At 37.3% G+C, this 72,089-nt stretch overlaps 1 long non-coding RNA gene across 1 annotated transcript; it reads right to left on the reverse strand.

The window, feature by feature from the left end:
• Positions 1-10,799: 10,799 nt before the first annotated feature.
• On the reverse strand, positions 10,800-22,535 carry LOC142029715 (uncharacterized). The gene is made up of 3 exons (XR_012650001.1): positions 22,505-22,535; positions 12,321-12,554; positions 10,800-10,928 (listed from the first exon to the last, which is right to left on the reverse strand). It is a non-coding gene; the product is annotated as an uncharacterized LOC142029715 (long non-coding RNA).
• Between the last annotated feature and the right edge of the window lie 49,554 nt (positions 22,536-72,089).

Here is a 72,089-nt window from a genome sequence, read left to right on the forward strand (position 1 = left end):
CATAAAACCCTAATTAAGGATATATATAAATATAAGACTTGCAGGAGAGATAGGAAGGAGTATAAAAACATTAATTATCTGTTTTATTAGTGTTGTCTGATATATTGTAATGATTGCCACTGAGGAGACTCCTATGCGGCATTTACACCTCAGGGAAAAGCCAGTGATTCATTTTAAATGACACACTCAAAAAATAAAGATTGGTAGCAAGGCAGAAGGGGAGTAATTATGTGGAAGACCATGGATGCTGCTCCCATAATCTGTTTCCAGCAAAAATAGTAGAGATATGGCAATAAGAGCAACTACCTTCTGGATGATGTCAAAAGAGACATTGTCTTGACAAATGAGGGAGATTTTAAATGGGAGTTTTCTCTGACCTACAATAGAAGGAAAGGTTATGCTAATATGTTAAGGCACAGGCCTTTACTAATGGCTGAGCCGTAGACAAGGCAGTATAGCTCAAGACAAGAGTCAGGCTTTTGTACTTTCTCCCTGAGTGACTGAGAAATGCTCATTATCCTGTCCTAGGTTATCCTATTACAAACGCTCTTAGCTTATTATAAATGTTCTCTGATGTAAATGTTGCAAACAGTGATCTTGGAGAAGAAAGTGTGAAGTTAGCATCTGGCACAAAGAGAACAAACTACTTCTGTTTTAGAATTAAGGACAGCAGTTGTCTTGTTTGAGCCACATTCTGTTCTCATGAGCAGTCATCTATCAATCTATGCAACCAGCTATAAATCTTTCTATTTTTTCCCCAAAATACATATTTTTCTGATTAAAGCCAAATTCGGCCCTGAATTATTCTACATGCACTTTTACCCATTAACAGTGAACTGAAAAAATATTAATCTTTTTAAAGCACCTTGAAGCCCATTTCTCTTTTCAACTAATGAACTATGTAAAGGAGCCTCAGTTGCCTCAGGGAAGCTTGTCAAACCCATCACATGGAGCCTTTATAAAGCCTAAAGGACATGTATCATAATGTATAAAATTTGTCATAGCATATCATTATTACCTTTTGGGAGGCTTGTTACAACAATTATGGATGATTAAGCCGTATTTAAAAAAAAAAAAAAAAAGAAGGCAGTTCCATGACCAGTAGAACTAAGGAAACTAAGTTTCCCATGTTTCGGGGGGGGTGTTGTCTAGTTTAGCGCGATAGAAAATGAAATCTTCATTAGAGATTCTCCTGCCATAAAGGTGTGTATAAGAGGCCTCTCCAGGGAGGATTCTTTGGTGTCCAATATTGCATTTATGCACGACTGTCTGTGGCTACAAAACTCGAACCCGTGTAATTATTTCCGAGACCGCTACCGTCCACCAAACCTGGTTGCAATGAACCATGCAGAAATTACCAAAAGTTATTTATTGGGGGATGTGGGAGACACACCAACAGGCACACAGATGCATTTGGAAAGGTACATAATTGCAGTCTGATGACAACTGTGGGGAACAAGGCTGAAAAAGGTACTGACGTTCAACTTTCCCTATTTTGTTTACCATCCTGAATGTTTCCTCTCTCGGTTATTTTCATTTCAGACTGAAAACCAGTGTAAGCGTGATTATGTAGAAGAATCCATGCAACTCTCACCTGGCAGAAGGATAGGAAGGACAGTTTGACCCAAGGGACAAACCCTACTGCAGTGTCAAATACAGGTGTGCCCTTTTCTCTGGTCTCCACAAATCTTGTACAGTAAGTAGTCCCAGTCTCAACAGGAATAGGTAGAGTAGCCTTGGGCAGACTCTGGAAAGATGAGATTTGAAATCATTGTCATGAGGAGGGAACAGCACTCTGGTCCTTAACTGCTCAGCTAATGCGAAAAAAGCGTATTAGTTTTATATCCTGCAGCCAACCTTACTCAGTACGCTGACTGTTTTGAATCTCAAACAAAAATGCTTAACCGTCCCTCTGCACTGTAGGTTTCCTTTTGTGTTTTTTGTTGTTATTGTTTTTTAATTGTATCTAAACCTAAGATAAATTTGATGCCTGTCTACAGTGTGTTTTGGAGCACCAGGCAGCAATCTCTAAACCCATTGTGACCAAACCAATGGCAGTAAAGCTCATCAGCTCAGCCATAATAAGCTGAGACAAAGTACTGCACTAATAGAGCTCTGATGCTTTCAAGACAAACCAGTAGCTATTGCACAGGCATACACTGCACTGCACCATGTGGAAGATATTCACACTAGTTTGTATAACCTTGCATTTCTAGGAGGATTTCACAAACTTACCTTGCTTGGCACCATCAGTGACAAGATTGATAACAATAGGTATCACTCCCACTAGCAGAGGAAGATATAAGTACCACCATTGCCAGTGGAGACCTTTGTGTCAGCTTGCAGATTGTTGTGCAATCCAACTAAACTTCAGGTAACCATCCAAACAAACAGATTTCAACTTGCATTTTAAATATTACTTGGAAATTTTTTTTAATTAAATAGAATTAATAAAGAGGCTTGCTAAAATTCTAATCACTGCCAGTAACCTGATAGTGTACATAAATTTTGTTATATAAGCTTTCAGAGTGAAACTTTGAAAAGGACTAGGTTGTCTAGAAATTATCAGTGTGAAGTAGTTCTACCGAATAGACACTGCAGTTATCTTCTGATATAATTACAGGCCACCTTTTTAACTCTGCCAATTTTTTTGATCTTCAGGAATAACCACACCAGCTAGCAATCACTAATACAATGGAATAGCAAGTATACAAGCCATCTATCACAAAGACAGTATTTTTTAAAGTGTTTATGCAAAACAAATCACTGCTCTGCTCCATCTTTTGTACCTTTTTGTAATGAAAACCACTGCCTTAAGTTATTTTCTCAAATCACATCTTTTATTATCTATGTTTTATGCCAAATTTCCTTTTTTGTGATAGCTATTTATCATAGCAAAAGCAAAACAGAAACATACTTCAATGTGGGAGTTTTATTTTTATAGTAGGAGGCTTTAGTGGAGATGGGATTGATACATCAAAGTCTTATCCCATGATAACAGATGTATTTAAATATTTACCTTCATTTTTGTCCTCTACAGTTAATACAATATTTCCCTAACATAAGCTGCTAAATGCATTTTCCCCTTTTTTATTCTTATTAAAATTGTGATTTGAAGATATATTCCTAAAGCTGTGAATAGTTATTAACATTTCTTTAAAGGCTTCAATATTTGAATGGCCAAATTCCAGCTTGAGTAATTACATTCTGCCTACTTAAATTCCCCACACAGTTTCAATTAGATAAGTTATTCTTCTGCTCTTTATGTCCTAAAACTGTTCTGCAGCATTGCTGCCACTATTAAAGAGCTGCTGAATTTTGCCCCAGAGGTGCCTGAACTGATCCCTATATAGAAAACACAATATATAAAACACACTGAATTTTTGCTGGATGAAAGCTGGTAAATATAACTTTTATAATGGTTAAGTATTATTTTTGAATGCCTATGTTTATGCTCATTTTAAGGGTAACGATAATGAAACCTTTCCCACAGTGTCCTATTAACAGTGCTCTGGAAAGTACAGGAGGATTCATCTTCCATACATGTTCAGAGCATTTCCAGGGACTATCACTGCCCTTAAATTGTAGGTGCATTGCCATATGGGTATAGGAATGACCCCACCAAAGAGCTAAAAGAACTGTAGGCTAGATTTTATAGATGCCTAGTGTACTTAAAGCCTTAGAAAGGAAGCCAACATCAATGTCAGGCATACTGGGGTGGACTCTTCCCCATATGCTTTTGGAAATCCTGCTAGGGCCTTTAAAAGGAAATACAACGCCAAGTATCTTTAAAAGATTTTCCCCATACGCTACGACCTCAGCCTGAAACTATCCAGTTGCACGTAATTTTACTTTACCAAGCAAATCCATTTCTTTCTACTGTAGTTAAACCTGTAAGATTCTTTTCCTTGAAGAAATAGGTAAGAAAGGATCTGAAGTAGCAAAGGGCACTACCTGCATCATTTAAGAACAGTTTTAGTGTGGTCCCAGGCTGGCAGTGTGCAATGCATTAAAGATTTTTTTCATATCCAGACCTATATTTCTGCTCTTTACAAGGGACCTGTTCAGATTACAGTGGTTACTGTAACTTCAGGGTAATCTGATGCTGCTGGGAGGTTGTGTGGGAAATCCCTGTGTAACTGCATATCAATAATTAAGCCAAATTCCAGAACAGGCTTTTGCATTTAGGCCTTTGTAAATTAAATCCTCCCTCCTTCCTTCATTAATGATTTCTGTAGATAAATCTTCAAATAGGCCTTGGACAGGTAGGCCCCAGGCTTATAAAACTATATATAAACTGAAATTATTTCTGGGGTCAATTAAAAATGCATGTTTAAATATAGAACCTGTGAAAGCTGAAGGAATACTTAAACATTTATAAATTTGAATGCTGCTGTGGCTGAACGGGGCCTCTTCTTGTTTTCCTTCCTCATGTTTCCTGGAGTTGGTGACATATACTTGGCGAGTATATACCTTAGAACAGGCATTTCTCTGTTTCTCTTTTTTGCTATTCTGTCTTGCAGAAGACAACCTGCTCTCTAGGAGAAAGATAAATACTTTTCTTGTCTGCAGTATTTCTTTTTCTTGGTGGGGGATATAAGGCTTTTCTCTTTTCTTGATGAACTGATGAGGTTTAGGGCATCACCTATAAGAGATTCTAAACTTTGAGATTTCTGCGCTTCTTTTTTTTTGCCTATTTCTTCTGAATTCTGTTTTTTTTCCTAATCTTCAATCTTCATCCGCATACTTTCTGTATCTGTGAATCCTCCCTCCATACAGTCCAATCTTTTTCTATATATTCTATTTCAGATAGTGAATCTCTTCTCTTGCTTATCCATCCCCATTCTGTGTCCATTTCGGTTCTTTCTCAGCCCCAGGCTTTTCCTTGCCACAGCATTAGGTGGAAAATGCTGCCTACCAATCTCTCTGATTATATTGAGCTGCACTTCAGGATACAGACCTGAGCTGGAACATTACTTGCTGCCTTCTGCTTGTGCTGAAGAGCTGAGACAAATGAGGCAACAGTCCTCAACCCTGGGTAGCTGCTAAACTGTTCTTCACAACACCATCTAAACCACAGATGTTGAGAATGGTATTGCAGAAAATGTCTGGGCTACAGAGTCTTAGTGCAACATAAGAACTTGGAGCAAATCAAACCAAGTAAGGACAGGGCAGTTTATGAATCAGCACAATATTCAACTTGTAGTGCAAATCCACAAGAGAACTCGCAGTTTACTTGGAGTATGTCAAGTATCAAAGATCAACATTTTAAATACAACTCTAACCAAAGGATACCAGGGTTCCTCTTAAAAATCAAGGTTGCCAGAATATTTCTGGAGAGTCTTAGTCTCTACTACTAAAACTGCTCATGGCTTCTTATCATTTGCACTCACCAGAGGAACAGACAGTGTTAAATGTCTCATGGTGCTGCTGCTGCAAAGACTGACAGCATCAGTCCCATGTGTCTCATGTTCTGTGTTCCAAGAAAAGCTCTGCCATAGATGTGGGCTTTACTTAAAACAGCAGTTCTTTTCAACATTTGTTAACTAAGTTTTTTAAGTTCAAAAAGACACCCAACACCTCATTTCCACAGTGCAGCCATTGTTGTTAAAAAAAGAATATTTTCTTTGTCTGTAAGGAAAACACACTTAGTAAATGTCAGCACTAAAGAATGCTCATCATTTTTGTGAACTGTCCCACTGTGTATCACATTTCTTAAAATGTTACCAAAGTAACAGTTGTACAGTTTAGGCAGCTGATAAAAAATCATGCTCTCATAGAAAGATCTTTTTTAGACAGACTTCCTTACAGATCTTATCTGCTCAAGATGAATTTGGAATAGAAGTCCTCACAAAGCAGGGTACAGAAGCTATTCAGACATTTTTCTTGTCCTCCAAATTTTCACTGTACTTAAGTTAGTTATATATAAATATAAACAGTATCACTGTACTTTCTAATTAGTATAATAACTGCAATAATTGTAAGGCCAGGATTTCAAAGAAAATACCCTCAATGTTACAGGAGACTCAAAGTGAAAAACCTGTACTTTTTCACATATTAAGATAAACACTCAAATGCATTAGTTATTATTGAACACTGAATAATTATATTTGCATATTATATTCAATTTGATTTTTAAAACTTATAATACTTCAGCACATTTACCATTTGTTACTTAAGAAGCCATTATCTACAGTTTGAAATAATAGAGAAGACTCTGGATCTCTATGTATAATTTGCCAATGTATTCTGCATTTTTTTAAAAGCCTACAAAAGAAAGCCTTTCCAATTAGAGACTAAAGGGAAAATAGTATTCTCCGCATGATTGCAAGAAAATGAAAGAAAGTTTTAATTTTTAAAGAAACTGCTCCAGAATCTGATCTAGTTTATATATTTACTTGTATTTTAATTATATGATTCTCCAAATGTGTCAGATATTTAAGAATGTGCATTGTTACTATTAATATATTTCCACTATATCCATTGATAAGAGAGGCACAGTATTACACACAAACACATCATTGAATGTTAAAAGTAAACAAAACTACAAAGTTTAATCTTCTGAGTTTTGGTCACGTTATAGAAGGTTACACTGACTTGATGCTTGTCAGTGTATTTCCTACATTTAAAATATAATTTGATTTTTAAGCTCAGCCTTTTTTATGCACACAAATGTTATCACATTGGTAATGAGAAATATGCAATTATTGCTGAAGTATTGTGTCACAAAACAAATATAATTTACATTTGCTTAATTTATTGGTTCTAACTTTATGAGGAAGGTTAAGAATGAGCGTGGTTGAAAGGACTCTAAGTATTTCTTGAACAGAGCCCTACCAGTGTTATTCAGGATAAAGTTGAAATTGTAGTCACAGTTGTTCACTGCTGTGTTCCCTGTAGTTTTCTACTGTGCATAGTCTTTCTATCATCACTGTAACATAATTGGAACATAGGATTGATTTCAACTTCTTATTGCCTAGTCAAATGTGAACTCATTGCACTATATGACATGCAATAGGGATGCACATACAATGGAACATAATAATGGACAAAGTGAAATGCTTCCTTTACTTAGACGTTTTAGGATTACCATTTTCTAATTAAGATTTATATGTTGGTGTATATATACATGTATGCACAAACAAAGATAGATAGATATGCCACCAGTTCTGCCTCCTAAGTAGGTCTGGGAGTGAATGAAATGCAAGGACCCAAGTCTGAAATGCTTCAAAGTTTGAACAAACCTCAGACCTTGATCTTGGCTGTGACTGTTACTGTCACTGCAGAATGAGTGATGGTGAATCTATCACTTACAGTTTGCACCTTCACAAGAACCCTTGCTTGCTTATTTTCATCAAGCTTCATTCTAGTCTCACTCCACAAACATAAGGCAACTGCTTATTTACCATAAAGAAAAATACTGTAAGACGATTACTCACCAATATGCTTAGTTATCTTTTTTTGCATTCATATCATTCACTAATAAGCATAAGAAATATTTTTGGCCTACAAAATGTTGGTCATTATTTAGGTGGCCAGTATGTATCATGATGATAAGCTTAGTTTCACTGTTTTGTCGTGATCCTCTACATTACTTATAGACACAGACCTAGATAATCTCTTCTGAATTGACTCACTTAGTCTGGTGCGGCCCTCAAATCCATATGGGAAGGCTTGAAAGTGCTATGATAGGATAAACAGGAAAATGCATTACAGCAAGAGTCAAGCCTAAGCTATAAATTGGAGACCTAAGCTTCTTTTAAGGATGGGGTTTCTGGTTGGAAGTTCTCCAGTACTGGACAGTTATGTCCACGTTAAGCATTTTGCTTACAGTCATCTCGTAATTAAGTTATATCAGTGCCATCTCATGCAAATTGTTTATGTAAGAAAGAAGCCATTCAAATGCATTGTGTATCCATATATGAATTTCAAAATCAGTTAAGATAATCATGTCACATTAAATGGCATAAGGTGACAGAAGGTTCAAGTGGGAGGCTTTGGCAGTTTTAGCAGACATCCTTAAATCAACAACATAAATTTTAATATAGTAATTGTATTACACCAAATGGATGTGTTAACAGGATACTGCTTCCAGATTATTTACAGAGAATGCAAGAGAGAAGTAAAATAATATAAATACATTCATATTTTTTCTAACCTCTTTGTTTTTTAAATCTTCTGCAAACAATCCAGCCCAAACAAATCTTTGTTTTTATAATCTACTTCATTTCTAAAACCACTACTGAGTTAGACTTTACAATTAAGATATGATTCTTTATGCATGTTTCATAGAAAATGTTTACTCAGACATTGTGCAGTGTTTTCTGCAATGTATGGCTTTGGCATTGCAAGAAAAAGAAAATTTCCAGAATCCTGTGTAAAGCTCATTTCTATTAAAGATTCACAGATAAATATCTGTTAATTTATTATATTATGTGAAGACAGGGGGGCCAGCACATTTTGTGAGACACTGTTTGGTGACGTAAGGAGACTAAAAATTGTGAAGATTTTCCCAGATTCCTTTTTTTTAGGATCGTGACAAGGTGAAGGGAATTAGGGAATTCCCAAATTTTTACCCAGCAATACAAGAAACCCTAAGACCACCTGCTCACCTAGTCTTGGTGCTGGTACCATTCCACTAGCCAAAAGCAATGGCTACCAGGGCAAATTTTACAGTACAGTAGAAGCACACAAGTAAAGCAAAACAGTTGGTGCCAAGAATTCACTATTGACCCTGTCTGTGCTTTGCGGGGACTACTTCATACTCACCCTGTGGACCGAGTGTTCCTTGATGGCTGAAGTGTAGAAGGCAAACTCTTGGAGCGCGCATCTTCCAGTTTTGTTTCACCCAAAAGGAGGTGCTTCTCAAGCTCTGAGGCTGTTGCACAACGTTAACCAACATACTCTAAGTAGAGATGGCTCAGGACATTAATTTTATGTAGATGCATCCCAAACCAACTGCCCAATGCCTGCATGGCCCACCAATGCTGTTCAGAGATGGCAGATAGTCCGCTGGAGTTTTCATCACGTTGGAATAGCATTTGTTTTTGATGGAGATAAGAATCTGGAAAAACCTATCAGGGAACACATTGAGAATAACTTGTTTCAGGCAGGGTATCTGCTAAACAACACATCACTGGTCTTGATCTTTGGTGGGGTTGTGAACAGTCAGTGAGAACTGCACATTGATTGTCAAACACCTTCTCATCAATGGTGGCATTTCCTCCAGGCCTGAAGCAGCAGCTCATCGCAAAAAGTTTCCGTTGCCTCTCTCCCTCTCTACTGAACCCCTAAAATCAGATAAAGAAGAGATATTGTGGTCTCTAAGTAACTGCTCTTCGGGTCTTCGGGGCGGGGGGGGGGGGGGCAATTCTGTGACTTCTTAAATATAACATTTACCATCCCAAAGTTAGAAAGCCACAATTGTATCAAAATTGTTCTAATTTTAATAGGCAATTAAAGAGATTTTTTATTACGCTAAGCCCTCAGATTGGGTGCCTACTGCTACAATATATAAACACCAATAAATGTTCAAAATCAATTGTTTATATTAATGTTAAACCAGATAATCTAAAAGAAAGGTAATTGCTATTTAATTCTAGCATCTTTGCAAGCATCCATTTTAACTGTTGTCCCAGGCTACTCAGCTTTATACTTAGTTTTGTAAGTATATATATTCTATGTTATACTGAGTTAGTATAGAGCGAGACTAATTGAGATCACTATGGAAATTAAGATTACATATTGATAAATGCCAGGATGATGTTGTGCTTCAGTAATCCTCATCAGTGGAGCCATGAAAATTAAATTAATACTAGTTCTGGATTGCACTATTTTCTTCTAACAGTTTAAATGGAAAAAATCTGATCTAGAATTGTTTGCAATGGATAAAAGGAGCCTGCATGGTAAAGGATCTGACATATTTGTAAACCAGCAATTATGGCATATACCCAGCAATTTGAAATATTTCTGAATTGCTCAGCACATCCCCAAATTGCTCATGTAATGAAAGCACATGAAAATGTTATTATCATTGTTTCTAGTTGTCTTCCATTTCCCACTGGAGACTTTTTTTGTCAGTTTAGTACATTTTTGGTTTTTTTCAGCTCTGGCTTTATTTGGTTTTGGTCCTGGAATGAAAATCAGCTAATGACACCTTTTCTCAGTCTACAGAGACTTCCACTGTCTAACAAGAGTGGATTAGTCACTCTGCATGATCTCAGAGCGAGATTGGGCTTTGCTGCTCTATTTGTTTATATGGATTTATTTTAGAGGAGGGAGATCCACAATGCAGCTGTACAGGACAGTATCATCTACACTAATAGTCACTTCATATCTTAAGAATAAAGACAATGGACTCTTCAGTGATGCATTAATTTATTTTTTTCCAAATTAAATGAAGAAATGCAATAGAAATCTGAAGAACCTCTTGCCAAAGGCCCAACATGCCAACCCATAGTATTTTCAAGAGTTGAGAGCAGAAGTGACTCAGGAATTAGGAATGATAGTTGTATCATTTTATCTCCTGATTTTCAGTCTGAAGCTAGTCAGGTTAGTGACAAATATTAACAGAAGCATTACTTAACAGCTTAGAATAGGATACAAAAGGACAGTCACAATCGCCCCACCCCATGTCCCAAATGTTGTTTTATAGACACTTAGTGCCATTCTGGAAGTATAGAACAGCTGTAACCCAACTAAAATAGCTCTCAGATGACTTTCCTCCTCATCCATAAGTAGCGCAGAGTTGCTTTATTCTCTGCAGCACCGCTGCCACAGCCAGGGACAAGCAGGGATGGCTGCGGTGTCTCCATCATCAGCTGCTGCCAAAACGATGCCTCAGGAACACAGACAGTCTCTTAGAAAATGGAGTGGTTCTCAGGATGCTCCGATTCACAGGGGACCAGGCTGGCATATACTCAAAAGAACTGGGAAATAAGGGAGGTTTACCTCAAAAGCAAATTAGCTAGTACAAAGAATTCTGATGATAATGCCCAAATGCAAGCTCATAAAGAATTAAAATATGACAACTATCATAACAACAGAAAACATTGTTATAATATGAGATCATCTAACTAAATTGTCGTGGCATCCCTGAGGACAAGCAGGCATTTTGGTTCTCAGTTTTTCATTTCGTTTGACTAGTATCAACCTGAACATCTAGACTGCAGTGCTTAAAATATGAACCTTGTAGAAGAATATCAAGCTGCATGCATACAAATTGGAGATAGATTTGCCAATGCAACATATTGTTTCTGGTACAATTACTCAGTTACCAATAAAACCTCTGCAAACAAATGTCCTGCAGTTTAAAAAAGAATATAATAATATATATACTTTGAAATTGTGGAGTCTAGATGAGCTAAATCAATCATCAGGCCACAGCAAAGAAAAGGATTATTCTAACTCTAAACCTAATCATGAAAAACAGTTTTTAAAGATATTCTTATTAAAAGACAGAAGAAAGTGTGGACTTCGAAAATCAGATTATTTGGATCACCAATAATTTGTTCTGAGTTTGTACACCCTTCACAGCCCAAAGAAATCTCGTCCATGATTGAGTCTCCTGAGCATTACTGCAGTACAAACGTGAAGAAAATACAAAGTCATTAGCATAGACTTAAAACCAATCTGAACAATTAATATCCATAGTTGACACCCAGGGAAAAACATAGGTATGTTTAAAATGAAAATAAATTTGTAAGTACAACAGAAAGACATGTGCCTGTTCTCTTCCTCACCTAAATTCAGAGATACTGCTGGCATAGATACATATTTGGAGGGAGAGGAAGATGTCGTCTTCTCTTTCTGTTACTCAGCTAAAGACCACTGTCAAAGGAGCTATGTTTCAAGGGCTATAAGGGTCCATGTAATTTCAACTTTAAACTCTTTAAAGATACTGTAGATTTGCTATCAAAAAAGAATTGAGTAATAAAAATTAAACTTGATAAACACTTGTTAGCTGTCACTTTTTACAGTTCTTGTATAGATTTGATAAATTTTCTCCATTGCATCAGGCCTGTTCCATTAGTGCACTTATATGCTAAATACACAATAACTGTGCAAATTTCGTCATTTTCCTATGACGAGAATCTCCTGACATTAGCATTTTTCCATTTAGTAATCTGAAACTTCAGCAGCTGAAAAGTTTATAACATACAAAGGTGAAATCTCTGAGCGTAATCTGTTTTTATAACTAGTGCTGTGTATGATCATGGTTTTGAAAAACTGAATACAGTATTAACTGTGCAAAGTGTACAGAAGAAATGAAAACACACCTAGAAACACAACTAATGCTTCAGACATGCAGCTGTACTTACTTATGCCTGGCACTTTCTTCTTTTTTCCTCTAACTCTCTTCTCTCTCAGTTTTCTTCTAGATTTCAGTATTTTCTTGAGATTACCACTAAGAGTTTCTTCTTTCTTCCCCTCTTTCTCCACGATTCTTTTCCTGAGTAAAAATTAAGCTATTTGTGGTACTCTATCAGTCTTGAAACAGCTTGAGTCTTTCCCATTTACTTTTTAACTATTTCTCCTCCTATTTCATGTCATAACTGTTAAAATAAATTGAAAGCAGAAAAAAAAGGTTAATAATTCTCCAGTTGAAGCTGAAGGGAAACAGAGGGAGAGTAGTGCAGATGAGATGTCAATTGCTAAAATTACCTTGTCTCCCTGATCAGACAGGCCTTGGATTTATTGAACTACAGGGCACTCTACAAGGTCTATTTAGTTTCTCACATTTGTTTCACAGCACTGAACTGAAGGAACCGAATGATTTGAGCATGGTTATTGATTAATATTGTTTATTGCATATATTGTTCCAGGCACTTAGGAAAAAATATAGGTATGTTTAAAAGAAAATAAATACATAAATAAGATGGCAAGCCGGACTCCCTCTTTCTTTCTCTCCCACTGCATGTGTATGCATTAGCACAGCTCTGAAAAGCCCCCTGGACAATTCATAACGATAGCAGGCACTTAGGAAAAAGTATAGGTATATTTAAATCTAAACCATATACATAAATAAGATAGTAAGGCAAGCTATATGTGTATGTCAGCAGAGATATGAAGCTGTTTGAAGAATTCTATCAGTAGTAAGTGTGCCACAGGGCAACTGCGTGAACACATAAATGAGATGGACCAAAATAATTCCTTCCCTGAGCATTACCCTGAGAGAGCGTGACTTAGCGATACAAAGGACATGCACAGGACAACTGGGAATGTGGAAGCTCTGCCTGGAGGAGCACTGGCTGCTATTTTGATAAGATTTTTTTCTTCTTGGAGTACTAAATCATATGTAAAATTTTAAGAAAAACTCAAAAAATCAGAATTTCAGACTCACACTTAAAAGTACAGAACTCTGTCATGTTTTCTTGGTTTTGTCAGTTTAATTCATGGCAAAAGAAAAAATTTCTACTTAAATCCCATTTTCTGAACTGACCCGGGTAATTAATGTATTCTAGGCCCTGGTGTGGCTGTTACTCTTTGTTATTAAAAACACTTACTAAAAGGTTTTAGCTAAACTGCAGAAAGGCCATAAGCACCTACTAAGACTGCCCAAACAGAGAGTTGGTCTGCAACAGCTACTGTTTCTCCATTCACACACTTCCCAATTTCTCACTAGCATCTTTGTGCAGGCAAACCCTTCCTAGTGACTGAAACAGATTTTCTGCGTCAAAAATGTCTCTTATTTGTGTTGTGATGAAGAAGTTTCAGACTTCGAAGTGTCAAACTGTGTCACTATAAGACAAACAGAAAACACTTTGATCTCAGAGTATGTCTACACAATGTACTGAAGGTGCAATGACAGTACAGACATCCATTCTAGTTTGAATTTAGCTAGCATGGGTAACGTTAAGAGCCTGCACGTCTAAGTACAAACTAGGAGAAACCTGATGGGGACACTCCCTTGGGCTGCTAAGGAAAAAAAAAGGAGCCATTCTTTGTGGCTAAGATTACTAACAGAACCATCTTGTTTTATAGTCTGCAGTTCAAAGGGTGCACGTGTAATGTTAGTACAGGGCAACACTTTTTCATTTCATAGTATGTCAGTTTTTATTGATAATATATTGGGTTTTAATATTAATACATTCCAGTCAGAAGGCTTGCCCTATCAAATCATGGCAAAATCATAAACTTAGACTAAAACATATGTTTTCATAAACTATAGGATTTCCTTGTTACTCTTGTTTATTCACCATATTTCTGGCACTAGTATACAGACAGTAAGATTTTCAGCCAATTGATCCACTATCTTCCTCCTTGTCTCTTCTTTGACCTTACAATGAATAACCCAGTCTTTTCCCAGTTTCTATATTCTCGTCCAGATTTTATATCTGCTTATAATTACTTGAGACCTTTTGTTTCTAAGTCTGTGCAGGCTTGATGCTAGCAAAGCTTTCCATTTTATTCCAGCATGCTTTTTTTGGATCAAAAAAACTCTCTTTGGCTTAGAAAAGAGAAAATATTCCAGTCAACAAGTGGCAAACATTCAGTGACAGATGTTAAAAATAAAGTATGCATTAGAATGCTTCAAACGTTCTCTCATGTCAGAGTTTCAGAGGTAGCAGTTGTACATTTGTACATAGCCACTGCTTCTGGGACATAATCAAATATAAAAATAACAATATGACTATAGTTTACAAATAAAACTCAAAGAAAATGTCAAAATTCTTAAACAAAATTTGAACATCTGTAGAAAATTTTTAAAGAAAATGCTATACTGATTTGGAGGAAACTGTTTCCTGATTGTGGAGAGGAGGAGATTTACTCTTGTTATGAATCAGAATAGAAACATTTTGAAATGTCATCTTTTCTGGTAAAACGGAAAATCAAATTTTTGAGCAGGGTATTAATCCTTACTCTAAGCATGGCCTGTATGACATGAAAAAGAGTCAGATTCAGCCACCACAGGAGCTGGAAGCTCCACTTGTTTGATGATGAAGAAACAAGTAGACGTTCTCTTTTGTTACAGTTCTAATTCACAGACTCTGTTAAATCTAACAGAATACTAATTACCTTAAGTGGATTTCACAGTTGACAGAGACCTTTGCTGGGAAGACAAGCTTGACAAAGGCAATTGAAACTTAGCTAATGAAGAATACTAGATCCACCTTTGAGGAATGTTAAGTAAGTGCTTTGCTTTTTATGAAAGGTACCTCTTTTATATGTAAAGTAACCACAGAAATGTCAACATTTCATTTTTAGACACCCTGCTAAATTCTGCAGAGGGTTATCAAATTGCCTTTAGGTTTTCCTTTTCCGTAATTGTATTTATTCATACAGCATTTCCTTGCAGTGAAGCTCTGTGGACCAATCATGAAAAAGGCACACTCAACGTTTGCTTAACACAGCTTAATCAAACCAGTCTTCATATTGACAATCACGGTATGGCAGAAATTTCTTCCTTGCGAATGAGGGCTATGCAGGTGTATCTAATTATTACAGAATTGCTTGAAACACACAAAAGTGCAGGTGAGAGCCGGGACCATAAAACTGTTCTTTTGTGATCACATTACCTCCAGTAGCTCAAAATATGCAAATAACTACTGCCTTTGGTGGTACTCAAGAGCTAATACCAGCTCACAATTAGTACCAAGTTGGGATGCTTTAAAAGCTACTGAGAAATACGGGCAAAGTCTTGCTTGTGTGGTTGGCTGGGTGTTCTGCTTATACAGACAGGATCAAAGACACACGATCCAAAAGCTTTAAGATTAACTCTCTCCTTTTCATACTAAAAGTTGCTTCCTCATTTTAGAAGATCTTGTGATACCGCAGCATACTTACATCTTACAGAGTACACTGCTGTGATCCTTGTGCTACTGCGAAGTATTTTATGGCTTACCTGGATTTTTCAGGGAATGAAATATTTGGTTTTCAGCACCCGTAAGATGTTCTATAGGCACATAAATTAAAGTTGTTCAGGTAGTAGAGAGTTTCAAAGACTTTTTTAAAGCCAGAAAACAGTTTATTTTCTAATTATTCAGGGGTTTACTGAAGAAGCCAATCAGAGAAAGATTTCTTTGAAAATGATCTAGTTTAAAGTTTTTGCTCTCTCTTTTCTGAATCATGTCCTACATGATAGTTTCAATTATTTATTATAAGGCAATGGTAAAAAAGTGTTAATTAGCAAAGATGAAAAAGACTGACTCAATGGGAGCTCCTGTAAAGGAGCTCTTATTTCTAATGCCTGAGGTGACCACTAATTTACAGCTTTTGATAGCTTGCAAGCATGGTTCACAGAATAAATTGGTCTTGGGGAAAAAATACTGTACACCTTATTCACTGTGGTTAATGAATAAGGTATAGGTTTTGCTGTTGTTTTGGGTGTATTTTTTTAGTTCAGGCAATTTAGTTTTGATAAAACAGTTTAACTTAACAGTGTTAGAAATTAAAATATGCAAAGAGAGAAAGTATGACACTGGAACTGCAAGATTTTCTCCATTCAGCTGAAATGCCCATACCCAGCCCAAGAGGCCAGCTCTAAAACTAATCATGCTTTTTATTTTTTTTTCTTTCTGTGCCAATTTCAGCTAGTCTTTCCCATCTTATAAAAAACTTCAATATTTAAAAAAAAAAGCTTTAAAAATACTAATATCCCAAGATCTATACAGCTTTTTGTTTGTCTTAGTGAAAATAAGAAAGAGAAAAAATAACACACAATACTAGATGATTATGCTAATAATGGGAATCATACAGAAGAGTGAAACTAAAATTTCTCTTACACAAAATGCATCAAAATTACCTTCATATTTTGTTTATATGTTTTATGATTTAATTGTAGCTAGACCTACGCAAGTGTGAAACAAGTTCCTTAACAAAATGAATTATTTTAATTAATTAGAATACTCAACGAGGGCCAATAACGCAGCGGTCAGAGGTCTCGTTTGACTGTTTTTTGCCTGTAATCTCCACTGGACATATCAACTTGTTTCTTGAAAGTTACCACACAGGAATTCATTTTTATCACTGGTTGTCCTAACTGGATTTTAGATAGATGTGACTTATATGTGAAGGATTCTGTCTCTCCTTTTTTTTTTTTTCCCCTTCTCCCTTTTTTCCAATTTTCCCAACTCTCCTAGTCATTCTCAAAAAACCCCACCAAAAACTAAATGAGTCTTCAAATTTTGTTCATCCATTTTGGCATGTAACACAGCTAGGTCAAGAGAACACTGTAAAATTTTTAGTGACCAATATGGGAGACTGGGTCCCAAGGACCCGAGACGTGCTACACATCCCTCACCCCAAGCCCTTCATGGAAGGCAGGAATCTTGAATGTTGATTATTTTTTTCTTTACAGGGTCACTGGCTTGGTGTTCAGCTAGTAGAAATGACTGAAATATTTTTTTTCCAGTGACACCTGAAAATGAGAAGTTTTCAACTGAGTGTCTGTTCCATCTACACTAATCCAGAATCCTGACTGTCCATCTACTCTTTTTCCCAATTCTGTCGATTTTGCTTATGCCTGTATTCTTCATGTTGCTTCACAACATCACAGCTGTGCAGGACCAATTCCTCAAACCTCCAAGCAAATGAATTCACATGAAAAACGCACTTTTCTTAATTCTTTATGTTTAGATCTTTGAAGCCTTTCAGATCTTCCTCAATTAACACCTTTCCACTTAGCCTGTTTTCCTTGTTTATTTGTTCATTTTGTTGTTGTTTTCTTTATTAATGAGATATTAATTGTCAGTCTCTGTGATGTTTCTTATGCTTCAAGCTTTTTTCATCTCCTGATGAGCCTTGCTGAACATAAAACGAGAACAATGAACAAAGTCATTGTGAGAGTTAAACTAAAAAGAACTACAAAATGCTAAAGTCCAGAATCAACAGCAACAGATAAAGGATTAACATGATGCTGCTGTTGTGAGGACTTCATTATCACCATGTTCCTGGTCCGAACAAAGATGTGAAAGGACAGGAAGCTTTAACAAATTTAGAGTGTGATGTGAAAATAAATGAGATACGGTCCACCCTAAACTGCTATGGGCTTCAGGACATTTAAAATCCAGGAACAATTAAAATCCAGATTATTCAAATACTTCAAAACTAACTGAAATAATTCTACTGTATGGATAGAAAGGTAAATGTACCAGTGTTAGTATCTGAGGTGCATCTCCTAACCTGGATGCTGAAGTTTTCGAAAAGATGTTCTGGTATTACTTGATTTTACTATTTTAATGACAGAAAGTAGTGATCTTCATTTAATTGTCAGTCTGTTCTTCAGAAATGTATAGATTTTTACCATTCTGGAAAATACTTTGGATATTTAGCATTACTGAAGGTAGACAGAGTTTTACAAAGGGTGATTGTCCCCATTATCTTATAGAGGCTTCCAGCCTTAATTTATTATCTCTATGCAGTGATTAGAGGGCCTAGGAGACCCACTAAGAGTAGATGTCTAGTTCTTACATAGCTGAGGCTGGATGTCATGAATTTCATACATGTTACCATGTACCAATATCTGTGAAAATTCGTGCCTCCTTAAATTCATGTCCTCTGATTAAAACAAAAAAGCATATGCTTTTTTGCGTATTTGCATGTCTTCCCATGCAAAGTCTTTATTTTACCAAACAGGGAAAGGACCAGTAGGTGATTTTCAAAGAATGTGCTCTGATATTTCTTTCAGCCAGAGCCAACCTTAAAAAGTAAAAAGTAACTTGAAAGTACAAATAGAGAGCAGAGGATATCATTTGCTGATGTTGAGGAGGGAGCATTTTCTTACATTGTTTCTTTTCTCTTTGACTTTCTGGTAGCATATAAAACGTGGTCATTGAGTTTTAGAGATTTTTTTCTGGAAGTAGGCTTAACCAATCAGGAAATTAGAGTCCCTATCATGCAGCTTCTCTAGTGAATCACAGAAGGAGTGAAACAAAGCAAAAGGAGATTTATTAAAGATAAAATTTAATTAAAAGTACAGAATATGAAATATAATAAATATTAAAATAAATAAATGCCTTCTGGGGCAGATACTGACATGAACATGGGATTAATTTTAATAAGGTGAATAACCCTTCACTAATATGAGTATTGGGGTCAGAGTCTAGCCTAAGCATTTGAATATTTTCCTTGGTTCAGATTATTCTTTTCACAGATATGAAACAATTAGCTTGTTCTGTTCTAGCTGCACATAATTTTGAAAATTGTTTGGTGAACAAAAAGAAATAAGAATGGAAAGTTACAAGTTTGCGTTTCATAAGGGGGGAGAAAAGCCTCTTCAGTTTTAATTAAGTTCTTCAAGTCTCACTTGAGAAGACATTGGTGTACCAGAAGACACACAAAAAAAAAAGTTAGCTCATGTTCCTGTACAAAAGTGGGTGACAAGTAAAACTAAAACGCAAGGCATATTATGCAGATTTTTTGGTGAATGGCACTTACAGATTTACATAAAATTAAAATAACCTTTAAAATTAGGATGGCCGGGTCACTCTAATGTGATCTGAATTACTGAGCTAATGATATTCTTATCCCTCCATGTCCTCTAGGCACTGCCATTGAAAATGTAAACCTGTGCAAGAATACTTAAGTGGGAAGAGCTACCCTGGGAAAACCACTCCATACTTCTGTATTGGTGCTACATCTGAAGACAAAATACAGTTCTTAAGTAGATATTTAAAGCCAGAAATGTCTAGAGCCAAAAATAAACAAAACAGCCATTATTTTGTGTTACTGTTCCATCTGCATTTTGGACCAGTGCTTTTTTTATGCAGACAAAGATTTGATTTTGGTGCACATTCTTAATATACTACAAAGAACAAGATTGCAAAGTCATCAGTTAGACAGCAGTAATGAAATTAGCAAATAATACTTAATTGATTTTCTGAAAAGTATAGTCAAGACCCAGCTGCATAAAAGGTACTTTTATGCTGTACTACTGGTAAAAACAAACCCAAAACTGGATTAAGTGGCCAGCTGGGGATTCTGACCGCATAATTGAAGACCTGAGTGGTAAACAAGTATTTCAATTATCTCAAAGAAAAGAGTGTCCAGGGGCAGAGGGGAGGAGTGACCCGAGTATATGGTGTTCTGGCAATCTTCTAAGGATCCAATCGTTGCTCAAGGCTATAAATTAGAGCAACCCTAAAGAATATAAAGTCACTCACGTTTTCCATTTCAGACTTCCACAAGGATACCAGAATCCAGGTTACTAGTTTTAAATAACCAGGTATGCAGACTTCCTTACTTTCAGGACAGGAATTTCAACTCTGTAGTATGAGTTTGTCTCTTTGTCCTTTGTGACTCCTGTGTGTGGCAAGCTGTTTTCACAGCCTTTTAATGATAAAAACTGTGACACATTTTTTGTAAGGTTCGTGTATGATTACTAGATGTGATTTGTCTAAATTTATCATTAGGTGAATTATAAGTAGTCATCTAGGAGAATCTCTTGCTATTAGAGAATGCTTCCAACCTGTATACATCTATAGGTGCGTATTTCTTAAGTAATTTGAGTCAAACACTTTAAACATATGGCCCTGTTTGTAGTGGAGTGATACAGGACTCCAATACAGGACTCTAGGATAAATCTTTCTCAATATTTTAAGCAATGATTTGGAAGTAAGCACAAAATCACTGCTGATAAAATTTATGGCTGATGCAAGGATTGGTTGAGTGGTAAATAATTATAATCAGGCCTTGCATTCATCTGGAATGATCTGGATTACAATAGTTATATTTATTTGACTTCTGTTGGTTTTGGCTCTGCTCTGAGGCTGCCAGACGTGTGCTAGCTCTGATTCAAAAGGCATGCAGATGCAGTCAGCCTAACAAGCGTGTTTGAACTCTCAGCAGTGTTCATTAGCTTATTGAGCACATCGTCCTGCTACTTGCAACTGCACAGCTTCTGTTTTGCTGCTGTCTGGGTTTGGAGCATTAGCAGAAAGCATTTGTGTCTTCCTTAAAAATCCCTTCACCCTTGATATTCTGGGCTCATTCCAGCAAAATGAGTTTTAAGAGAAGAAAATGCAATGTTTTTCATCTAATGAAAAGGAATTGGAGTCCTGTCTATAGCACAGGGGACTGAGCTAAGGTTTCCAAGGGCAGAAATCTGTTGTGGGGGTTATATTGGATAAACAAACTTAGGTATGGAGAAACAAAATTAAAATAAAGCTATCTTACAGTCTTCTAAACTCAGAAATAATGGACAGGAGCAGTTAGGTGGTGTTAATCCTTCTACGTAGCACTGAAGATACCAATGCTCAAATATTTTATCCTGATCTCATGTCCACATTAAAAAAGAAAAACTGAAAAATTATGAAAATGAGAAGTCACAAATACTAGACAAAATTTTTATAGTGAGGAAAAAAAGGTCTCAGTCTCTTGTCTTTTCAGAAGAAGAATGGGGCAAAACCTGATTGTAGAATTATATGTGAAAGACAAGAGAATACTGGATTCTGAAAGGTTCTTTTTATCTCCTGGAGAAAGGTATATCAATCACCTGAGTACCATACAAACAAAAGTATGATTGCCTCATACAGGTCGACCAGCTGAGATAATTTTAACCTAATGACTTCAGACTGGGTTTTTGGAGACTGTAAGGATATACTCATGTATATATACATTTGTAAGCAGTGAAGATGATTAACTATGAGACAAATGAAAACAGAGATTCTCCGTTTCTTTGGGCAGAATACCTGGGAGTAGGTGAAATGTAACACCTTTGGTACAGAAGAGTTCAAACTAAATTATGTAATGCTCCCTTCTATCTTTAATGTCCATGAATCTATGTATTCTTGTGTTTGAAGAGCATATTAATGCATCATTTACAACTAGCAGCATTTTTATGTTTTAATGACACTGTTATCCTGAATATGTTGTGTGTATGACCATGTGCATTAGTATGATATATTAGAAGTACTGCAGCAATATCATGTCTCCCAGATGTAATATTGCAACATGTATTTGCATAAGCACTTTAACTATGGAACATAGTACATTTCCTTCTCTTATCAGCACAGATTTGCAGAATTTATTTATATACAAGCCTACAGAGAATAAAAGAGTACTTTGGGTTCCATAAAAGTTATGCTTAATGACAATTTCGATTGCTGTGGTTTTCACCTTAAATTTTAGGTTTCAATGTTCAATGCATTTCTTTCAAACATATCACTGGAGGATATTATCTAAAGTTACTTAATATCCAGTAATCAAATAGGCAGGATTTCACTTCTCATATTTTCATCATGAATGTAACTAGCTTATTATTAGCCTGTTATTACTGTTGCTTGTTAATTACTGTTTGTTAATTGGCTTTTAACTGGATTACCAGTAAACTTTCCAATATTCCTGTATAGAAGAGGATCTAAATAGACTTTTTGGTTGCTTTAAAAATCATCTAAGAAGAACAGACTTTCCCATAGGTCTATGTAGAAATAGAACTATGTTGATAAATATATGTACTTGACTAAATACAAAGTTAGATTTTTAGAAAAAAAATTCTGTTTGCTTTGCTCAGCCTAAGGGGAAATGTCAAAAGGTCTGATATACAGAAAAAACCCCTGCTACTCACCCAGTGAAAATTAGCTCTTTTGAAGTTGCTGCAGTTCAGGCACTCTTAAACTCGGGCATCTACAAGAAAAAAGTAACTACATTTTAAAACATTTTCTATTATATGAAAGTTCTTATTAGTGGAGTCTGTACTGATATTGACAGACACATGATAAATATTAACAAGCCACTAATACAATAAATATATAAAAAGCTAGTAAATACACAGTTTCTAAGTGACTCGGTCATGTTCCTCCCCAGGCTTCTATTCTAGATCTGTGTTCTGCATTCCTTTTACCTCACCATCACAATTTGTCATTGACTGTTCTGCAATGGTACTTGAATGGAGTTTTTGCCTAAGAGGCCTAAGTTCAGACACTGTATACTCATTTTTAGTACATTCTGTGACAAGAAAAGGCATATAAAAATCTGGGTTTTGTTTCTATTTTGACTGTGCAGTACAATTGCCAAAGTTCAGTCACCTTGGACATGTCTTGCTACATCTCTGTGCTACACTTCCTTATTTCCTGAAGGCCTGTTACGATACCCTTCCTCACAAAATATTCTATGAAGATTTTAAATGAAAGGTGAATTACAAAATTATTTAAATCAGGAGAAAGGCTGAAAAGCTGCAGGGTAAAGCTGCCATTCAAAGGGAACTTGATAAGCTGGAAAAACCTCATGAAGCTCAATAGTCTTGCACCTAAGATGCAGTATCCCCGTGCACTTGTGGACTCCGGTTGCTGATGAGGTAGAAAGCCATTGGGTTGTCTAGAGAGACGAATATGCATCCAAGATTTTGACTGGCCCAGGCCCTGACCAACCTCATTCAACTCTGGAGTAGAATCTGACTTCACAGTTGAAGCTGCTTGGAGTCAGGTACCAGATGAGACATCTCCAGAAGTCCCTTCTGAAAAAAAAATATCCTGTGTCTCTATCTCAGCGTGGTTTCTTTCAGCGTGGTTCCCGAAAGAGCTACAGCAGTGCTCAAAATTTGAAAGTGCGTGAAGGAGTCACACATTCTCCCTTTTATATCCCCCTCAAATTAAAAAAAAAAAAAAAAAAAAGTAATTTAGAGTGTAAAAGGAAGTTATTTTCTGCTCATTTTATTGGTTTCTGATCTCTTAAAAATACATCTGAAAAGAATGCCTTTCTTCTATGATTAGATCTAAAATGCCACAAGACTACACAGCAGGTTGCTCTTTCTCAACTATAAATTTTATCACTACTACTTCCCAAGTTCTCTACTAAAAATGTGAAATACTTTAACCTGTCTGGCTTGTGACAGGTCTTCCTACAAAAATCTGAGTTATCCAAGAACACTCTGTAGCTGTCATGGCTAACTATCACTCCACAAACCTGACTTCTAAAGAAAAATCCCTTGGGAATCGCAGAATAACAGCAACATTAGCCAAAAAGTCCACCTTTCTCTGGAAGAGCACACAAGTAGAATTTATTTTTGTGTCATAACTCTGAATTTGGAAAGAATGTTGCTTCCAATTTTATATGAATGACCAGACTGCTATAACCATTAGAATATATCCATACATTTTTTTCAGGAAAACATAGGTAAAGATCAGATACTGTTTAAAAAAAAAAACACCACAGCAGAACCTTACTGCTAAGTAAGTTATTTAATAGCTATTGATAATGACATAAATTGAGCATATGGGGGTTTTAATCTACTGCTAAAAGTAATAATAATATTGATGATGATGATGAATACTCAAATACTGTTATATTCTACCATTGCACTAGATATGCTCTATGGTTTGGACAACTTCACTGTGGAAAATCCAGGTTACACAAGGAAATATTGAATTTCTGTCAAGAAAATTGCTTACATAGTAATACACTTATTGACTTAATCAAAAAATGCAAAATGGCTGTGCTTTATAACACTTAGAAGATCATTAGATTTAGTATCTCTCTTCTGACATATTAACCTTTCTATAACCATGGCAATATATAAATGTCAGGGTTGGTTTTCTTTGGGTTTTGTTTTTTAGTAAATATAAGCTTGAACAACTTAAATTTGGGTTTCAACAAGCAGTTATATTGAGATTGTTGGTTATGATTTTAAGACTATGAAGATTTCAATGTATGTTCCAGTATTTCTAAATTGCTGGAGCCTTAGAAATTAAATGTACTTTTCTTCATGGTTTCCCTTCAGTCCTCTCCATCTGTTTTTTTAAGTGCTCCAACTTCCATTAGGCTAAAGATTTTTAAGTACATACTGCTTTTCTAGAGTTTCTGATGTCAAGTTTCTCCAGCATCACATTAACAAATTACATATATATAATGTGCTTTCAAAATACATAAATCTGGCATTCCACGAGACAGTTTTCTTGCCAGTACATTAATTAGGAAAATGTTCCTTATGACTATCTATTTAAATTACCAATGTTTAATTAGCTATTATTGCTGAATTAAGGATTGATTTCTCATATCAGTATATATTGGTCCAGGCTCTCGCCCGTCGTAGCCAAGTTTGCTCAGATGAAAAGCGCAGTGAGAAGGTGACCTTGGATTCTGGCAGTGCTCGATGCCAGCTGATCCAATAGTTAAAGGCCAGAGAAACACAAAAGTTGTTCCTACCCATTTTAGTTGCCAACAGCAGATTGAGATTGTCCAGGTAGACCTATTGGCTTTATGGAGAAGGGTTTTTCTTTTTTAAGAGTTATTATGAAAGTACTATGCCATCAAACTTTCTCCAAAGATACTTTTGCTGCGGAGCTGTCGTGCTGAAAATGCCTTTGTTGTGAGGGGGATTAAGCGGTGCCGGTGTAGCCCACTATTGGATCCACTGACCTCTGCACTAAAAGAGTGTTCCCTATTTTTAAGCGTTGCCTCCAAGCCTACTGAAATAACTACACTTCTACAAATGTTTGGATGCATACCTTTTGTTTATTTGGGATTAAAACTGAATGGATCTACAGGCAAGATATAGATTATCTCTAAGGTTGTGAATTAACAAAAATCACACCACAGGTATTTCTGAAAACAAAAAAGACGCAGTAAACAAATAGAGATACTAGAAAGTTCAGTAACCTTCTGGTTCTCATGTTCAAAACACAATTTATGGAGAAAACTGGCTGGAGTAAAGTAAGAGCCAATTCTACAGAACAAAGACAAAAGGTTTCATTTTCTAAACGATGCTAAAGAACATATACTGGGATCATATTATTCTCTTGAGCTCCCAAATTCCCAGGCTAAGATTTTACTGCCTGTAACATTAAGCAATCATTGAAGGGATTCCTGACTTCTGTCCAATCCTACAGTGCAGCAGATCACAGACCTAAACTCTCAATTCATAGTTGTCCATTTAACATTTCTGCTTTCATCAAATTTGTGGCTTAGACATAATGAAGAAATAAAGTTACAAAAACAATGGAAAATGGGCTGGCATTGTAACATTTCTTGCCAAGATGAAACCAAATATTGCAAAATAACACTCAAAAAGAGTTGGATGTTTGAATCTGTGCTTCAGACTTCTGTGACTTTAATGAATGAAGATGCTTAAGGGAAAAAAAAAGAAAAAGAGGAAAAGAGGAAAAGAGGAAAAGAGGAAAAGAGGAAAAGAGGAAAAGAGGAAAAGAGGAAAAGAGGGAGGAAAGAAAAGAATGAATTTGTGCATACTTACCCAAGGTGATTGATATGCAGATAAAGAATGTGTCATGGAATGATTTTTTTGTCCTAGCACCTTCAGGAAAAAGCAAGAGCCTTTCATTTCCTGGTAGGAAAATAAAATTAGTTCCACCCAATAGTGACCGTTCACTAGCTTAACATCCCCTGAACCCTTTGGTATAATTATTTAAAGGTAGTGATAAATAAGGATGATATCTCATACAACAAGGTCTATACGCATCATCTTCCATACCAACAAAATTATAATCATTATAAAGAACTTACTTGCAGTGCTCTGTATTCCGTGGGAATATAACAACTGCATAAACTGAACATTGGGTCTAAGTTGCAGCTTCTTCAGAAAGCAAATGGGATGAGCATCTTTACAGTACTTGGAGAACTGAAAGAGCTGTATAAGCAATGGCTCCCCTCTTAAGTTGCACGTGATGAATGGAAAATAATAAAACAATACATGTATCTGATGTCAGAATTCAGAATCCATCACTTCACAGGCTCACAGTCATTATTTGATCTACATAATTATACTGAACATTTCAATTAAACTAAGAATAATTACATAAGAAAATGATCCGAACCTTATTTCAAAAGACTCAGCTACACTTAGAAAATATTTTTGCACGTCTGTGTTAAAGTGTATGACAATGGAAATATGATTACATCTAAGAATTACATGATTTGCCCTAAAAATAGGAATCTAATATATGCATCCTTTATTTTTAGATATTATGGCAGAGAATAAAGAAATACTTAGTTAAAAAGTGGTAAGTGATCCCCCTGAGGAAAAAAAAAAAAAAAAGAAAAAGGACTTTGTTTTTTTTTTTTTTAAGGAATCGGTTCCCCTATCCAGTTCACTACTAAGCTGTGGAAACAGTGGTACCAGCACAGCAGCAAGAGGGGCAGGGAGCAGTGGTTAGAGATAAGGACATTTAAGCTAGTATTGCCTTCAAAGAAATGTCCGTGGCACCCTTCTTCAGGGGGAGAATTCAGTCCTCGGGAAGAGTCTGTGCTCCTCATCTAAATTAGACAGCTGCTAAAAACCTCCTGTGCGTAGGCTGCACCGTGACCCCAATGCCTGTAAAAGCACTCTGGCTATGACCACTTTCACCCCTAATCTGATCCCTGAAAACCAAGCCTTAGAAGATGTGTAAAGTACTTATTCACTTCTGAACATGCTTTAAAGCTATCCCTTGGAGCAGATGGAGTTTATTTTGTAATCTCTTTACAGCAGCTGAGCGACAAAAAATAGACTGCAGTGCAGTCCAGAGTCAGTGTCTCCCTTTAAATTATTTGAAATATTACAAAAATTACTTTGTGTCTAATAGAGGCACCCTTTCCTGTCAAAAGGGAGAGGTCAGGTTATTGTCAATGACATTTGATTAAATATTTGCTAATCAAATTTATTTTTCATTAATGGACGGATTTGTTAGTTCCTGCATCTCAGTGATAGCTCAAGAACTCAGCACTAGAAAATCTTTGATTATCCTTTTACAGATTTATAAATATTTTAGTGATCTAATCAAAGTAAAGGAACAATGGAATATGATTTAGGTAAGTATTATAAAAAGAGCTAGTGAACAGCTAGTCTATCTTTGCACAATCTATTTTTGAGTACTTTTGAGTAAGAATGAATTCCTTAATTTCAGTCTGTTTGGAAATAATTTATGAACAGAATAAGGGCAGACATTCTTGAATATGTTAATTTTTGTAAGTTGTTTCCCCAGTTCTAATAAATGTTAAAAAAAAAAAAAAATCTCTAGAAAATACATCCCCATTTGAGCGTGAATTTCTCTCCGAGAAGAATCTGACACAATCTGGAAGCCCAGTTTTTCTTGTTTTTACAGACACTGGGGCAGCTGAAAGTGAAGAGCAAGGGAGAAAGAGGCTCTGTACTATTCTATACTAAAAACATAGTATTATAATATTATCTATATTAATCATATATGTTATAATATTAGCTCTATACTACCATTCTGTACTGACTTTTTTTTTTAAATTTAACGTGTACTTGAAAAGATGAAAAGACGACTTGATGGTGTACTTCAGTTACCACTTACTTGTTTCAACATAATATATGCTTTAGTTGATTTTACTTGCACTTTAGTTTTTTATGGTAATTGCCTACTTATCCTGTTCTTGTGAACTAATCGGGAGTAATTATTACATCTCTAATTGACCAACAATAACTACTGTATCTTGTTTTGTTAATTAAATGCTTGTTTAGGAGAATATTTAATTTGCTGCAGTAACTTTTTTTTTTCCTTGGCGAGCAAGTCAACGTAACTTTATTATTATTCTGCCTGTATAAGGCAGTGCATGCAAAGCTCCTAAGAAGATTATGTATAACACCTTATATCTACCATAAAAGGGCTCAGCTGAAGCTTATGTTATTGTTAAACATCTTGTAAAAGGAATCTGTGACACAGTTTCAGTTACAACAGGGAAAGCATTCCAGCACAGGAAAAACTCAATAAGGTGATTTTCCCCATAGATAATATGTTGGGGATCTTGTTTCGGGCTAAGTCCCAGCTTACACAGTCTTTAATGAGATCCCAAAGAAAAGGTCGTATCGTCGAAGTCCCGGCTCTTTGTTCACAATGCAAAGGTGACAGTTACCATGAGTCAGCAGTGTCCTCAGGCTCCCAGGAACAGTAAGGGACTTCAGTCATCTGGGAAGGTGGACTGAAGCAGAGGAGGCAACCAGGAGATCCCCACGGCCACTCTTCCAGCACACAAGCTCTACAACAGCGCTGGTGCTGCCGCCGCACAGAGCAGAAGTAAGAGCGGCAATGACATACAGTCATCTCTGGGGAGATGGTCTGAAGTGGCTCACGGCGGCGAGCCTTCATGCCTACCTCAGAGCAGCGCGTGGGAAGTCAGGAGGCAGCCTCAGGTGCAGCACCAGCGAATGACGTGATTTGACATTCAGTTCCTACAGCTACCACTTCTTGCCACAGCCACGACACTGATTCGGCGTGGTTTAGTCCTCAGATTTAGTAAATCTGTGTGTAGGGATGAACAGATTAGTTCTAACCACATCTTAGTGTAATTTAGTTTCATGAGCTACACACGTAACTCCTAAGGTAAAGACTTGTGTAAGAAACAAAAAACTAGAATTCATATAGTGCTGACTCAGTCAACTGAAGACTGTGTAGTTTCTTTGTTTAAGTGCTTGCTCTATGGTTAAAGGTCCGCATTTGCTTGTGATATTTCAGAGTTCCTAAAAAAGCACACTCTCATGTCATTCCACAATGCAGCGCAATTTATGTAAGCTCATGAACCAATACATCATACACAAACTCAGTCTGTTGATGAAAACGAAGAGGTCGATAGGTGTTTGGGACTCCACAAAGCATAAACTGAGAGCTACAGAACTACAAAATAAAGTTCTTCATTTTTCCCCCCAACTGATTATTATTAATGATGTAAAAGAGTAGGGAGTGGAATGTGTACCTTAGTCTTATAATGGCGGGGCGGGGATCTTTAAAACATCCAAGGTCTTTTTTTCAGGGAAGATGATCTTTCTATGAAAAAGACAAGGGCATTTCTTTCTTACAGAAATTTCTACAAATAAGTGTATTACAACAGAAAATACGGCCTAAGAAACATGCTTGGCACAAGGTTGCAATGATTTAAATCATGTGATATGTAGCATAATAAATAAAATCTTTTTTTCCAGAATAAAACAAGCTGTTCCGCATAACCCTGGTCAAATCAGAATGTTTTTCACTCATAATAAACTACTGGTATTGTCTCCAAGAGGCCACACTTTGCATAAGCAGTGACCTTCATTTCCCTTTCATCAGCCTGGGAAGCCCAGGGGTCCCTCTGAATATACAAATATTTTTTCTGCTATTCTGAAATGATTATCCTTGTTTTCTCAAGCAAGATTGGAAAGTAATAGTCTGTAGTTCTTAGTAATTGCATATCTGGTGAAATTCTTTGGGCCTTATGCTTTGAATGTCACATTTTAATCTGTACCTTATTTAAAAGAGCACGCCATTTTGGAATCAAAGATAAAGCAGCGGTACCGTTTCACCTCATGTGCGATGCTTCCATAGTTCACGTTCTGGCACTGTACAGAGGTTATTTTTGTCTATTGTTATGTCAGTTTTGCTGCATAAGGGCAGCTGTTTGGAATCTATCCAAGCTGTAGTAGTTGTAGCTGCTCATGTGCTTACAGGAGAGGGGACTGTTGTGTTGTATTTTACATATGTCCTTGGTCTTGAACATTTGCTACCGGATTTGAACAACTTGGCCTAGTCTTATCTGTAGAGGCAGAAGAGCATGAAGTCTGTTTCTGAAGGAAGACTTAAAAGGAAAATAAATCCAGGATCCTTCTAGCAGCGAGCATGGAATTAATTGGAATATTTAATAAAGCTTGTATTGCTAAATATCATATTGAGTTGGAAACAGCTGGTTTGAATATGCAGAAGCTTTAAAAAAATACATGGGAAATTATATGTGATTGGGAGAGTGCTTCAAAGCGCTTTTTGGCATAACACACAATTATTTCATACTAAGTAGGATTCAAACTACAAACGATTAAAAAGGAAGCTGGAGAATTAAATGTGAGCTAAAGGGGTAGCAAATCCTGATAAATAAAGCAAAGGTTCACAATGCAGTGGTTTATCAGAATGAAGTAGATTAAGTTCTCCCTATTTGGACTTTTTTTTAACTTATTCAAGGAAAACCAAAACCATTAAGGACCTGCAGCTCAAACCAGGCTTGCTAGAACATCTAATGTGGCTGGTTTAGAAGTTTTTCATTGAAAGTGGAAAATGTTTCTAGCATTCCCAAGCTGATTTTAAGATGTTGCAGAATCTGCTAGTGAATTCAACACCAAATCAAAGGTGACTGTGCTGAATCTAGGTGGCAGGCTTTATTCAAATTACTTGATTTTTTAAAGAAATAGTCAGATTTGGTTAACTGGGTTTATTAATTAATACTGACTCGAGCATCAGTAGTTTTTACACACTGATACTTTTGGGGTTTCATAAACGTGTAAGTTAGGAGCTAAATCTACAAAATTGTCCCTCCCCCTACCGCTCAGCTGATTAATATCTTACTCATTGTAAGGTTTCATGCTAATAAATATATATTTAAGCAGGCAATGTAGCTGAATAAAAGCAATATTAAGAGATTTAATATGAAGAAACACCAGTTTCCCCACTTGTTCAATTCAGAGTGGCTGACTTGAACACAAAGCTGGAAAAAGGCTGGTGTGTAAATAGGTAACTTCAGAAGAGTATTCATAAAAATTTGGATTCAAAATATCCAGAAGAGCTTGTTTTCATGCTCAGGATATCAGTACATTTGAAGCTACACAACATGCAGAGGCAGAATTGAAAGGCTGAAGGGAAAAATTGCTGTGATAGGTGCAAAGCAGCTATTTCTCATTTTATATTGAAATTCAAACCATGTGGGGCCTGAGTCCTTAGGCAACTTTCTGCATTGGAATTCATTTAATGCTGTTATTATTTTTCCCTCAAATTGATGAAATACGACCATGGAAGACATTATACTTTTAAATACTCCTTTCATATGTGGAAAAGATCAGAGAACACTGAACTCCTCCAGATCTGATTTTCTGCTGGACCAGAGCAGAATTTCTGGCCAGATCACCGCCGTATGAAGCATAACTATCCATTCACAAAGTATAATACTAACTCTAACAGTCCATCTTGCAATAGACAGGTACAATGGTTTAGGAAAACCATCACGTTACCTAAGGGTCACCGTAAGTATAAAGCATGATGTCCCTTTAGAAATTATCCCGTGCAATCAAAACATGTTGTCAAAGTAAAAAAAAATATATACTCTTAACAGAATGAGAGATAAGCATAATACATTAAACAAAACCTTCCTTTTTGCAAAACAAAATACTAGCATGGACACAAAGATAGATTTTCAAAAGCAATCACTGCCCAAACAAGCTAAGCAGATCCTTCTAGGTGAGTTTTTTACCACACTTCAGAGATTCCCCAAGCCAAGCTTGATGAAAATCAAAGCAGTACTGTGCCTTTCTAAATCAGCACCATTTCAACCAGTCCTGAAAATAAACCTTGGCCCTTCATAATTAAATGTTTCTTTGACTGGAGATAAAGAGTACTCTGACTGTAAGCCTGAGAGCCGTCATAAACCCATATATTTCCAAGGCTTGCACACATTCCATGTTGTTTTAAAACATGTTTTCCACAAAATGTAATAGGTGGTTATTGGTAAACTGGTGGGAAAAAAAAAAAGTTACAAGATGCTTAAAAATTAAGATGAAGTAAAAAAAAAAATTTTGTAATTTAGTCTCATTTCCTCTTCAATTTGTCCTAGATTAAACTATAATAAAAGAATAGAACGGTTTGAAAATGCCAGAAAGAAAGGAATTAAATAGGAAATAAATGGATGTGACAGAGTGGTATAGTTCATTTGTAAATTGGATCACAGTAGAGGTAGTAAATGTAACTATTATATATAATTGACTTACCGAGATGCAAGATTTGAGGCCTGAAGGGGTGCTAAGCTATTTACTCACGACTTATGGATTCATATAAATACCTCTGTTACTCAGTCCAGTGCCCAGTTGTTTATCATCTCACTAGAATCTGGAGGACATCCAGGAACTACACTAGAAACTATGCAAGTGTATCTAAGGATGATGTCTGTGCAAATAAAAAGGTTATTTTCTCTCATGAAAAGAAAGAGAATTTCAACAGCATAGTACGCAGGTACATACATTTCATTAGTATAGCAATATTGACATAAACTAAAAAGCAAACTAGTTTAGTGTGGTCTGTAAATCAGTGTGATTTTGACTGGTCATTTATAGATATCCCTGGATGAGCGTAGGAGCGCAGGCACTTCATTGTTTACATACTTTATTCCCACCTCCTTTGCCCCATTTTTCATGGCTGAATTTTCTCAAATACTTGCTCAAAATGTGTCCCAACCTCTCCTTATCTTGGTCACGTTTCTTTGTATCTTACCGAGTTTTACTGTGCTATCCCTATAGCATCATATTTTACTGTACTGTTTGGAGAGGATAGAGTGGATCTGCACCTCGTGTTCAAACCGAGGTGACGTGGCAGCTGTATGTATAATGGCTCACAATGCTCTCTACTTTATTCTCTTATTTTCTAAAAATATCTGGGGTTTTTGACCACAGAGGAAAATAAAGCTGAATTTTGTAAAACTCTTTCTTACAATACTCAGTAACGAGATTATCAGTGTAAGAGTTAATTCACTACTTACTGTTATGTACATTATATTGCAATTATTTTTTTCCTACGTTTACCACGCTACATAGATCATCATGGATCTTGATCTGCTATTTTACCACCCAGTCCCTGAAAGTACCTTCTGCATCTTTTTTGTCATTACCCTTGCCTTCATTACCCTGAATAACTTAGCAAACCGTGTCACTTCACTGCTCATTCATTCTCTTTTTCAGATCACTGATGAATACGTCCCTATGGGACTCCATGGTGATTTTCTTCTGGCAAGAAAACTGACCGTTAACTCCTGCTCTCCATACTATAGACTGTTTCTGTGCATGGTAAATGTGCAGAGTGGGAGGCTTCTTTATATACTTGTACCTTTTAAAAAATTATTCCATCTAACTTACAATTATATCTAATACATAAATGATATTTTAATGATATAAATATATTCCTAGAAAGAGACTCAGCAATTATTCTTTTGAAAATGAACAATTTTTTTCCTTATTGGAAGTAATTTAGTTTTGCCCTCTGTCGCACCTTGACATTTTTGCTCAGCTTCTATTTTTTACGTATGTGAATCGCTAGCTTTTCAATACCAAACTGTCATAGACTTGTGTATTTTGAAAAGAAGCAGAGTTTCGGTATCATTCTACTTACACATTCACCCTGCGGCATAATTGTTCTAATACACAATTTTCATCCTGCAATTTAAAGGAGAGTTAGTGTGTCTTTTTGCCTTCCAGTAACTGTCATAGGATTTTCGGTATGCATCGGATAACAGGAGCCCTTTCCTGTTCCCATGGAAATCAATAGTAACACTTCGTACCCATTAAACTCTATCAGAGAAAAAAAACCCAAAAACGGGACCTAGGTAATTAGGACCCGCTTTTGTTTGGTCACTGGTTCATTTGAAATCGGGAGAACCGTTCGGAAAGCACAGGGTGGCCTGCAACGAGCTAACGTTTTCGGACAACAGAAATAAAGGTGACATGCCGAATGAGAACTTCACCCAGTCCGGGAACGGGAGAACCGGGCCAAGGTAAACCGCCGTCTGGTTCTTCTAGTCTCCTACGTGACCCGAGCGTTGCTCAGCACCTCTAATTAGCACATCTCATTCAGAGCGTACCAAAGGGCCAATCTAGGATACAGAGTAAAAGTAACGGCAGTTCGCCATCCGTGTTCCGTTCCGTCAGGTTTCTTCCGCATCAGGTTTGTGGGCCCACAGAGGTCCTTCTCTCAGGCGAGATTTAGGGCAGCTTTAACCCAGTTCGCTGAAACAGTGAAGCTAAGGATCTGACATTTTAAATGGGCTGCCATCATCTCTCGGTTGGCAAAATAAAATAGATTTAGTTGAAATAAAAATAGGGAGGAGGATTTTTTTATTTTCCATAAAAATCCCCCAGTTTTCAAAGACTTACAAAAGCTAAACATCACCTACGGGATTAATCATAGATTGCTGTAACTGCAAGTTTTTATTTAACAAAAGGAAGACGGATTTGCCAGATTTACCGGTAACTGAAAGATACGGAAAGTTCAGAATCAACCCAGTAGCAATACTGTGTGCTAGGAGGGCAGAAAGTAACATAAAAATGCAATGAGACTCAGTAAAATGAAATTATTGACTTCTCAAAGGAATATAATTCAAAAATCGATCACATACAGTGTATTCAGGAACTTACCTCGCACTAAGTGTTTTAGGATTACTGCAAGTTTTCTCGATAGTGTAAGTTTTTTGACTCCAAAGAAGGTAGTTTAAAGCTTTGTAGAAACACACAACTACATTGCCTTCTTGCTGTGAGTGAAAGATACAGCTCTCGTAGTGAATTGTAACTGCACCCCAGACAACTATGTGTGTTTAGAACCCAGTCACTTCTTGCAGTCTTCAATATACCTTTCAATTCTATTTCAATGAACTCGTGCAGTATCATTTTCTAGAACTATGAATATCCAGTTATTTCTTCAACAGCATATTCCTTTATTTTTTATCTTTTTCTAGAACCCAGCAAAAACAGAATCTAAGACATACTCTTTAAAATGAAATACAATATTATGCACATGCTTTGCTGAAGTAAAAAAAAAAAATAATTAGATTTTGTTTACTGTATACCTGGTGAGGTTCATCTTTGACTTAACGAGTACTTAAAAAGGACAGAAGCAAGCAGGAAGGCACTAACTTACCACTCTACCCGACACCAAACGTAAGTTTTAAATACCAGTCTCAATTCTTGCACAGACCTCATTTATTCTCGACTCTAACCACATATTCAGTTTTAATATTACTTATGCTTACAGTGTTCTTAACAAAAAGTGGCGCAAAGTACAGTTTCGTTCCAAATCTCTGAAGCAGAATAAAATAGCTTGTGCTAAAGAGTCCTAAAGGTTGGTATATAAGATCAATTTAATTCTTGATAAAGCGCACTGTGATTTGAAGAATTTCAGATTTTTGGTTCTCCTTATGTTCCAGCTGTGCTTGGGATCCATGGAACTCTCAAATTTAGAAACTGGTACTTACGTAGATGATGTTCTGGGAAACTTTACTGTGAATGTTGACAAAAGATTGATAAAAGTCTGTAAGTATAAAATAGTGACCCAGATATCCTGAAAGAAGCATTGTATGGACATTGTATGGTCACTACAAATCGTGCAAAACCTACAAAGCTAATTAAAAAATCTCTTCAATAGAAAAAGCAGCACAACAAAAATGAGCAGCTATGAATAACCATTTTATTTTTACACACTGTTGATGCTCCATGTACTAGCACACACTCGGTAATTAAAATATTCCAAGGGCACATCTCTAGCTGACCATCTTGCTTTTGCTTTCACCAGTCTTGCCCTCCAATTTTTCATCCCTCTCAGTTTTCTTCACAGCAATGCATTGATCCTGCAAGCTGTAACTTGTCTATTACTGAGTTTAAAAAAATTCTACATATTACAAGTCTGATTTTGTACTGAACAGGCCTAAAATAGCAGTACATGTTATAAAAGTAAGCATAATTGTATACACAAAATGTTCTGCCTGTTCTTCAAAATGCATTATACCCATCAGATAGCTACAGAAAAAGAAAAGAGCACATTCTTAGAACAACTTCTACATTGTCTAGTTATCATAACGTTTTTACAGCCGTAGGAGACAATTCCACTAACTAGCAAGAAGCAAAATAACTTAAATAGCAATTACTACCATTGATACATTTCACAGATCTTTGCTATCCTTTCAGTTGCCAAGTACATGGACCTGTTTTGGTGCTCTGAGTTCGGTATTAGTTTTGATTTCTTTTTAACAAAATACCTATGAAAATTGACCTATTTAGAAAGCTTGCAATACCATATGGAAAGGTATTTTCAAAACACTCACTTTTTAAAAAAGGGGAGCCAAAACATCAGAAAGGCTGCCTGTATTTGACTATAATGAAAAGCAAGTGAGTTTTGATAAAGCAACTGAGTTGAAAAAAATTATGTAAGGGTAACTATGTATTTATTATATGTGCACAGTAGGTCTGATAACTGAAGAGAGTACATACATGCACATAGGTTTTCATTCTTCTGAATCAATTAACGTACCTCAAAGTCTGCTACAAGGATCAAACAGTAAAATACTCTAATGAACTTTAAGATGCTTATAAGCGATAGGACATGTTACAGTGGGTTGAATACAATCTTGACTATTAGGTGCCTATGTAATAACACTGCTGGATTTGAATAATGTTATGCAGAAATACAACAGAATGACTTAGAAGATGGAAGCATATTGGGCAAATCTGCGAGCTATATGCATTTATTCCCAACACATTTGTAGTTACTCTGCTGCAGCTAACAAGGTAGAAAATCAAGAAAAATTCTGCTATGATTTGACTACTCTTAACCTCAACTAATACTACTGTAAACCAGGAACAGCAGTAAGTATAAAGTAAAAACAAATAATGCAATGTAAAGTTGTAAAGGTGTTTTTGCGTCAGTGGAGTTTCGTCAATAATTTCGGTGAGCCTGACTTCACCAATATGTTGCAATAGTACGTTGGAAGGCAATTCAAGTATTTCCATGTGATTCCTTTCGAGTTCCAGAAGTAAAGTAAGTTCAGCTCTTTCTGAACTTTATGGAAAGTATGGTTCAAACCAAGCCTACCCACTATCGCATGAGAAGATTCCGATTGTCAAGAGCTTTATATTCAGCAGATGAGGCAGATATCATCTACTTGACATTTCATCAGCATCTCAGCCTAAGTGCAAAGAAGGAAACTCAGTCCCAGAGTGCTTCGCAGGAAAGCTTTGTATTTTCTTTATCTTATTTTTATTATTTTTATTTTAAACTAAGGTAAAGCTCGTACACATCTAACTTTGAAAAGACATACAAAGTTTTAGTACAGCAAACATAAAAGAAGTGTCTTTCAGTTTTGTTTTGTTTCTAGGTAAGGGTAGGTAAATGTCAAGAAATCTCTTTAATTTTATATTCTAAAAAAGAATGATTTATGGGGAAGAGAAATCAAATTACTTACCTATAATAGATTTTTGAAGGTAGTTCCCTGTTTCCCTAAAGGTAACACTGAAAGATCTGTGATGATTCACCAGTTTGTACTACAAAGTTAGGAGGCAGAAACTCCATTAATTATTCAACTATTAAGGAAAAGAAAGACAATGAAGAAAATTAAACATAGGAAACGTGGTAATGAAAAGAAAAATATTCACCTTTTCCTCACCTGTCAAAAATCCCCCAGAAGTTTCAAATGAGAAAAACAGGTGAGCTGAGCCTTCTGGAAGAAAACCTGCTAAATTCAGGGAAGGAGAGTTTTTAAAAGCATGATATCATTGCTTCAGATTCTTGGTCTCTTGTATGCGAGGCTGTCGGTGCCCAACAGAACCAGCCAGGCGTTTGCATCTTTTAGCATGTAAATACAGATATAAATCTGACCATTCACATAACTGAGCTTGAAGGACTACTGAAACTTTCCAGGGGTTTAGTGTTCTGAACAGCCCTGTACTGCAGGCTGAGGCTTCAAGCTTTCGGTGTAAAAGACAGCTTCAGTTCACGTAATTTAGCAGCCTTCTCTTCACCGCAGTGGAGCAAAATTGATTTACTAAGTACTTACCCCTTAGATGTTGGTGACCACCTACGTATAGCAGAAGGATGTTGTGGGCACATAGCAAATAGTGTAGGATGTAAATATGCACACGTGATCCTAGAGGTGAGGATCACAAATCCACAATGTAGAAATCTAAATGCCTATTCAGAAGCACCTGGCTGGGAAATGTTAAAAGCACAGGGAAGAGAGAAATGCATGTACACATCAACACTGAAAGAAAAGTCTCACTATTTCTAATTTATTGATCACTGAATGAGGATTTGAATATAAGAGAAAGGACTTTTAAACAGTAAGAAAGACAGTTTCAACCAAATTTAAGAGGATGTTATTTTATGGAAGGTCTGATGGTGTTCCTACCCTTAAGAACCTGGTGGAGTTCCCTAATTCCTGGGCATTTATTGAAAGTGAAATGGGGAAACAAAACCCTTATAATTATGATAGTCATAAAGTCTACAGATAGGCTTTGAGGGATCACTTCTCGGATACAATGACTCTGCGTAAACCTGTCTCGTATACACGCTCTTTCTTAACTTACATCTTTCTGTCTTTAATGTGTCCAACATAATGCAGCTGAACATCTGCTTGAATGCTCCATAATTTTAATTGATTATCACAGATGGTTAAAAGGAAGGTATAACGATTGCACATCTCGAGAGAACATGATCTATATTTGTTTAGATCTGTAGAATTAGCTTGTCCGAAAGGAACTGTTAAAAACAGTCTAATAAAACCATAAGATCAGTTCCTAGAAGTGATAGTTAAATCAATAACATGTGCAACCTATTATTCTCATTGACATAAGCCTTGAGTAGTCTGTCAGCAGAAGGTTATGCTATGAAACATAATTAAAGAAGGATAAAATTGATTACATATCTACTTCTTGAAACTGGAAAGGTATTTCTGATGATTATTGAAATATTGAAGTGTTTATCTTCTCTGTGCACCAAATCTCTTTTGCAATTTTAATGTATTACTCCTAAATTTGCTTTTATTATAAGAATGTACTTTTCCACTCTAAGAAGTGGTTATGAATAGGTAACTGATAGTCTTTGAAAATAGCGGTTTGAAATGTATAGTAATGAAATGAGATTAATGCTTCCTAACATATTTCTGTGCTTATTTTATTGTATATAAGAGCTTTACATGTAAATTAAATCTGTAGAATAATCGTAATTGCTATTTTTATTTAAGATAGTTTTCCTCTAAAGTTTACAGGACAACAAGAACAGGGCATGTATCTTGCTTTCATATAAGTCTATGGGATGATTTGGATTATAATGGGTCCTGAATAAGAGAGAATCCCTACAGTGTTACATCTGACAAAGCCTTTATATGGATCTACATAAGATGTCATTGTGCAAAGCCTATTTATTTTTCATTTTGTAGAAAAGAAAGTCATTTTATTGGTCTTCATGCAGACATTAGGGTTAGATGATCTAAGATCTAGTTTCAGATGTGCCTCTGAAGATACTGTGCAGTTTTAAATAGGTCAGTTAACTATTGTAGAGTTCAGTTTGCCTTTTTGTGAAAGGAGAATAATAAGGTAAAGACATAATAATACAGTATAATAATATTTATATTTTCACTGGTGTTGAAGGCTTGCTTATATAATATGCCTCAGCTACAGTGAAGTTGTGTGGCCACTGTTACAGAACTATGATTAATCTATGGCTATAATGAAAAAACTACTGTATCTCATTCTCTTTTTATTATACATTTTTTATAATAGTGTAACTTCAAAGATTTCAGTGCAAAGACATAGTACTTATGCACCCTGACAGGAGAATAGAGCTTGTTGTATATCATTCCCACCTGGTGCTTCTTCTCTGTATAATTTTGTTTGTTGGGAGAAGTGTTAAAATGATCAGAATGTAATCATTATTCAGCGTCATAATCAAGAATCGGCTTTGCGTAGGAAGCTTGTCTAATTTAATCTTTTTGAAATCTATTTTAAACTGCTTTTTTGCACTAAATGAAGAGAGTGGTATTTCAGTGAGCCTCAGTAGTTCTATCATTTCAACTGCATCGGAGCGGTTAATAGTATACATCGCACAAGACTGGGGGAGGGAAGTAGAACTAACAAATGTTTCCTAGTTTCTCATTTCCTTTCACCCATTTATACCATACTGATAGCCAAAACTAGTGGCTGAAGAAAATAAAGCTTCGTGCACAAATTCTGGCAGGCAGTCAGCCTATGAATTTCAGAGCTGTCAAGGCTGCATGTTTCAATCAGTTTTGACATCTCTTGGCATTTCTCTTCAAATTCTGCTTTCTATAAATAATTCCCTTACTTAGGTGTTATTTCTAGTTCATTTCTGAACATATAGCAAGAATGCTTCTCACCTCTTACTATGGCTTTTCTTTGTCTTCACTTTGGAAACCTACACGAACAAGAATTAAAACTTACTTGGCATTAAAATAGTCTAGTACGTTTGGATGATGGAACGTATGTTGCATTTTAAATTAAATTGGAATTCTCACACTGAGATCTTGGAGAAATTACCAGCATCGGATGATGGAACGTATGTTGCATTTTAAATTTAATTTTGGAATTCTCACACTGAGATCTTGGAGAAATTACCAGCATCCCCTTTTCTTATTTGAGATAGTCTGAGTTCCCTCTCAGCATTTTGATTGAATTGGCAAATTAACAGTCTCCGTCACAGCAGGAGAGCCTAGGGAATGGGTCACATCCACCTTCCATACTTTTCCCCTTGGCTCAGAGAAAAGTAAGTTACGGTATGATTTCCTTGCACACCTGTTCATCTCTACTAGCACTTTTGTAGGTTGTAGGGGGTGCAGGGAGAGCAGCCAGTGCTTTTCCCGTACAGCTCCTTTAAGAGAACATGTATTTCCCTAAAGGAGAAAAGGCAGCTCAGCAAGGCCACTTTGTGCCCTCACACCTGGTATTTCATTTGACCTGAGCTCTACCAGGCTCTGGGGGCCTCTGGAGAAAAAGTCCACCGAGTGACCTCCTAGGACACAGGGGCCATTTAACCTCTTTTTTTTTTTCCCCTCAGATATTTGTACCTTTCTGACACCTTCTGCTTTCTGAATTGCAGAGGAATGGCTGGTTCTGTAGGAAGCGTTCTTTAGCATAGCTGCTTCCATCACAAGGAGTGTGTCAGGCAATCACCAGGCTCTTCAGCTTCCTTTCTGGGAATTGTCCTGGCCAGGAGAGCATTTCAGTCGCTCAGTGAGGGTAGAAATATTCTATGCCTTGAAATATTTCTGAGATGTTCACCTTCCAGTGTGATTCTGCAGTGAGTAGGAATAACACCCTTCCCTTTTGGTACCAAGAAAGAATAGGATAAGATAATTGCCCCAGGGAACCAGTAAGTGATGGTCCTGATGAATCTTGAATAGGACAATTTAATGGGACTATCTATTTAAGCCTCTAAGAGGAGTAAACTTCATAAAGATAACTAAAGGCTTTTCACACAGTACTCTGAGCTCAAATCCTTTCTAGCAAACCTGGGGGTTTTTGTTGTTGGTTTTGGGGTGGGTTTTTTTTGAAGATTGCAGGTTTGATTGATAGGGCCACCTCTGTTATCTTCCACTTTCCAGATCATTTTACTTAACTAAAGAAAACTTGTAAATAGAATGAACAGATCATGCAATAAAATGTATTATAAGTTAAACCAAACTGAAATTTCCTGATAGAGAACCATCAACAGACCCTTATGAGGTCCATATTTTGACAAATGCTCTTCTGTATTTTCATCAGTAACTCAGATTACAATATAATTACCAGCAACTCTGCCACATCTACAAAAGTTTTTAAGGGTAATAAGCAATTAAAAGAACCATTCAAGAATGATCAGATTGCCTGGATGCCAATAAGTAAACTTTAATACAGAAAAATTCAGTGCAAGATATATGTGAAGAAAACATTTGAGCTATGACAAAAGACTCTTTCTGAGAAAACAGGATTTAAGAGTCATCAACTATAAGCGCATCAGTATATAAGCTTGCCACTGCTAAAGGTCTAATGAAGTCTTTGGATATACAAAAAAGGAGAATTTAACACTGAAGAATGTACACACAGTGCTAATAAGACCTGTATTAAACCCCTAGCATCTGTGTCTTGTTTGGAACGATACAAGCAGTTCAAAATGAGTGTGGAAAACCAAAAGGAATCCAGCAAAGAAAAAAAAAAATAAAATCCAGACCTCATTCTCCTTCTAGTACAAGAGTTAGAGCAACTCAACTTTTTCATCTTGCAGAAAAGGAAGCAATCATCCTATGTTACATAGTCATGGAAAAATGTTTGAGCCTAGAATAGGGACAATGTATGGAAAAAGCTTCACAACTTTACTGAGAAAAGCACAGAAAGTTCTGAATGTTAGAAACTGACTTCCCGTGAGCCTTGCAAAGAATCTACCATTTCTGGTTTAGCCAAGACATGTCCCTAAAAGTCCACTTGAAGACTTCAACTGAAACATCCCTGATAGAGTTATTTCAGTAATTAATTACATCCTATGTTATAAACATATCTTATTTTTCATCTGAAACTAGATTCAACTTTCCGTCCTTAGAACTTCTTGTGAGTTAGCATGCTAATTGAAAAATCATCAAAAACCTTCTTCTTGAGGGCGTACTAGAAGAGTATGCTTCCTAGTATTTCTTTACTTTCCTGCTGAAAAGTAGGTATTTTTAACTTCAAATCATACCTGCAGTTCTTTCTTGAACTCATTTTAAGAATACAATGAAACTTGACCTAACAATTGATAATGCTCTCATGAATGTTGCATAAAGTAGAATAGTAAATACCTACTTTTACGCCATATTCTCCTGAGTTTCCATCCAGGAATCCTATCTCACAATTTTAAAGAAGGAGCCTGGTTTAAACCTGTGATGCTACAAGTCTTCTCAGTAAGTATGGCTTATATTCTTGTTTCAAGAGAAATATTGATCCGTATACATATAACAACACTTCAGAAATATGGAAAATTTGATGACCTACACAATTCTGTAAAAACTACCTGTCTCATCAGTTTACCTCTGCGAAACTACAGTTCTCTGTAAAATTTAGTACTTTGTTTTAATGCCATGACCAAGAGAAAGCCTGCCAGCCCAGTGCAGCCAAATGCTGTTTTCATTCAGAACAATACCAATTTGGCCTATGACTTCACTTTGTATATACAGATATTGGCTAGTACTGGGCCAAGAACAGATAACTGCAGAAACTGTTAGAAATTCTCCCAGCAGATGATATCCTATGTACAATTACTTTTTAAGATCTATCACTCTATATTACAGATATCTGCTATTTAACATGATCAGGAGGAAAAAAGAAATGCACTTACTTGAAGTTGTAAAACATATGTCCTTGCTGATCCACACCAATGGGGACTGTATGCCATCCTGCTCAAGCTATACTGTGATTCAGAGCTGAAAAAAAATAGCAAATACATAATCTGTAACACGAATCTAGAATTTGTGGTTACCATATTTATTTTCAACTATTGATCTCTTGCCTATTTATGGAGCTGGGACTATGAGACTCTGCAGAAAAATGTCCCAAGGGGCCAAATCACTGCCATTAGAATTAGTAGGAAAAGATCGTTTCCTTATTGTAAAAAAAAAAAAAAAAAAAAAAAGAAGAAGAGAGAAAGAAAATAAAGTGCTAAAAGCTTTTTGCCTTTCTTTTTGCCCCCCAATGGCTGGAATTCTTTTAGCCACTTTGGTTTAGAAACCTTTTCTTCCTCATCAATTTGCCTCTGTAGATTTTTCACTGCTGGCAATTAGCAAGCAGAAGAAATCCTGCTGAGAAGAGCAAGTTAAAAGGGGACTTAAGAATGACTGTGCCTGGGAAACAAGCAGCCAATCTGGAGCAGCAGACTTCCAAATTTCAAATACACGCATTACAGAGATGAACAGCCAGAGCAACCTCTCTTCTTAATTCCTTTTAGCTGGGTCTCCAATCTGCTCGCAACAGTCTTTAGTCCAAAACTTAGTCCACTTCAATGGGCTTAGAAAGGAAATTACTAAGATTCCAGCATTCATTGTACCCCCAAAAAAGAACAATTTAGATAATGGCTCGCTACGTCTGGATAATAACCAAATGGCACTTTTCACATCCAAACCATTTCAGTCTGGCATCTTCCAGGAAGCCCTGATGTCTACAGATGAAAACTACATTTACACAGGGGGAAAGCTCTTCCTGCTGCCCAGCTTTCATCTGCAACATGAAGAAACTGAAGACGTTTTCAGTGATTTCAGTAAATCAGTATAGTCAGTCTTATATGCTGTATTTATGAGGAGGAAAATAATCTTACAACTATGGATCAGCTTGAGATCTTCCTTAAGGTCATAAAAGCTGTATAAACACAAGGCATCAGAGGAAAAATATTTCCCAAGTGCAATTCTATTACAGCTGCTGTTGCAGAAAATGCATTTTTGAACTTTCAAAGATCTTCTCAGTGTCCCTATTCACGAAGCCTGCATTATATTTTAACAGTGTGAATAAATGACAATGACTTCAGGTAAATTATCTTAAAAACATTGTCAGAACACTGTTAAATAAAAGATGGCTTTTCAAACAGAATGTAAAATGTCACGTAATATATTATCATCAAATAATGTTTTTTTCAGGGAAAGTAAAACCAAAGATGCAAAAATCTCTCTAGGAATATTCACTTCTCACAAGCAAAATCTGAAAATACAGAACACATTTCAAAACCCAATTAATTTTCAGCATCAAAAAACCTGAACATACTTCTTCAAGTTGTGTGGTTCTTTTTGGTTTGGCTCTAAACTATCAAAACGTAACAAGACCTAAGAAGAATTATGCATACAGAAAAGCGAGATAAGAGGGATTTTTACCAGTTTTTTAAAATAAACTAAACAAAACCAAAACTATCCAAATGACACAGCAGTGCACTTTGTAGTTGCTCCAGCAGGCTGGCGTCTATCACTGCAATTGTGTTTTTGCACTCAAGCTCCCGCCTGCTTTCCCGTTTTGAACAGTTTCTTGCCTCCCACAGTACTGCAATCTTCTACCCCAACCAAATCAAGAGACAATCAGAGAGACCATTCGGTCATCACGCTTAACTGTCATGCAGTTTGGAATGGTTTCTCAACAGAAAATTTCTAGTAACTCAACATTCTATAAAGGACACAAAGATGGTACCAAATTAGGAATATGTAGGGTTGGTCCTGAATTACTACATTTAGTTTCTGATCTGAATTTCTATCATGCTCAGAGATAATTCCATCCAGTGCTTTGATTTTGGAATATTCTTCACAATTTGTTTAGGCAAGGGTACATTTCTGAACAAGATTTCCCAGTCTATGTAAAATTCTGTTATAGTTCATTCAGTGTTGATATTTTGGTTGAAATCCTTGGCCCTTACCAAGTCAGTGGGAGTTTTTCCAATCAATACCAAGGCCAGGATTATTCTTCTTCAGATCCAATTAACATTGCTCACTTTATTTGTCCCATTTACAACTTCATTGTCATATCATTATCCATTTTCAACAGATGAGATTGCATATACGTACCGCTGTACATATAAATCTACAAACCTCCACCCAGTCATTTAATCTTTTCCTGTCTTTGAAGTAAAATCACCAACATAAATCAGGGCAACTCTGCCTTATTATCTGGTCCACTGAAAAGGTGGTGGTGAAAAGATAAAAAAAGGTACTTCTCACTAAAAGACAAGATTAGCTATGGCAACCTGGATGTGAAACATCATATCCATTACTCCATGATAGAATACTGTTGCTATGAACAACATAAGCCTGATAATTCAGCCTTACTCCACTCATATTTTTTATTTTCTGCTTTAAGAAGGATGGAAGTCAAAGACTGGACCACCTAGGAAGGTTTAACTGTACCTATTAGATATGAAAAGCTCTTCTTCTAAAGAACTGGCATTGTTTGGGGTAGAAGACAAGACAGTCTTCCCAGGAACAGGCAAAATTCCTGCCCATGAGCACTGCCAGATGACAGAAGTGTTTCTTCTCACCACCTCATTTGCAGCAGGTGCACCAAAAAGCAAGGAAAGAAGAGCTGTTCCCTTCCTACGGTCTTATCTTCTTCCCTGTGAATTCCCTAGGCCCTCAGAGAGAGTCAGTATAGATGAAAACTTATCAGCAGACCTTTCCAACATCTACTCATTTGATTTGCTGCCTTTACAAAAGGCTTTCACAGATGGGTTGGATGGGTCAGGCATGGCCATAAAAAAAGTCTCCCTCTTGGTCTGACAGACTGAGCCTCATGGTTCCAACTTCACGGGTGTCTGTGCAGTTCTGCCTTTCAGGAGCATAACCAGACTGACTGAAATTAATCCTGCCTATTTATAGGTGGACCCTTTGAGCACGTTTTTGGCTGCACATCTTTCTCACATTTCATTGTGAGTCACGCCTTTTACTTCTTTGCCCCAGTTTCATACGATCTCTCTTGTTGTCTGACCACGTTGATTAAAGACAGGCAAATACATATCAGAAGTGCAGAACTGCCTCACTCCTGCAGTCATCCTCCACTGCAGGAAGAGTGAAACAGCCTGTGAGACACCCTGCTTTTGGCTTAGCTGTCCTGAAATGTTCAGGAGAAAATTACTGGTTGCAGGCAGACAGTTCATCTGCCTGCTTGCACAAAGCTCACCAGCATTAAGAGCTGTAGATGTGCCATTTGAAAGCCAGTTTCCATACAGATAGGCAAAGCCAGTTATAATCTAATGGAACGCTTCAGAGGTAAGTATGCATGTAGTATAGGGGATGCAGACTATATTCTAAGTGGTCAACCTGTTTTAGAATTTCTACCTCTTGAATAGGCAGAAGGGAGTGTCCTGCAGCCTGGACACCCTCCCCCACATTACGTACCCTAACCATATATCAGTGGGATTTGCAGCCTTTGCCACTTCAGTAACGAGCACAAAATTCTGACTTGAAGTGATGTAATCTTGGGACACCAGGTCAGCCAGTCTTCATATTAATCCTTTGCTCCTTATTTCAGTTACGAGCAATGAAACTGCGAACACATGTAAAAGACTGAGATCATTTGTTCCCAGACCACTTTCTTTGCATTTTTTATGGCTTTATTTTATCTATGTTTCCATCATTCCTTTTGGGTAATCAACAATGCAACTTGGCCATTTATTAATGACAGATGGATCAAGATATATGCTCTTAGATCACTGTATTTTAAGGTTCCAAATAACTAGTACAGTATAGTAAATTTTATAATTAAAGCATGGCTAAACGTTTAAATTATAAAATAAACCATGCTAGTTTAAGCCTGCAATACAGACACAATGCTGCTTTCATTCCCTTTCAAAGTAATATTTGGCAGTGACTCTCTTTAGTATCTAATCGCTTTGGAAAGTTTGAGTGGTCAGAAGCATCTTTTCTTATTTTTTTAAATACAAGAAATATGAACTACTTCAATTAAATCAAACCTGGTAAGCTCATACAACATTCTCCATAATCATTTTCATGACATGTAGCTTTTTTGCCTGTATTAGAGAGAATCTAATTTTGCACAATAGCAGTTCCAAAGGAGTATTTGCTGCACATGGGGTAAATGACGTGCATTTTTGGATTTGTCTATTAATTCATCTGAAATTGCCAGCAAACTCCACTGGAGGGGGAATGGTATGTTGAATAGGAATAGTGTGCCATCCTGTTAAATGGCACACAGTTCATCCTAGTTTTTATTGTTTCTCCTCAAAGTGTTGGAGATAATAAGAAATCAGCTTATATTTGCTTTTGCTTTATGCATGCCAAACACAGAGGGGCTGAAGCAGTTGGGGGATATGATATTAAAAGTCAAATTACAATAGAAAATCACAACCAACAGGTCTTTATAGCAGCCAAAAATTAAAAGCAAATAACAAAAGCATTCCTTTGGGGTCTTTGATTCGGTAAGGTACTAAAATATGTTCATAGATTTATGCAAAATAATAGATCCACTGAAATTGAAGATAATGTAAAATTAGGCCCATGCTTAATAGCATTAAACTGAATTCTAGCTTAAAACATATATATATTTCCTCAGAAAGATGCGTGTCTAGCTTTAATTGTATGTATCAGTGTTCCTGTACAATTAAATATGCTGATAGAGACCGGTCCTGGTCTTGTGCATACCTTACTAAAGAAAAACCAAATTACTCTATCTTTATGGATTACAGTAGGACAAGTAAGATATCCCGTTTCCCTCTTGCCAGCACTTGCCAAGGATTTCTTTCTGTCATCCCTTCCTTCCTTCCAGTGGGAAAGTTCCTTTGCATTAAAAGCACCTTATCACTGGAAATCTAAAATATATTTCTATGAAGCCCCACAGAAAACATACTTCCTTTAATTAAAGCTGAACCCCATTGCTGATTTTTTGTTAAGTGACAAAAATGTAGATTTATTTATTTAATAGGACATTGAGAGACAAATTTTCCTCTTTTCTTCCTCTGGGAAGTGTTTTATTGTTTGCTTCCTTTCTCTTGCCTGCTTGCTGTGTAATTTAAGACCAATGCCTCCCTGTGGGAAACAAAACTTGATCAGAGAACAGCCTGCACTGCCACCTAAACAAATTATGTTTTAGTCACTGCTGATGTTGGCTCTGTCATAATGGAAATGTATAATTAATGCCTTTGCTTTTACTGCTTTGGAAAGAGAACTCCCTGAAACTGGTTCAAGAGGGGGAATTTTAGGACTGCACCCTTTTTTCCCTTTCTAACCGTTACCACAATGCATCACTACAGCTGCCTCTCAAAATGAATGATCGGGTCCCTGATCTCTACAGTTATTTATTCAACCTACAGTCAAGGCAATTTATTATTATTAAATAATAAAAATCTGCTGTGCAGTAAGAATTTGGCAAGGAATAAGAGAGGAGGGAAAACTCAGTAACACAGGTGAAATCCTGTATTTCTCCTTTTAGAGGAGCTTGAAAAGATTAAGCTATTTCCATTAGTTTCCTGCAGAGTTGCAAGCGGTGATAATAGACATGTGCTAATTTCACTATTGCATTGCACTATGAAGCAGCATTTTAGATCATCTTTCACCTGTGACATGACTCCAAATATCCCCAATTAACAGCCCGCTTTTTATTTTCAGTTTTTGTTGTTGAATTTATAGCAATAGCTAAACATCTGGTATTATGACTGCAAACAGTCTCCATCTTCTCACCTCTGGGATGCAGTGTAGCTTTAGACTATTTATACTTTGATCTAAAATTCTAAATGACCAAATTATTCTGCTGTAATAGGTCCTAAGTGACATTAAATGGATGGTCTCAGCTTTTTCTTTCCAAAACGGACAGCTCTCTTACTTCTTATAGCTACTGCACTGCATGAAAAACTCAGCACAATGAAATAACAGCAACAGCATTTTCAGGACTGAAATAACCTTTGTCTTCTACAAAGACTCGTATAGGACAGGAAATGGCAAAGGCAATGAATGCAATAACTGTGCTTTAGGCACATTCTCGTGTCATTGGTAACTCAGCATTTTTAGGTAAGTTTATTATCAGTGTGTCCAGAGCTGTAGAGAAACCAGAGTGACGAGGGGAAGGTATCCATCCTCAAAGAGTCATGATCTAGATTGGTTGAAAACATGGAAAAAACAGGCTTGGCTTCTAAAATAAAATTGCTTCTGTATGCTGTTTCCTTGTAAGATATTCCTGGATATCTTTCCCATACAGTTTCTTATTTCCACAGACGTTTCATTCTGAAAATCCCAAATTCCATTGTTTGGTATCACTATCCAAGTAACATTTGTAATTATCATCATCATCATCATCCTATTTTACAAAAGAGAAAACTGGGGTACAGGGGTTAAGTCATTTGCTGGACTTATTTACATAAGGTTTTTTTTTTGTCAGAGTTGGAAATAGATGAGAAGAGTTGTAAAGCACAGGTCCTGAGTTGATGTAAATTAGGTTACTTACTCTGAAGCCATAAATAGCTAAGATGAATTCAGACCAGTCTTAAATCTGTCCCTAGATCTTCTGACTTCTGGTCTTGCAACTGAATCACTGAAGTGTTCTTACTCTATTTCAAATCCAAAGAGGCAGATAGATACAGTTGCCAAGTGTGACACTGTTCATTGATATGCCCAAAATGATGAAACTTAGTTAAAAAAAAAAAGTCTGATACAAGTTCAAGGTAACAATAGTTCTCCCTGAGGAGAACTAAATCTAAAATACCACCTCCTTTTTAAATGCAAAAAAAAATGATTTCCAGACATTAGTTTAGGGAAAGTAAGTGATTTTTAAAAGAACCAAAAGCCAGCCAGAACTTTTCTCATGTTTTGAATCTGATTTTTTTTTTTTCTTTCTGTGAAAACTTTCCTTCATTTCCCTCTGGCTTTTTATTATTCTACTTTTTGTTTACAGACTAGGATCTCCTGAGAAAGCAGCTGGGACAGAAGAAGAAGAGAGTAGAAAAAGAGACATCTTGTTACCAGCCTTATTCGGAGAAGCCTAGATCATCTAAAGATTATAGGCCAACAGCAAATTAACTTTCAGATCTCGAATTAGGTTGGATTCCAGTCACTGTGTGGGCTGTCATTGTGTGGGACATCATCATCTGTTCAGGCATTCAGGTAATGAGAGACGGGGAACAGGCTCGGCTGCTTGGTCTGGCACAGCTACTGACATCCTTTGGGGTGGCAGGGAACGAACGGGACCTCCTCTGCAGACCACTGCAAACCCCTTTGTCCTGGTCCTTCCAGTTTTCCCACTTCAGTTGGTGGTAAGACATGGAAGTCCATCTACATGTCAGCTGTTGAATACCGTTTTTTAGGGCATATGCATAGCTGCAAATGGGTCAAGCCTTTTTGGGAGTGATGTGAGCCCTTTGGGGCGCGTCTCCTGCCTACAGACGCCCCGCTGAGGAGCTCAGCGGGCAGGACAGTTGTGATCCAGATGTGCCCTGCAGACCTGTCTCAGCAGCTCACGCACCGAGGGGCCTGACGTGGGTTGTTCTTGCCCAGCAAGACAGCGTAGCCCTGCCTAATGCCTCTTTTCTCTTCTGCAAGAGTAGCATACTGGTGAAAATGAAGCTATTTATAGTCTGATGTGTTTGGAGACAAGACGACCACAAGGCATATTAAAGTACAGAGAAGGCCACTTGGCCCATGCTGCTTTCCTTATTAAAATTCTCTCCTTGTTTCTACTCATACATCACCTCAGTTGGCTCCTTCCTCTGTAACGATGAGCACCAATAAGCAGATACCGGAACGCATGGAAAAGACTAAAGAGGATGCCCTGCCCCAAGCTGAGAGTTTTGGGTTGTTAATGATGATTTCCTCGCAGTAGAAACTTCATGGTCATTAGCTATGCAGCACAGCAGAGGGGCCTGCATCTCAGAGCCTTCAGCATTAATAATATTCAGGACCTAAAGTTTCCAGAACACGGGAACTTTCCTCTGAGCATTGAAAAAAATAACAGAGGAAGAAAACTAAAAGGAGCTGTGAGGTGAAACGACAACGGCTGTGAGAGTCACCCAGCACCATCAGAAAAACTGGCGCGCATCCGTGCCGGCACCAGTAGGAAGAGACTGGCAGCCATGTTAAGGGTCACAAAATCTCTCTCACTACACCAAGCACAACACCAGAACAACACAGAAAACAAGCAAACCCAACAATTATATGCATATACACACACGCATACATGAGCAGAGAAGAAAAAGGCCGAAGACTCTTTGAATGTTCAAGTAATTGGGAAGTACACAATACCCCTGGGTAACCACATTTTTCTGAAAATCTATTACTAGAAATCCTGTTTGCTAAACTTAACAGTCTGACGTGGGATTCCTCACACACATCACTGCAGGCAGGCAAATGTATGAATCCCTCTGAGGTCTTCATAATGCTGTCAACAGACATCCCTGTGTTAACCTCCCTCCTGCACAGCTATTTTTGTTCACCTCCTTAGTTTGTATACGCTAAGGGTATAATTTATTTTAATTATTTGTTTTCAAGTTGAATGGCTACAGACTCTGAACAAGAAATATCACTAGGCTTCAGCATATCAAATAGCATTGTAAGGATGCTATTCGTTTTGTAGGCATGCTAGGAGAACGTTAGCATTTTCATTTAACATATTGATATGCTGAAAGTATTTATTTATAAAGATAGCACACCAACTTATATAACAATAAAATATATTCCATAATATTGTGGCAGAGATCTTGAGATAACAGCATTATCAAAGGAGAAAAAATACAGTGAGATAGGAAATATTATAGCACATTTATCATTTATATACCTTGTGAGGTTAGGACCCTTATCTTTCTCACAGTTGTTTCACTTGAGCGGTATAAGGATAAATGTATTATACTGTACCTTTGACTTCACAGTTATGCATTGTGCCATCTTTCACTCACCATAGGCAAAGGCAGAAACAGAATTAGGTTACAACGATCTTTTTTCCATGTTAGGTTCCATCTTCCTCCTAGTATGTACGGCAGCATTTGCAATAAATTGCTTAATATACATTTAGCTGAATTTGCATCTATACGTTTTCCATAAAGATAGTTCAGAAAGTCATGTTTCAGTGTAACTGGGGAGTAATATCACTGGAGAGAAGGAAATTAAGCTGAAATAAAAATATTGCGAGTTGAGAATTGGGACTAAAACCTCGAGATGATTGCACAGAACCACCGTGAGGTTCCTTTATTATTTTATAATTAGAAGGAAAGCACGGACTTGAAAGTTAAGATGGAGGGAAAAAAAAATAAAAAGCAGCTAAGAGCTGCAGCATCTCTCTCAAAAGACCAATACCAATGAGAGTACCTTCTGCTGTGCCCTCTGCCTCCCGCTGCTAGAGGCAACCGCCGTGCCGCCTTTCCTTCCATAGGACCGGCTGCATTTTCCGCAGCAGGCGCAGGAGTGTTTGCGAAAGGCAGTGTGACTAACAGCCACCGAGCCAGGCAGGTAGGCAAGGGAGTTAGAGGAGTTTCCACTCTTTCACTCTCATCAGCTTACGCATGGGAGTCCCTAATATAGACTACTGGGTTGTTTTAGTATGATATGTAAACCCTTATTTTCCTCCCTGTTTATGGATGGAACAGGGTTTTCTGTGTCATGGAGTGGAAATTATGTGTTCAGTGCCCATTACTGCCTGAAAGGCCAGTGGATTTATTTTTCCTTGTAACACTACTGTCTATCAATGTAACATTTTCCACCTGAATCCCTAATGATACTTTCACAATTAAATGAACAAAACTTTACAACATTTTTTTCTAAAATATTCACAACCCTTATTTTGCAAACACATTCCATGATTCAGTTGAGTTCAGCTTGAGCCCTACACCCTTTTGGTCTCCAAACACTGACCAAAAATTGAGATGTCCATCTCTTGGGAAACACTTCTTACAGCAGAGCCTGTTTTCATCCTTAATTTGTATCTAATGCCACCATAGTCTTGTTTTCATTCACAGAAGCCAAAGTGCTTCATTTCACACTGAAAAAAAAGCCTCTCCTGTGGTTTTTGCCTCTCTTGTCCTGCATTCTGTCAATGAGCGGCGCAGCTCCAAGGAATACATTATTACTACTGCAGGCCACTCCAAATGATTTAGAAAGACCCTTTATATCATAGCCAAAAACAGATGAAGAAGAATTGGGTCTCCTGGGATCCAGATATTACCCAGTTCAGCTGAAGCCATTCTCACTTGGTTTGTCTGAGAGTGATTTTGCATTTTAATTTTTAATAATTCTTTAATCCATCTGAACTGGGGGAGGGAGAGCAAACAAAACAGAATCCCTCCGCAGCTTCTCTCCTTTCTGCCTTATTCATTTTCCCATTTTTTCCTAAATTACATATTCCTCTAGTTTTAGCAGCTAATGGTTGAATATATTAGTACTTCTCTGCTGTACTTTGAAGCACGAGGAACTTGCACAGTATTTTTTTGTATTATTGCTCTACTTATTTTACCAAGAAAAGCTTCTGTGAAGGTACCCTTCTATATTGCATTGAAAGTTAGAAGCATGTAGAAATGGCCAAACTAGAATGAGGGCTCCCCTGTATTCTTTACAAATTCTCTCCCTTTCTATTTCACCTCCTCCTTCTTGTAATCCAACTTTTCTGTGCTATTTCTGACCAATGTAAGTTCTTTCATTTGTGCAGATTTCTTTATCGTGCTTTGTCTTACCATGATCTAGTTTCTGTATATTCCTTGCAGAGATGTGTGTATATTACTGAAACTCCCTCAGAACCCTGAAACATTTTCTTTATTTTAAAAGCAGTCTTATCTCAGTTTCATAAAGAAAAAGATTAACTTTAGCTCAAAGCTGCTCTACGACAGAAAGTCCCACTTCTAAATGCATAAATCAGAGAGAATACACCGAAACCTCGGCAGGTAGCCATTTCTGCCACCAATTTAAGAACAAAAGCAGCAATGAAATACAAATACAGAGGGGGAAGCTGAACAGCAAGCATAGGACGAACGTGATCTACTTCAATCTCCACAACTTCAGAGCCTGAAAAAAAATCTGTGTGGACTGAGCCTGCATCTTACACACAAGTACATGTAATCTTAAGAGCTGAACTTGAGAGGATTAGTTTACTGCTAGTTCTGGCGAATACTAGCAGCCTGACTGTATTTTCAGGGCACTGGTGGGCAGCAGCAGATGGTGGTCATTTCCCTGGCAGGGATAATATCGAGGATAATTACCAGACACAGTTCCAAGGTTTATGATATTATAAACCTCTTTTTCCTTTCTCATTCACTGCATGTGGAAAGTATGGCCCTTTTAACTCCCTTCTTGATTTTTTACTAGTGCAACACCTTTGCCTTCAGCGATTTTGAAATGATTCAGTGGTGAAGTAAAACAAGACATAGACCTTTTCAGTCAATAAAAATTAAAAAAACCCAACCTGATCTTAATGCTGTTCTTATTTTTTGCATTTGAAAATGAGGAATAGCTTTATGTCAATTAATGAAATAAAATGCAATAATTACTAGCAGAATTTGCTGCATTGGGTCCTGGCAGAATTTAGTACCATAGTCTTTTAAAGATTGCTGATGCTTAAGTTGATTCTGAAATAAATTAGCCTGTGAATTAACTATACCTACAAGACTAGTAATACTTGAGACGGGCCAGCCAGAATCCAGAATGCCTGTTTTGAACTGGACTAGCTGAAACATTTTGGTTCAGTCTGATCTGGATTGATTGCAGTACAACAAATGAGGAAGATAAAACTCAGGCCTTTGGGAGTTTACAGAATAGACAATAATGCAAGTTAGAGCACATGGGTCAAGATCAGGCACAGATCTCCTATTTCAGCGGAACGCTCTTGTTCACAATGTTTTATAGCAAGGGGAAAGAAATTAACCGCATGATGTGTCTCTAATAACAACGAAGAGACTCACTCTTATACTAAACTTAATTCGATGTGGTTAAATTGGCTAAATCTGAACTTTTACCATGTTTCAGAGATTCAATCTCTGAGCGGAGAGATTTACCCAGTCAGTCCAGAAGGACCTTGAAAAGCTTCAGAATTGGGCCAACTCAAGTTCAACAAGGAAAAGCAGAAAGTTCTGCACCTAGGGCAGAATAACCTTGTGTGTCAGTACAGGCTGGAAGCCAACCTGCAGAGTACCAGCTATGGTGGAAAAGGTCCGGCACTTACTGTGGATGCCTACTTGAAAATGAGCTAAAAAGCGTGCTCTCATAGCAACAAGGCAAACTACACAAGCACGTTAGGAGGAGAACAGCCAGTAGATCAATTACTATACCCTTCTAACTCAGCATTTGTTGAGGCTTACCTGAAATACCATAACCAGTTTTTGGACTCTCCAGTTCAAAAGAGATGTTGAGAATTTGGATAAAATCCAGCAGAAGACTATTAAGACAGTAATGGCCCTACAGCACGTGATTTGTGAGGAGAGACTGAGGAAGCCAGATTTGTTTAGTTCAGGGAGTAGGTGGCTACGCAGTCTGCAGCTACTCGGAGTGCACTTACAAACATAATGCAGCCCAGCTCTTCTTAGTATTGGGGGATACTATAACATCCTGGAGGAAAGAGTTCCTTGTCGGGAGGGGAGGGCAGGGCTGGAGGGGGTTACCCTGAGAGGCAGTGCAAACTCCATCCTTGGAAGTTCTCCAGACTCCAGCAGACAAAGCCCTGGCTGGCCTGATCTGTGACAGTGATGGTGACAGTCCCAGTGCAACTGGGATGGTGTGACAGTGTGATGGTATGACAGTGATGGTGACAGTCCCAGTGATGGGACGGTGACAGTCCCAGTTTGAGAGGAATGCTCCACAGGGTGACCTCCTTTTCAACCAACATTTCTATCATTCTCTTCTATATTTTCTTTCATTTTTTTGTGCATTACTTTGATGATGAACCTGTCTCTTAAGAAAGGGCTCTTTGCCCTTTCCTTGAAGTGGAAATGTAGTAGGTGACACACTTTGCTATGGATTTTTTGGAAACCAACACTGGCAACAGTGTTACAAATCAAAGAATATAAAAAAACATGGAATGGCAGTGGTAAATATTTACCCATCGTGAGTTCATTTATTGTCTTGGTTTCTAACCAGGTATTATTAGCAGGCCAGGGCCAACTAGAACAGCACAGAAGTTGCTGAAAGATAGCCCAAGGGGAAAGAGATGTGCTCAGAGCTTCCACCTGCTACACCTCTAAGGTATTTAGTACTTAATAGGAAAGTGTAAGAGTGCTGCTTTTGTCTCATATAGAGGCTGGAGAACTGCAATTTCACCTATAGTTGATATCAAGAAAGTAATACACAATGGGGTGAAAATTAATTACGCCAGCTTAACAGAGTAGGAAAGATATAGGGAAGATATGGAAAAGGGGGATATTAAAGAAAAAGAAAAAAAAGAGTAACAGCACCAAATTAGCTGATTAGAGCAATTCAGGCATGTTTTTTGCATCTAGTTAGAAAACAAACAAAGGGTTAACATAGTCATCTAGACCGAGTGGTTTCCAAAGTATATGATATATTGCCATGGAGATAATCCAAGCTGTGAACCCATTGCTGTATCATCTTTAATTTTGTTTCAGGTATGGAAAAACTATATAATCTCACACAAGTATGGGGGTTATTATTGGGGGCTGGTGAAGAAGAGTTTGTTGTTTCGTAGAAGCTATTAGAGAAAGTAAAAATTGTCGCCCTATCTCCTATCGGAGGCCCTCTGAGACCTTCTTAGGGAGTCCTGTCAGTGACCTCCTGTGGCGATTCCCTTCAGATCTCGCCAAAATTGCTCCTAGGCACGCTCAAAACCAAGGAGAAAATGAGAACTGACAGAAGATACTCTTCCTAGAGGTAAATATATTGCCTCAGTGAAGCTCCTATCCTTTACTGTCTCTGAGTAATAGGCGACTTGTCCTGAAGTTGGCTCGTGAAGTGCTGCAAGAAAATGAAAATGTGGTCTGTGAGATACCAATATTTCAGAAACAAGGAGGGGGGGATCATTCCTGCCCTCTGATTAATCCCTCATGCACTGCTCTAGTCCATTAGAGACATAAAGGTGCCTTTAACAGGCCTCTGAGCAAAGTGCTTTATGCAACGTATTCCTTGTCCTTGACACGGAGACAGAGAGTATCTTAAGCAGTGTCTCCGACTAACACAAAGTATTCGGAAACAGAGGAATGCCTCCGGGGAGCTCTTTCTGCCAAGAGAAATTAGAGCAGCTGGTGGTTATTCTAACTTAGGGGGGAAGCAGAGCTGTGCCCAGGGCTGCGGGGTTGGAAAGGTGCCGACTACGACCTGCGCTCTGCTGCTGGTCGGGTGGGCTGCGTGGAGGAGCCACGGCAGGAGCTGCCCAGTTCTGTCCTCCTGCGACCACGAGTGCATCCCGCCGCTCCCAGAGATCGCTGCAACGCAGGGCGGGGTTTAGCCCCTACCGAAACGGCAAAGGTGGCAAAACTTTGGAAAATTATTGCACTAATTTTTTTTTTTAATGGTTTTGGTGCAATTTACACCTCATTGTGTAAGACTGTATTAAAACCGAGAACTGTTAGCCGTTTCACACAAAAACAGGAGGGCCGCTCTGCAAAACAGAGAACATTCCTTATTTAGTGAGACTTAGACGGTACCAAACAATTTAAAGAAGGGGACAGATGTTTCAAATACATGTTCATTTCTAAGCCAGACTGACACAGATAGCAGCATGCACTGACTAATTGCTAGACTACTACTCAATACTAAGCTGCAATGTATTGGCTAACTTTTTACAAGAGGGTTTCAAACATGGGTGGTACAAGCAGCTTTGTGGGCCCTGCCTGATAACATTTTAAAGTACACACACTGTAGGGCATGATCTCCATTTGATCTTCTCTGTCATTTTATTATGGTCTTCTTATAAGTGTTGGAAGCTGTAATTTTAGTATGACAGATCAGCCCATCCACTCAAGTACAACAAAAATTGTGCAATGAATTTACAGTGGTGTGGCTGCAGAAGAAAGTAGGAAGATCTAAAATAGAAAAGATGACTGGTTATGGAAAAAACAATTCAAGAATGTTAACAGAGAATCAGAAATTTTGGGAAAAGGGGAAGGAATAAAGGAAGAAGGAAAAGAAGGTTTCTCTGTAGTACTTTTACTAGCGTACTATCAAAGATTGCCTTGATAACAGCACCAGTTCCTCGTGATCACCAACACAAGAACTAATAAAAACTCATAATAAGAGTTACAGACCTGGCATGTTTTGCTTCAGCCTATCTGTTGGCATTATTCCAGTCTGTCACTTAATGTCTTTAAGATAAGCATCATGTTAAACCAGAATATTTGAGTAACAAGATTATTTTCCCCTAATAACCCACCAGCTATTCCACCAATGTCATATTTCTCACAAGGGTATTTCCTTTCAAAGAAGTATTTTACACCAAAACACTCAAAATCGAATTATAAACAGTAAAATTTTAAACTAGTAGGAATCTGCTCATCTCTGACATCCACAATTTTCTTGAATTTAGGATATATTTATTTCTGCCATACTGTACAGTTACACAGAAGCTCTTTCAGAAACAATTTTACTACTGAAGCTGGAAGCCAATGTCAGGAACTCGGTAAGTGTTACTGTTTATGCAACTGAAATGCCTGTTGAATAAATGGTCCTCTGCAGTGCTGTTATACTTGTCTATTTCTGTATGCCAACTATGATATTTTCTAAAGTACATACCCTCATGGTATCTAATCACTGACAGTCAAACACTCCACTTAGGTATGGTTGCAGCAGTGCATAGGAGCCATAAAGAAAACTTAATGAGCTTCCTGGGGTTTGCCTATAATAGAGAAACGTGCATGTGGCATATAGCTGCTTGGTGCTAATTCTGAAAGAGAAAAAAAAAAAAAGAGGTGCAAAATCTAATACAGAGAAGTCTTGCACCAATGGGAGAAAACTATCAAGTGCTGAATTTATAGCAAACCTTTTTAAAGCGCTAACCTGGAGATTAATGAAAAGATCTGAGACTTCAGAAAATTTGTGTATTTAAATTATTTCTTTCATAAGGAGTATGCCTAACAAAGTTCTTCCTATAGATTTATGACTTACATCCTTTTATCCCCTGTCCCTCTCTACAGTAACTCTAGTTCTTCCCTATGCATTCCAATATCTATCTTTCTCACTTTTGCAACAGTAAGTCCTCCCTCCAGGTCCTCTAAACTCCTCCTGCTGCTCTCCCATCCCCATCCCACCTCCCCCCAAAAATCTATTAAGAAAGGAGAAGAAATAGCCATGACCGATTCTGAGCCACAAATATTTTGAGCAACTCACCTAGCACATCAACAGAAGAGATCAACTCAAGCTCCTCTTATTTTTTTCCCTAATTCTCCTCACTGACATAATGTCCTCCCTCAAGAGAGCCAATGAATGCTGTAGGCAGTTCAAGCCTCTGAGAAGTTTGAAAAACCTTTTTCTCTCAAAATCAAACTACTTAATAGGTTGAAAAATTAGTTGCGGGGAACAGAAAGGTGTTTGCATAACAAATAAAACAAGATGAACAGGATAAATAAGCCTAAATAAAAGTAGGAAGCCAAGAAATTTGGTTTTTAGAATAACTTTGAAGCATAGAGGCCCTCCTAAACAAAAATTATACTGCATTCCCATCGTTCCTGAATTTGTTCCTCAGGTTCACATCATTGCACATTCTTGCAGACGTCTTTCCTCCAAAACATCCCACATTTTTCAGAGATAGCTCTGTATTATGCCACAACACCACAGCTGCTGCAGCGTGGTGGTGTGAGGAGCCAGCGTACCAAGGGAGAGTCACTGCTGAGGTTGCAGGCTCAGATGAAGTGGGACTTGATTCCATAACCAGATCTTAAAGAGGATATATTAGGACCCACCAATTACTGGTAGTAAGCCGCAGCATGCCAAGTATTACAACAGGACCCTGTCCCCAAGCAGTCGTTCCCTGCTATGCTCAAGATTAGCTGAACATCTCCTTCTCATTCCTACAGTTTGCGGCAACCGCAGACTGACGCAAATGGTTGGTTTTTACGTCTTTGTGCTGCTAGACCTGGGTGCTGCCCCTTTCCAGACAGACTGCTCCTATTCTTCCCCCCTGTTTTCACCGCCCTCCCTTCAGCAGAAGGCACAGAGCTGCACTGCCAGCTTTACCAAGGGTGGCACATTTAGAGTTCAGTATTTTTAACACAGGTATTTCACTTAATGCTGGTTCCATCTTCTCTTTGCTGTGGATGTCCCTTTTAAAGTAGCATCCCATACAGCTTAGGACACACATTTTGGATGGTAGCAGTAGCCATGCTGCCTAATTAATGGAGAGCAGGGCTGTTGCAGCAGCCCTGTGGGCTGACCGACCTTGCAGAGAAGGAGCATAAATTAATGGGCACTGGATACATCCAAAATGAGGGGACTTCACCATTTCTAGGCCCGAGTACATGCTGGGCTTCCTCCACCCTGCACACAGTGGGTCAAGACATGGCTGTCCACCATCTTCACACTCCTCAATTTCATGGGATGGAAACCCAGGTGTGTAACCTGGGTTACACCAGGAAACTGCAGTTTCTTCAATAAATCTTCTGAATTGGACTCCTATTCGCGCCACACCTAGCTTTAAAATACCTAGTTTGAGGTGTACTGTAGATACAGTCATTCCTATAGAAGCATTTAAGGTTCTTCTATACTATTTTTTTCCCCAGTAGTATTCGTTTTCATTTTATAAACATGAATCTGCTTTCTCTCTTTACGAGGTCCTTTTATTTTATTATCTTTCCTCTCTACCCAAAAATGCAATAAAAAGAGCAAAAACACATAAACATGAGACACTTCATAATCATTTCTTTAAAGTCTAAATGTTTTAAGATCAGACAGGGAAGGATATGTATATTTTATGAAGTTTGCAAACATCACATTAGATACTCTCTGATCAAAATATGTTGTGCTTTATGCTGAGAATATTTGGGGTGGAGTATTTGCTATTATTTCAGATGTACACTCAAACTTTCTTACTTAAACTGAGATTTAAAGTTATCCAGTTCTCCAATCCCACAGGCTTTCTTATTTCAGTGATGAATGGTATTAGCTACCTTAAATCGGCTTACCAACCACCCAAGAATTATAACCTCAAATAGCAGTTCTCCACCTAAGATCTATTTTGATCAATTGGTGGGAAAAGCTTTAAGATTTGAGACCACCAGGTCACTGTACAACATCTTCCTGCTAACTAAAGCAAGGAAACAAAAGAAATAATCATAAAAAAGTAACTTCAGATAGAGGCAATCATTTGAAGAAAATCAAGTACAATGTATGCTGGAAATTCAAAGTGACACAAATAGAAAGTATTTTTACAAGCTCAGAAATATTTGTGAAACTGCTGTGCGTTGGAGTAATCAATAACAATTAGAGTAAGTTTCTGCTGTTCCAGTAAAATATAAGCATACCACCGTTCAGCTCCATATCAACATAGAATTACTACTGACTCTACACAAAGAATACCAAGTTAATTAATTTCAAAAATTTTGAAAATAATTGCCTTTTTTTCCCATACTGAGTAAAGAGCTATAAATTAAGAAATTTGTAGTAACTCCACAAACTGATAGTGTAGCTCGCTTATTATCTGCAGCTACTTCTTAAAAGTCTTGAAGTTTAGAAAGCTGCTTGTAAGGTTGTGTGTAAGAAAGTGGCAAATCATCATTCGGTACTGTTAAGATACAACTGGGGGGGGGTGTGCGCTCCCTACTGTAGTAGGTAATTTATTTGGCTTTTGTTCTTGATGGTTTTTTCATCATCAAATCAAATTTAATTGCTGAGTCATATTTGTACTCAAAAAGCACATTTAGCCAAAGTCTTCCCTAATTTTAAAGCCATCCCTTTTCTCTCATGTAACAAACATGGCATTCTATACTTCTTCTACCTTTGTAAGAAAAAGAAAACAGGGAAGAGCAGAACTGTATATGGTATTTTCCGAATTTGAATGTAAAAATGACTAACAGTAGTCAAGAAGAAACTGGAAAGACTGCAGAAATGCTGATTCTTCAGGACAGATGATATTAGAGTAGACAGACTAAGCAAGAAGCCAAAAGATAACCAAATAATCCCATTCACCTTTTTACATGAGCAATCCTACTGCAAACAATGGGATGTCATACCAGAAAATCTATGTAACATTTTAAAATGTTGCCATCTTCTTAAAAATTATCATGAGAAATGTTACCATTTTCACACAGACACATGTGTGAGGAATGTTAAGTAAAATCTGAACCTAATCATTCTTAATAGAGACTCTGGAGATGCATCATCCCCCCCCCCCGCCCCCATTTCTTGACCTTCATTTGCCCTGAAAAACATTCCAGGTATGAATAATAATTTAGCTGGTTATGGTAGACTTTAGTGATACACTTCAGCTCCTTTCACTGCCAAATGTTAAAGATTTACAGTACATTGTAAAGACTAAAGTACAGGCATAATTACCTTATTTCTTCCTTGTGTAGATGATTTCTGAATTCTCAGCGCCTCTACACTTATGACTCACTCCACAAGTCAGTCTCCTGAAGGAACAAACCAAGGCACGTCAAGCAGAAACTGTGCCCAGCCAAAGGAGCAGGGACGTTGCTTCTGGTTCCCCTGCAGGTATTGAGCCTGGGAAGAGCAGAGAACTGCATGACATTTCTTTTCTGAAATAAGTGGTGTTATTGGTTTGGCCAAGAACAAACCTTTACACTGCCTCTACTAGGACCCTGTCCCATGTGGATCGCAGAGCCTTTCCATGCCATACCTTAAGGATTCTGTTCTGACCACTGCTTTAGGACCATATGATAACATGATCTTAAAGATATACAGGCAGTGGGAGTTACGTTTTTGGCCAGTGAATTACTGAAGTGATATCGAATACATGTGAGATTATTCAATCTGCTATACCTTCCAAAGTTGCTCTGGTCTCATTTCTTTATTTTCACATAATAGGCTGCTCGGACAAGAACTGCACACACCTGTACGTGTATCAATATCTAAAATTGAACTCAATCACCCCTATTCATAACTCCCTTCAGCTTTCGGAAAGGAGTTCTTTCAAAATGCTAACGAGATACACAGTTTATAGGGATTGTCCTCTCTTTGTACTCACTGGAAGTAGTAAGGTCAGAGTCACCAGCTGGACTTTGCATTCTTGTGACAGAGGCAGACTGTTCTCTCTGACTCATCCACACACCGTTGAGAGGAAGCTGACAAGGGGCTTCTTTCCTCTGTCTCTCATTTTCTGTTATATTCTCACTCACTGCTCCTGCATTAATGGCCTTGTTCAGTTCAACAAGATTTTTATGCATGTGTTTCATTGTTGTTAAGTATTACGCTATGCCAAGGTAGCAAATCCTTTTTTTTCAGGGGATGCATTGAACAAATATCCTTCAGGGGCTAAAAGCAGGTCAGCTATTTCAGTAGACAGCATCTCCAGATGTAATTCCTCTATAAATTATATACACAGATATAAACTTGCAGACACCCTTAACTGAACTGGCATTTGTAAAAGAAGAGGCAGCAAACTGAAGAAGCTAATTTTCTATACCAACAACCTACAACAGGAGTTGTAGCTGTCTTGTACAGACCGACCTCATTTAAATCCTGAAAAAAGGTTTACTTTTATTTCAGTTGATTAGGTTACTTTGGTTTTGTAAGTCTTGTCATATATACTGTATTTAAAGAATTCTTTTCAGAGAATGGCAGAAAGAATAATTGGCAGGATGGTATAATTATGACCTGAGAAATTGTTCTATATGATGTGAACTACAAAAAGTGTCACGTTGCTCTATATTAATGAAGATCCCCTCTAATACAGGAAATAGTAAAAATAGAATCTCAAATAAATTAAACATCTGCCTTAGTAATCCTCTAACAGATAAAGTAAGTTTATTTCAGTTGCCAGAGAGATAAATATAGTGCAGAATATCTGTATAAACAGAAATATAATCCATAAAATCTACTAATAGTTTAAATAGTCATTTTGTCAAACAAGAATAGAGACAAGGAACTATAATTATGTCATCTGCATATCTTTTTTCAGTGCCAAACTGCAGTGCCTACTGATGACAATCGGTATTTTGTGAACTTAGCTGTTTATCTTGGCTGAAGAGATAACAATCTAGTCCTCTGAAAGTAATCAGAAAGTTTTCATCAGACTTGAACAGTGATGTATAAGGAGTAATTCCAGATGATATTATGTCCTGTGGGCACACATTTCCCTCACAGTTTCTCAAATAGTTTATTATCAGTCTAAGATTATTTGCTACTACTTTACACCAGCAATATTGCATTTTCTAGTTGGATTGTTTGCTGAAGCAACAGAAGGGTAGAATTGCAGACTTCTACTGCTCCAGCTACCTCCCACCTATATATTCGAGTATCAAGAGCAATGAAAAAGCATTAACACAATTTACAATTTTTTAACTCCTTCTAAAGCTAGCGATTCTTTGACCTATATAGGAAAAGGTCTGCCACAAAATTAAGGCCAAATCTGGAGAGGACACGCTGGAACTCAAGGGAGATGCAAACCCTCAGCCTACTGTTATCCATATTTAGTTTGAGTGGTGACCAGAAGCTTAACTCAACCGTGCCCCTCTAGATCTAAGGTACTATTCTTAAACATAAATGTTATTTTGTTATCTGTGGATGCTATCCCCAACTTTAAGGGATGGGGACAAGATTAGAAAAGAGTTGAAGGGGGGAAGTGAAGGAGGAAGGGAAATAAGCAACCAAAGGTTGCATATAGTATTTACTGTGAAGGTAAACACATTTTGTAAACAGTACCACTATGTCTATTAACTAGAGGTCGGACAGACAGTAGGCCAGATTTAGGAATGTATTCGTGAGATAGTAACTAGAACATCCTTATGACATTCTTTTTTACTTTGACTCTGATTAGTAAAGCTTCTTTTATTTGTTTCTGTCAGTTTGTGTTAAGTCATCGCTGAAGAAAAAGCAAACAATCTGCTTTATTTGCTTCATAAATATAATTATAAACTTGCCAGAACCAGGTTAGCCACAAATTAACATGACAGCTACATTCACTTTCACATGGATTATTTATGAAGAAACTTCGACAGGGTAAAGCTACTGATAGGACCAGGTGTTGCTGTAGAAGCCAATAGAGTTGCTATAGTGACAGGCCACAAGAGTGGTCTAAAATGTATGATAAATGATGAACATCTTGCAATTGCAAGCCAGCAAAGTCTGGCATTTAAGAAATATTGGTTACATCTGCAAATATATCTTCTCATATGGGAAAAGGTGGGTATATCGTATCAGTGTCCACATTAAGCTAATATACTCCCTTGGCTCTCTTAGGCCTATAAACACTGTGTTGCTCTCGCTGTTCGTGTAGTAACTGAATTACTCCCTTCCTCCTTGCAGATACAGAGAGTACCTCTTCCTTTCCTCTAAGCATTAGACTTAACAAATGCCCACAAGATGATTCTCCTCAGTATCTCTGGAGTTTCCAATATATGCTACTTGTGGTGGCACCGGATTTTAAATATTTAAAATTCATTCATCTTTTTAGATCTCTGACCTGCCGTGGAAACTGACAGCAGATTTTCCAAATAAATAATACAACATAAACCTATTTTATCCATCAGTTAGCACTTCCAGACTAAACAAAAAAAAAAAAGCCAACTAAAAAAAAAATCCAAACCCTCCATAACCATAGAAAAGGAGGAGGCCTGGAAGTTTTATTAACGCTGTTAGTAAAACCTGTACAGAGCTGTCTTTAGAATGCCAGAACTTTCTGTGTGGATAAATGTTGCATCCATTGATATTTACACACACTATAAGGTTCTTTTTTTTTCCCCCCCTCTTAATTGCAGGAGATCAGAAACAGCTTATGAATATACCTGACAAGGCTTAAGCCAAGAGGTGGGAATCATAAGGCGAAGAAATGAGAAGAAAAATAAAATAAAAAGCCCTGCACTTTTGCAATAGCATAATATTGAAAGAACTAGCTACTATTTATGTGGTGGCAGTGACAAATTGGTACTAACTTTCAGATCAACACATGCAACGCTACACGCCACATACAGAAAGCATGAAGTCATAGCAGACTAGTTGAACAATAAAGTAACGCTACGAAAGCCACATTTTCAAAATGGTATTAGCTGCAGTGGGGACACTTGAAGAGTCCATTGTAGTTCTGAGATGTATAATATAGTTAGGGCTCAAATTAATCTTTTAAATTGCCTTCTGCATTTCCGTTTGAATTCACTTGTGTTACTTCCCCGCTCACTTTTTTCTTTTTTACATCTTGTGGTAGAAATACAAAACTTAAATAGAAATGGTCACAATTTTCTTCTTTCTCCATGGCTAGAAACTTCTGAACTTGTACATGCCCATCCATTGCTAGAAAGGGAAAATGAGCAGGCACCAAACATTGCAAATTTCAGAAATTACCTTTCTTGATAAAAATAAATTATAGTTTGTTACTTCAGCACATGGTGTGGCCTGGCTATGTGAAAGAAAGCCATCACCAAAATGACTGCATTTTAATGACAGGAAAAGCAGCATATGACATGAGTTTGCTGCAAGCTGCTAGAAGTAAACCTTTCAAAACGGTGAGCTGCATCTTCTGTAGCGCATGTGGCTATGCAGCAAGCATCAAATGCAGCTCTAACTCATCATGTGTGCTACCTGACCCACTGACAAGGGAAGAAAAGCATAACTGTATTCAACCTCTACTCCACAAAAAGTACAGTTTCATTCAACCAAAGTCATCTTTCCGGCATTGAAAGCTGCATTGTATTAACATAACTGCCTCACAAGCAGAGGGAGGAGGAAAAACTCCCACTGGCTGAACAGTGAGATTGGGGTTGTGCCCCCCATAACGCTGCATGTTATACAATTAGCCTTTTAATGATTGCTTCACCGCAGCCTAATTGCGTGCCTGGCAGCGTGTAATGGATGGAGTGATGCATGCAACTCTCTCCTTAGGGGCTGTCTTTACCGGGTGGCCGCCTTCTAGCTCCACCATCACCACAACAGCTGTTGTCAAACAACTTGCCTCTCCATTGCCATCACCTACTTGTTCCCCATCTCCTCAGTGGTGAGAGCACGCATGCTTTCCTCGGCCTCTGATGATGCTCTCTTCCACCAAACTTCTTCGCAAAAAACCCACAGCCCTGAACAGGGCACGGTCATCCGCGTCCATAAACAGCGTGAGCCTTACTGCCTATTTCTCGCTGCTGTGGCCCAGGTTGCTTTTGTGCCTTTTACCTGCCTGTTGGTTTGTCCTCCGTGCGGCTGTATCCAGCACCTTGCTGCGGAATTCACTGTCATCGATGGCAAGCTGCCTTCTCCCGGAGAGCCAGCAGTGCCAGACGGTGCTGTTCACCAAAGACAAATCAACAGAAATCTCCAGATTATGTCTCTGCTGACACATCAGTTGTGAAAGAGAAGTTTGCTAACTGGTGTGGCCTACTGACTGATGTCATCTTGCAGTATGCCGGTCTGAGCCAGGTCTTGATTTTTACTTATAAATTGGCCATCAGAACTCAAAAGAAAAGAAATACACGGATATCACCATCCTAGCCATTTGCTATACCTTGGGGGATGTGGTATGATGTACCATACTGTCTTACACAGTGCAAGACACAGTATATTTTAAACGCTCATTAAAAAATTAAAAATTGACTGCTTTCTATCTCAGTATCTCTCTTCCAACCACTGGAATATTCATGTTCTCTACTCTCCTCTCTAAATTCTGTTAATTTTATATGAGGTCTCACATAAAGCACTCAGTGACCACGTGAGCAGAAAACTGCAAATTCTCCATTTTTCATTTCTCTATATCAATAGAAAAAAAAAAATAAAAAACAATAGAAGAGACTTAACTGAAACAACAGAAAATGCTACAATTTACGAAGGCTGGAACAGTCTTAGAACCCCAGAAACTCATGGCCTTGTAGTGCAGTTTGCAAAGGCAAGGCACGTCAGAGGTCTGAATTGAAATGAGCCAACCAAAAAAACTATTAAGACCCAAGAAATCTTATAGACTTCAGTGGAATCTGCCTCGAAAGACCCAGCATGTACAAGTCTTATGTGGCAGCAGTCCTTTAGTTCTTCTTTAAATTTTTTTAAAGAGCAAATACAGACATGAAAAATATTTATCATCATAGAGGAAAGGAAACGGATTGTTAATGCCATATGAAAATGTTATTTACAGAGGCAAAACAAAATGCATTATAGGCAGAAAGCCAATGTTTTTTGACTTGCTTTGCAAAACTGAATATTCTCCAATCAAATGTATTTTAAGCAGGCTTACATTCATTTTAAAAAAAAGGAAAACAAGCCCTTCTTCAATCGAACCACTATCTTTTTAGTTCCTCATAAGATCTTGTGGCTGGTAAAAATTCAGAGGAGGTGGAGACTGGATAACAGCAAAAGGTTAATTAATAACAAACATCTTCCCCTTGTATTACATGAGAAGTTTAGCATGTAATGGGCTTTAGTCTTAAATTCTCTACAATTTAGAGAGAACAGCATTTAAAAAAATACACTATCATTCACCTCTAGGTGGATTTTAGAATCCGCTTTTGTTTTTTATAAAGATGCTAAAATACTCCTCTACTTAAGAAAAACTCAGAGGCTTTATTTCAATATTTAATAACAAAAAAGGTGGAACAAAATGTTTTGTTCTGCTGGTAGTGAATAATTTAGCTTTTTATTGATCTTTGCAGGCTTATTTTCAATATTTGATTTTAAAATACAACTCCTGAAATTACTTCTGTAGCTCCAGAAGACAAGAAGAAATAGGTACAGATGAGTCTTTGAAGAATACAAATGTAAAATACAGTGTTTGGATAACTTTTGGTAAATATTTTTTGCCAGACTCCTCCAGTACTCTTACTATTTTTCTTCTAATGTGTAATAAAATTTTAATATGATGGTTTGCAAAAAAACCCAAACAGACTACATATAATTGCTATTCTTTTCAGATTCAGAAAAACATATCCATTGTAAAATCATAGTCCATTTACAGTATCACTACATCATAATTCAGCTTTTTTTTTTTAATCACTTCCTTGTGTGCCCTATGTGGCAAAATTATAATGCTGTATATTGAATAGAACAGCTTGAAGACTTGCAAAGGTATTTGCTATTATGTCAAATGACGTCCCTCCCATTCAGAAATGTCCTAAAACCAGCTTATTTTACAGTGCCCATGAAAAGCACATACATTAGAATTTAAAAAGGCAGGCAGAAAAAAGCCCACAAAGAAATCCTTATTTCCAGACTACCTTATGTGTCTTAGAGTAATTCTATCGTTTAGCCTTTCAATTTTAAAGATTGTTTTTTAGTATACAATAAATTGCCATTGTAATGACAATTTATTCTTGTTCTGCTTGCAGAACAAGAAAGTAGATATAGCAGGTAAATTAATCACTGTAAAACATTCACTAAATTCTGCAATTAGAGCTTTATCATTGAACAATGACATTCCTACAAACACTTTTATAAATCTTTATTTTTAGGTAGACTAGCATTACCCACCTTGCATACTGCAATCTTTACACACCAGGAGCTAAAAAGTAGCGAAATTAAGAACATAGTCCACAAAGGAATAGCTTTGGAATATTATAGATGATCATTCACAGGGACAGAGCCTAAATCGTTTGTACTAGGTACAATAAATGTATGTACACGGCCTCCATATGCCACCCTTTCTCCTGCTGGACGAGTTAGGTGCCTGAAAAAAAGAGAGTGACTTTCTCTGAATGTGGAAAAGCAAAGACATAACAAATACTTAATGAGGTTTGTTCTATTTCTGTGAAGATGATTCATACATGAACTGGACCAATAAAGAAACTGATTGCAGACTTCTTTATGACTATCACTTCTAAACATGTCCAGTTCCAAGGAAGGGGAAAGTTTGCAGACACAGGCTGAATTTAAAGCAGCATTAGTTTCCGATTCATAGGAATTTTGAACTGATTCCTTAAAGACATTTCTTTCAAGTGCTTTTGTCCTTGGATCTTGGATAAAGTTTAGAAGCATATAGTGTCTTAATTCCAAGACATCCAAGCCTTGGGAAATCCAGTAACTGATTTATGATCATCTTTCTTCAGAACAAACAGAAAAAAGTCACCGCAGATATTCCTTGGATAAGCATTTTTTAAAGTGCAGCAATACTTCAGTGAAGAAATATGATAATTATTCAAATTATTTTTATACAGTAAGGAAAAAAAAATTATTTTAAAAAAAAAAAGTTGCCATTCAGAACGTGAAGATCAAGGAACAAACACCCCTGTAAAAGCAAAAAGTCTTCTGGCAAACAGCAGGAAAATACCGAAGCATTTCCATATATATTTGAAATACTTTCTGTATTGTCAAGAATCAGCTTACACCAAAGAGGCTCAAAAGTGAATCTTACAGAGTATCTGGCTGGAAAATATTGAAATAAACTTGGACTATTCAAAGAAAATTTTGGAAGAAAAAAGGCAAATAAGGAGTTCAAAAGTGAACAGATGCCTGATGAAAAGTACAATTAAAGTCTCATAAAATAAGAGCTCCATAGTAATTGTAAAAAATAATTCAACTAAGCAAACTCAAATGGTTCCGCACATAGCTGCTTTCAGAACACCGGATCATAATTCAAAATCAAATGATTAGAATATACTTGTTCAGATTGCTCTTATTCATCACTATTTGATCTCACTGCAGAGCTGGCAGTTTGTCCTGAGATATTAGGTCAATTTACTAATTAATTTTCAAAGTTAAAGAAGTAAGATGCACTTTGTAGGAATGCATTTGCTTTACTAAAATGAAATGACAAGAGAATCTTGATATGTTTAATTTGGATCTCCCCTAACCTGGCTATGAAGTTTTGCCAAGTTTGACAAACTTTTTGGATCCAGAAGCATTACAAGTCTTTGACCCTCTAGCTTAAAAGAGGAAAACCCATTTCTTGACAGCTTCACTTACAGAAATCATAAAATCGCTTATATGTTGTTTCATTTACAGCATTTATTAAATTGTTGGGAGTTTGTTGATGCCTATTTATATGGTCCATAATGGGTGACTGCTGTAGTTCAATAAGCATAGACATTATACGGAAGTGGTCAGAATAAATCTGCAGAAAGCTTAATGAACAGAATTCCAGTATGATAGACAAGAAGGACTTTAATCTGCAAGTAGGCAGTCATTGTTTCACAAGTGGGAGCTTGAGACAAGGAGCACGAGCAGTACTCGGGGGAGCACACTGCTCCTGATACTAGTCAAACTTCAAGCAGTGTACATGAATAGAGGTGAGACAA

This window comes from Buteo buteo, chromosome 1 (genome assembly GCF_964188355.1).
Source record: "Buteo buteo chromosome 1, bButBut1.hap1.1, whole genome shotgun sequence".
Taxonomy (NCBI): Eukaryota; Metazoa; Chordata; class Aves; order Accipitriformes; family Accipitridae; genus Buteo; species Buteo buteo.